Consider the following 72,089-nt stretch of genomic DNA (forward strand, 5'->3'; position numbering starts at 1 on the left):
TAAGGTCCGGCCTCTATAACTCATATACTTATACAGAGCATCCGGTTAGAGGTCCGGCCTCAGTTACTTGATACTTGTGATTGGTTACTTGAGTACTTTCGGTGAGCATCCGGTTCGAGGTCCGGCCTCCGTACTGTCAGATTCTACTAATTGGGGTTGAGGTTCTGGTTCGATGTTCTCCGCTTTTGGGTCCTCATATGCAGTTCTCTTTAGTTATAGTTATTTTGTGTACTCGTCGGTCTTATGGGGGTCCGTTTGAGTTTTAATTAAACTTGTGCACAAGTGTACCTTCTGGGTTTTTGGAGGTCCAGTTAGGTGTAGTTAGTTATAGATTACTTTAGTTAGTTCTTTCTACACTTGTGTGCATTCCATTGTTACTTAGATTTCCGTTCTTGACCTGTGTTTGTGTTATTCTTTCTTTTCATATTGACTTTACTTTACAAGTTCAGTCGGCCTATGATGCCTACTGGGTACCTATTGTTTTGGTACTCATGCTATGCTCTGCATCTATTTCGTGATGCAGGTCCGAGCACCAGTGGCCAGCGTTGATCCAGTTTGGAGTAGTTTGATCCGGAGACGGGGGTAAGCACACGGCGTTTTGTACTATTTCAGTCTCCATCTGTGTATATAGACTTGTCTTTTACCTTTTGAGACAGTCCAGTCTATGTGGTCCACTTTTGGGACTTGTACTCGTTTTGTTAGTACCTCTGTACTAATGACTTCTAGGTTCTGGGAGGGATCTTTATTTGTATATATGTTTTGGTTTGCTTCCGCCTGTTTATGTTGTTATCTTAAATTTTAACTACTCTTGTTTAGTTTCTGCCCTCAGACCCATTACTTGTTGTTCCGGGTTACGTACCTACTGGTGGATTATAGTAGGTGCCATCATGATTCGAGGAATCGGGTCGTGACAATGGACCATTTATGTTTGCAAAGTTTTTTGCTTAGGCCCAAAATGTGATGATCCTTGGAGCTTATATATTGGAAGAGTTGACTTTAGTCGACATTCAAAGAATTTGTTGTCGTATAATATTTCCGCCAGTTCCATTAACTCCAGAATGCCCATTTTGAATTAGTAGCATTGATTGGTGGGATCCCACGGTTTTCGGTGTGAGGTTGGACGGTTATGCGAGATGTTGGAAAGTTTAGCAAAGGGTTGACTTCGGTCAACATTCTTGGTAAATGGGCTTGGATGAGATTTTCGTCAGCTTTGTTAGCTCTAGAACATTGAGTTTGGTCTAGATGGACCTTTTGTTCGAATCTCAAGGTGATCAATACAATTTTGTGGTGTTTGGTGAAATGCTTATTTTGGTTATTTTTGTGTGAGTGTTGATCTTGGTCAACATTTCATTGAGATGACCTCTTTTTTGTTGTTTTGTCAATTTCATTGAGTTTGGAATGTCAATTTTGATGGGATAGCATAATTTATTTACGTGCACGGGTTCCAAGCCAATCCCGGACTTCCGTCAGGGAATTTTCTCAATTTCAAGTTGAGATGATGCAGCCTTTGCTGGTGCACCCAGCATTGCTCTTCGATTTCGCGCGCTTGGAGCCGCATTGCGAAGGCCAATGAAAATGGCCTTTGGGATTGCAAGCTTGGCACTGCGATTGCAAGGCCAACCTCCCTGGTCATCATGATTGTGAGCCATGACCATTATGATAGTGATGAAAGGTTTGTGGATCCAATCAAAGATTGACCATCACGACCGTGATCCTATGGGACCCACAATTGTGATGGGTAAGTGATTGATAGTTATATGTAGTTTCAACAATTTCAGCACTCATCTCTCACTTATTTCTCCAACTCTAGAAACCTTGTGAGCGCAAATTTAAGGGGAGGATGGGGATCAGTGGATATTGCTGAAAGTTGTTGGTATTGGATTTTTATTCTCGCATTTAACCGGTAAGTTTCCTTTTAATTTATTTTTTTCGATACTTTTTGGGTCTTATAGAGCTTATTTGGTGTGGGCAGTTTTGAGGCATCTTAGAGTTAGGATTGTGTCCATTTTTGGGGCACAAGTTCCTTGAGGTAGTTAGGATCCATTGACGGAGTCAATTTCGTAATTCCTTGCACAAGTTCCACGGTGCAATTTTGATCTGAGCTTGATTGATGTTGTAACAACCCAATATTTTCTAATCTAAGACCTGAACCATTCTTCATTTATGTATAAGATCGTACTACAAAAAAAACCCCCAAATTGCCAACAGATTTTACTAACAACTTAAGTTGGTTAGTATTCTACTAACAAATTACCAACATATTTCTAACTGAATTATATTTTAAAACTTAACAACAAAATTCTAACAAATTACCAACCAAAATCTTACCAACTAAGTATTTTAGTTGGTAAATACGATGGGAAAAAATGGCGCCAAATTTAGCAACATTCTATCAATGGATTACCAACTGAAATATTACTAACGCACACCTTTTGTTGGTAATATTACCAACGAAGTATATATCGGTTGGTAAATATGACAAAAAAATTGTTTATATAATTTATTGACATATTACCAATGAATTAATAACCAAACATTTACCAACGGCAATATTGTGTTGCTAAATTTACCAACTAAATATAAATGTGTTGGAAAATTAGTAACAAAATGTAATTTGTTGGTAATCTTGCCAACCAATATCCAATTAGTTGGAAATTTTGCCAACGAATAAAGATTGTAGTTAGTAAATTACTAACATCATTAAAATAGTTGGTAATATACCAATCAATCATTAATCCATTGGTAAAATTTACCAACATATTAATTATTAGTTGGTAATATTACATATGAATGCTTAGTTGAATAGTAACTATTACCAATTGTGATAAAATTTATTGGTGAATTATTAATTACTAACTTATATTTGAATAGTTGGTAAATTTACCAATTGAAGTTAATTTTTTTGGTAAATCAGCGTCTAGTGTTGAGGCTTTCATATTCAGTTTGTGTCGTTAGGCATTTTAACTTTTAAATTTTAGCCAAAACTTGACTTTGGTCAATATTTTTGGTAAACGTGCTCAAATTAGAACTCTGTCAGTGTCATTAGCTTCAAAAAGGTCGTTTTTTATCTAACAGTAAGGTTGGTTCAAGTTTTGAGGCTTCCATTTTTTGTTTGTGCCGTTAGGTGTTTTAAATCTTATGTTTTGGCCAAAATTTGACTTTGGTCAATATTTTTGTGAACATGCTCAGATCAGAATTTCGTCAGCGTAATTAACTCCAAAGGTCATTTGTTATCTAATAGGATGGTTGGTTCGGGTTTTAAGGCTTTCATTTTTAGTGTGTGCTGTTAGGTGTTTTAACTTATAAATTTTGGCCAAAATTTAACTTCGGTCAATATATTTGATAAACGTGCTCAGATGAGAATTCGTCAGTGCAGTTAGATGTGGAAGGTTATTTTTTATGTAATAAGATAGAGGGTTCGGGTTTTGAGGCTTCCGTTTTTAGTTTGTGTCGTTAGGCATTTTAACTTATAAGTTTTGGCCAACATTTCCCTTTAGTCAATATTTTTGGTAATAATGCTCGAATTGAAATTTTGTCTCCGCGGTTAGCCATATAAGTTTAGTTTTGGTCTCATAGGATGGTTGGTTCAGGTTTTGAGACTTTTATTTTCAGTTTGTATCGTTAAGTGTTTTAACTTTTAACTTTTGGCTAAAATTTGAGTTAGGTCAATTTTTTTGGGAAACATGCTCAAATTTGAATTTCGTCAGCGTGGTTAGCTCTGGAAGGTCATTTTTCGTCTTATAGGATAGTTGGTTTGGATTTTGAGGTTTTCATATTCAGTTTGTACCGTTAGGTGTTTTAAATTTTAACTTTTGGCCAAAATTTGGCTTTGCTTAACACTTTTTGTAAACCTGCTCTGATGAGAATTCTGTCAGCGCGATTAGATTCGGAAGGTCATTTTTTTATCTAATAGGATAGTTGGTTCAGGTTTTGAGGCTTCCATTTTCAGTTTGTGATGTTAGGCGTTTTAACTTTTAAGTTTTGGCCAAAATTTAGATTTGGTCAATATTTTTGGTAAACGTGCTTAAATTAAATTTTTTTGATATAATGATATGTGTCATATTGAGATTAATTTAACTTGTTATCATAGATTTTGCATTGTTTCACTCAAATATGATTTATAAAATTGATATTAATATTTTTGGATTTATATTCGTGCTCTTAGATTTTTAAATGCAATAAATTAATAAATATTTTACTATTGAATAATCATTTAGTTAATAATATTTTGAACATATTATCAATCAATTACTAACCTAACATTGAACTTGAATGATATAGTACCAACATACTAACAATCAATTAATAAATTTATTAGAAAAACAGATAATCATACTAACGCATTTAAAATTTATTACCAACAAGGGTTGTGGTGGAGTGGTAAGTACTCTTTCATCCTTAACCAAGAGGTCTCGGGTTCGATTCCCCATGGGCACGGAGTCGCCTTTTTAGGGAGTGCTTTACCTCCCAATGTGGGACTTCCTGGCGTGAATCCGGATTTACTCGGACTCCAATGTGGGTACCGGACACCGGATGGGAAACCAAAAAAATAAATAAATAAAAGTATTTAAAATTTATTGGTAAATTACCAACATAAATTTTCTGTTACTAAAATTGCCAATTGCCAACCAATTACCAATGTATCTGGAAAAGTTTACTATCAGACATTTGTTACTATAATTACCAACGGAATCGAATAATGAAGAAAAAAATTTACTAACTCCTTTTGAATTCGTTAGTAAAGGTACTAACAATATACTAACCAAAAATTAGTTGATAAATTTACCAACGGAAATTTCAGGGCCATGTTTCAAAATTTTGTAACAACATCTTTGGGTGTTTACCAACTAATTTTTGGTTTGTAAGTTTACCAACAAATTAAAATTGGTTGGTAATATTTACCGACGAGCCTTTTAGCAACGGATTAATATAAGTTGGCATTTGGTTCGTAACTCAATTTGTCAACCAATTTGATCAATTTACCAACGAATTTTTTTTTTGGTAATTGGGGTTCCTTTTGTAGCATATCAGGTGACTCTTAAATTGTGCTTAGGTGTTAAGGTCAATTATTTAATGTGAGAATAATTTTGGAGATGAATTAAGGTCACAAAAATCTCCTAGCACAAAGTTGAGTTGAAAGCTTCCTTATCGATTGAGTTTTGATATAAGATTCTACTTGAGTAAACTTCAAACAGCCATATCTCTTAGAATATTAGAGGTTACATGGCACATAAACTATCAAATTAAAGGTACTTGAGTCTTCTTTCCAACACCACCAAGTTTGCATCAATTGGAAATTAGAGTAAAAAGTTGTGCTCATTTTACTGGACACTATCTTGCCACGCAACGGTTGCGCGGCCGAGGCATTTTCCGCACGGGCTTGCGTCGGGGCACTAACTACTGCCTTCCTGCTCGCCTGAGGCGTTTTCAACGCGGGCGTTTTGGTAGTTTAAACCCCCTGCCCCCCAAGACGTAGTTTGCCTCCCTAGTTCATAAATTTACCATAGAAAGATAAGTTTTCAAGAAACTACCTTCCTCCAAGGTTCATCCATCGCTCAAGGTAAGATTTGACCATAAAATTTCATAATTTCTTCATCTAAACACCAATGAATATCTTTTACTCATGTAATCAATAGGTTTTCAAGAAATCCACCTCTAAGGTTCAAGAAACAAATTCTTGCCATATTTTCATCCAAAGATCTCACCTTTCTTAAGAATTTGGAGCGTATAAGGTATGTAAGGGCATTCATAGTGTTGAACTAGTTGTTTCTCACACCCTACATATTAATTCAGTCAGTAGCAAGTTGAATCTAGGGTTCTACCCTCAATATTATAAAATTCTTGATATAAATTATGTTCTTGTTCTGAATTTTTAATTCATATATTAAGAGATTGCAATATTATGTGCATTGATATCCTTGAGTTGTTGTTCGTGCTTATATTTCACATGAACCCTAATTGATGAGATTTTTATTGAAATCCTTTGTGCATTTATTTTCATATATTGATTTTGGAATTTTAAAGTGAGTTCAAGAGTATTTTTAAAGTATCTTTTGAGAAGAGTTTAAGGGAACACAAATGGTTCCAAAAGTACTATTTTCAACAATTTTCAAAAGTTTTTCAGCCAGAAAAAGAGAAGTTCAGTTACCCCTTAAAGAAGGTATTATTTTTCACATTGAAAAGAGAGTATTATTTTTCAGAAAAGTATAAAGTCCTTTCAGAAAGATTGAGTACAGTTCAGTTACCTCTTAAAAAGATCATTTTGTGTAATTATCTTAACCCAGTGAGTATTTTATATGAACATACAGATATATATTTTGTGAGTAGTATTTAGCACTGATATGGGGGAGAGTTGAGACAACTCATAGCCCCCATAAACTATGTAGCCATCATAGAAAGGATCATAGCGCAAGATGGGTGACTCTTCACCTGCCTCAAAAAGGCTTTTTAGTGGGTCCATCAGTTCAGTTGTGTTCTATACTCTGGCAAGGTATAGGTTGGCTCTGACAACGTGAGGAAGACGTTGTATCATCATGAGGCTTATAATGATGGTTGTCGATTAGGGAAACTTCAGTAATGTGTGTGTGTATATATAATATTTAATAAGTTGTTTTTAAATAATTCTTCAGTTTTGATGCTTGTGTATGCTTGAGTTAGTGTTTCGCTCGTATTCAGCTAGGATGATGGTTAACTTGGGCACTATCAATGGTTCTCAAGTGTTGGTAACGTCTAGGGGTGTAGGCTCGGGTCATGATAGTTGCAATCTAGGTGTCAAATTGATTGTATTGACATCAATATCACTCTTTTGATAGCGTGACAACAATTTGAGGCTCTTCAAAAAGGCAAAGCACTCGAGTAGAGGTTTGGGTGTGGTTTTGACTTTGAGGTATGTTACGGACTTCTCTTTTAGCTAGACTTAGCTTAGTTAGTTTCTATATAACATGAGTTGGATGATCGTTAAGAGGGTGTAGGGTGAGGATTTAAGCTTATATGATCCTTAGTTTCATTTTGGTCATTTTTGGGATATTAGTCTAGTATTTTAGCTGTAAAGCCTTAGATTAGGATTAGCCTTAGTCTTGGTTGACGAAATACAATCCTTGAATGTTTCTAGGGCTTTAAAATTAAGATTTATACGCATTGGTTATTTTAGTGTGGTTATGTACCTTTTTCAATTATTGTCAAGCTTTTAGGGGTGGTTGGAGTGATGGATAAGGGGAGTTAATCCCGCGATAAATTTTGAGTATACTTTTGTAATGACCCTCGGGGTCAATTTTGTGTTATTGCCTTCTTTTCATCATTTACAACACTTCTATAGTGACCCCAAGTCATTTATGACTTGATTGGACTAACAACTCAGTCACCTGGTCATTCATTTGGATTATGTGTAAGTTTCTGTGTTTTGGACCTTTCAAATCTTTAATGGTTGACTTCGGTCAAGAGTTCAGGATAATGACCTCAAAATGCAATTTTGACGGCTCTGTTAGCTATAGAATGTTGAGTTTGGTCTTGGAGGACCTTCAGAGAAGTTTCGACATCTCCAATGAGTTTGAAATACCAAATTTGGTGGGATAACATATCTATTTTGCGTGCACACAATTCTGAACAAATCTCAATCACTCTATCATGGATTTGAAAGTTGGGACAAACTAATTGATGTGCATCAACTTGTACAGCCTAAAATCCTTCTTCGTGTTTGTGGGCCCCTAACTGTATTTGCGGTTACCAAGGGTATTGGTTTTTGCATTCGCGAGGTCTAGGCGGCATTCGCGAAGACCTGGTTGATTGCGTTGCACGAATGCATGCATGATGTTGCATCCGCGAAGGCTGGTAGGCTGGCCTCCGCATTCGCAGATCTCTCTTCTGCCATCGCGGAGAGTAATTTTTTGTTCTTTTAATTAAAGACCAGACGTGAATACAGCTTAGTTACAACATTTCAAATTTGAATATCTTGAGTTCTAGGAATCCAAATTGTGTGATTTCAGTTGATAATTTTGGGGAAGTTTATGGCTACGTGTTGGAGTGTTCGGGAAAGTGTAGGGATGTCGGGTGGAGGTCATTTTTGTCCCAATGGGGCTGCCTAAGCTCTTTAATGGTGATTTGTATGTGATTTTGTTCCATGTTGTTGTTTGGGCCATTTCTGAAGTTGAATTGTGTCCTATATTAGGACACAAGTTTAGTAAGCTCAATCGGAGTACCTTATGACATATTACATTTTGAAATTTTCAGCACAGGTTCCACATTCTCATTTTTTACTCAATTTTGGATCTATCCAGTTGTAGTATGTTCGGTGTCTAAATATTCATATTGATTTTGTGGTTATTTTTTTATAGTGTGACAGTAATCGGAGGCCATTTAGAAGGGTAAAGCTCTAAAATTATGATTTTGGAGAGCGTGTGGTGTGTGTTGAGGTAGGCTATGGATTCACATTCTTTAGATTTTTCTTGAGAATATGAATTTATGTTGATTAGTTGGAATTCGGGTTAGGTTAGTAGTTTATTTATGTAAGTTTCTTAGAAACCATGTTCTTGGTTGTATTTAGTTTCCGAGAGTGTTAGCATGTTTGTTTCCCTTGTTTGTGATCATCCTTACCTTGTGGTCTTCATGTATATTTGTTTATGACTATTTGGAAATTTGTTATTGGCCTTAGCCTAGGCGTAGGCTAGTGTTTGCCTTAGACTTACACTTTGGAGCTGAAAGGCCTTAGAATTTTCTCTAACATTGTTTTGGATGACTTAGTTTCCTATAAACTGATATAACAGACTTGGGTCTGATAACATGGGTGTTATCTAGGCGGTAACTCAACTCCTATGACTTTTCATCCATAAGTCTATTTTTATTACGGCCCAAGTGATTCTCAGTTGTGTTTTCGGGCTCCACTCGACGATGTGAGGTTGATTTGGGTTGGGATTGGAGTGTTTTGTTGGCAACCTTGGGGTGGAAGTTGATCCACGAGGTCCTTATGATGATGACTATGGCGTGAGATGATTTTTGGGCAGTTCGTATCTTCGCAAAAGGTCTGATCATACCACTTTTATCGTCGTAGATTCAAGGTCTGGACAATTAATATTCATTCGCAGTCCGAGTTTGGTCAAATTATACTCTATTGAGTTGATACCTAACGGCATGTTTATACAGGGTTATTTGGGTTTCTTATATGTGGGTTGAGGTCCGAGTTATGCACTCTCCTGTTATGGATTCACTGGGTTCCATTCTTTTTGTTATAGTTTTTATGTATACCCATCAACTTATGGGGGTTAGTTCGGGTTATTTACTTAATCTTGCGCACGAGTGCGCCTTCTGGGCTTATGGGGGCCCATATAGGTTATAGTTAGTTAGTTTCTTTCTTCTCCGTTCTTTCCTAGACTCATGTGCATACTTGTTAGTTTTATATTCATTTGACCTCTGTAGTGTTACTTTCCCGCTTTTCATATTGTCTTGACTTTTCTAGCTTAGTCGGCCTTTGATGTGTATTTAGTACTTTTTTTTTGGTACACATACTATACTCTGCATCTATTTTCATGATGTAGATACGAACACCAGTTATCAGCGCTGAGATCGAACCAGTTAGAAGAGGACTCAAAGACGAAGGTGAGCACTTTGGCGTTCTAGATCATAATTGTCTCCTTTTGTATAATTTGAGTAGTCTTTTGCATTTTGAGACAATTCTATATATTTTGGATCCACTTTTACGACTTGTACTGTTTGGTAGCAGCTTTGTACATATGACCACAAGGTTTTAGTTTGAATCTTTCGTTATATATAATGCCTCCGCTCTTTTCAATCATTTTATTAGTTAAATTAGTTCTCTTATGCTTGTTGGTTATTATTTCTATCCTTACACCCATTACTAGTTGCTCTAGGTTGGCTTACCTAGTGATGGGTTATAGTAGGTGTCATCATGACTCTAGTTTTCAAGTCGTGACACTTTAATCCCTTATTTGGTTGCAGTGCCCGGAAAATCTTATCCCAAGATTAATAATTAGTCCTTGGATAAGTTATCCCTACCTTTGGGTGGCATAGTAATATCGGAATAACATATCTCGAGATAAAATGACAAGTGTCTCCCTTTAAACTCTTTTTCTACATCATTTTTCACATTCATGTAATCACATTATTTTAATACCATGTATAATAACATTTACAGCTTTCACTACTCTTTATTTCTATGATTATTCTACATATTTTTTCATTAAAATACACTATATAAGTATTTTTTTTTTCTATTTATGAATTTATTTGACTAATTCTTATGTTTATTTATATTTTAATTTTTCTACTACTGAATTACATATTTTTAATAATATATTCTTTTAGCCACTTGAAAGTTTGTATTTTAATATCAATTAAAATGAGAGAAAAATGAAATGATGCAGTATTGAATACAAGAAATAACTAATCGCATCATAACTTGTATTCAAACCAAATAACCCCTTAGTATAATATTATTGTGATTGTGGGCCTAAGGCCTTGAACTGGCTGGGGTTCCAAGTTAATACGGCTTCACTGTGAAGAGTTTTAACCATATTGTTTGTGAAATATGAAGTGTTGTGGCTTGTTTGACTATGATTTGTGTGCATCCATATGCATGACTGACTTCACGTATCAGGACACTACTTCGGTTCAAGTGCAACGATCGCATGTAATGATATAACTCAACCAAGGGTTGGGATCGTTCCCACAGGGAGTGGTTTCGAGAATTAATAGAAAAGTAAAATCAAGTTCTAATCAATCATAGCTGTAAATATTAACGAATAAAAACATACTAAATCTAAGGGGTGACACAAGCATCAATTATCAATGGGGGTTTGTATTAACAAATCAACAAAAACGATAAAAATATAAGGAAACGAGATAGGGAGACGGGATTCTTGGGATGTGATAGGAATATTGGATAAAAGACACTATCGGGTAAATTCTATTGACAATACATCGTTGAATATTTGTAACTAGGCTAGACTTTAGTGGGGGTAAATTCTCTCTCGAGCAACTTACCCTGAATCAACTCGATTTCTCTCGAACACAGAGTTGCCACTTTTAAGCACAGCCTCCGCCTTAGCCCATTCACTCTCTCGAGCTGAAAGTGTGGGAGAGGGCCTAGGATTCACTCTCTCGAGTTGAACCCACGACGACCCAATAACCACCGGCTATCGATTTAGTAGTCTTAGTTTTAAAACCTCTATCTCGAGCAAGCCAAAAATACTAAGATGAAATCGTATTTGCAACTACAATCTCATTAAGTTAAAACACAACTACTAAACGAAATCACATTTAAACAGCGAATACACCAACAATAAGCAACACCCAACAGTAAATTTAACCCATATTCACAAAATCACACCCCAAGAATTGGGGTTTTAGCTAGACATTGAAAAAAGGAAGAAAATGATACCAAATCGAAGTAACATCAACTAGGTATGATTTATTTTCACTTTAAACGAGTCTAGGATGAAGAATCTTCAACACTCACTTCCCATTTCTTAGAATTGGAAGTCTTCAAATCTTTAAAAGCTAAGAACAAGGTCTCTTTACTTGAAACTTAGAAAAATAAAATGTTGTATCTAAAATTGCATACTAAAATAAAAATTTAAACTAGTATTTATAGTTGTCTAAAAATGTGTTGTGAAGGATCATTCGACTTACAGCTATCTAAGACATTCAGGGGCTGTGCAACTGTTGTTAGAACGCGTCGTTACGGATGTCGAAAAGTGAAGATTGGTTCTGTGCGATTGCAATTCAAGAAGGGCATGAAGCTTTGGCTCAGTACAGTAGCATTTGACTTTGGGAAAGAGAATCGATCGCTTACCTTGTTTGGCATGCCAGAAGCATTTTTCCATCTAAACTCTGAACTTTCTAACATATTACCCCTTGACTAAGACTCTTTACTCCTTCGAATCACTGAACTCAACTAGACCGTTAAATAGAAGGTTAACAACCACCATCATAGGTTCCTACCTTCCCAGCTCTACCAGGAATGGTTTGTGCAGTTAGTCGGGATCGCCGACACACTCGGCGATCCGACCTTTGATCTGGTCATCGCCTTTCTGCTTTTGCCTTCAGCATTCTCGCGTTCTGAATCATTGAGCGATATAGTACTGCTTCGCGGAACTGTTCGGCAACAAGCCGACTGCTCCTTTTCATCGCCGACTTGATTTTTTCCTTCAGGGCTCAGCACACTGGAACTTTGGGTGAGGTTAAGGCCTCTCGGAGACTCGCTGAATGCATTAGGCGATCCTCAGACCTTCTTTTCTTCGTCTTTTCAGCCGTTTTGTTCCTTTTTTTCCAAATAGTGTCCATGCTTTGCCTCAAACTCCAAATACCTGAAACTTAAGGATTTTCATCAGTTATTGAGACAAAATATGCATTTGAGGACACTAATTCTATTAAAATAAAGCCCTAAATGAGTCCAAATTATGGACTCATCAATGACACTTGCATTTGAATGTGAGTAGAGATAGAGGTGAGGGAATGTGTAATGCCCCGCAACTTCTAAGCAAAGATTCGTTCAATCCTCCATATGTGTATAGGCCTTAACCTGATTATTTCTATGTTGTAAATATATTTTAATGTACTTTCCTAAGTGTAGTAAGTGTATACGACGTGTTTTAGGGTCGTAAGGTACCTCAAACACCAAGCTAAGTTCAAAGTATTCCTACCGGCAAGGTTTTCACATCAGTTCATATTAAGGTCAAATTAAAAAAACTATATCTCTTAGAATATAAAAAGTTAGGTGGCCTATAACCTACCAAATTAAATGTCTATGAGTCTTTTTTCCAACTCCACTAAGTTTGCATCAATCAGAGTTCGAAGTAAAAAGTTATGGTCGATTTTACTGAAACATGGGATACTTGTCCATTCGACGACTCGACGAATGGTAATTTGGTGAATCGCCAAATTACCTCGCCAAAATGTACCGAAAACCTTCAATTCCTGAATATTTTGGTGATCCACCGAATATTTTGGTGAGGGGACCTCCAAATTATCGATTTGACCGACGGAATTCATTAAAAGGTCATTTTATTTTATTTTTATGATCATCTAATGTTCCCAGAAGGGCATTCTTGAATTTTTATATTCAATTAACATCTCTAAGTCCATCTTATAATATAATAACATCATTATGTATAGTAACTCTCAAAATTTCTAATTTTATTTCTTTAAAAAAAAAAAAACAAGAACACCAAGAAAGGGATTTCTCCAATTTTGCAAGATCTAAAGGCTCTAAATTCAAGATTTTCTTCACGAATTCTAAGGTTTTCAATCCAACATTTATTTTCCACACTTCATCTCCTAGAAAACCATATATAAAAGGATTTCTCAAGTTCATGCTATAAGGTTCTAGGCACCAAAACGAGTTCTTCCTTCTAAGTCTCATTTTCTCAGGTATGTAAGGCTTCAATGAGAATATTCCTTTCTCTCTCATGCCTAAATTATTTTGATTCTTAAGAATTTCACAAGATTATTAGAAGTAAAGTTAGGGCTTTTATGAAATTATGATCTTTCTTCAATAAGCTATATTTTCATTATTTCACTTTGATTTTGAAACCTGATGGTACTGATTTTGCATGATTTTTATGGTTATTCAAAACCTTGTGGATTTTAAGCATGAAAACAAGAATTAAAACCTACATATATGTTATTTTAAGATATGAGTTTTGAGCATAGCCTCATTTATGATTCAAGATGATAAGGCATGCATACCTATGAGCATGATATGAATTACAACCTAAATACATGTTATTTTAAGATATGACTTTTCAGTTGAGCCTCATATATGACTCAAGATGATAAGTGGTTTCATACCTTTGAGAATTATATGAATTTATGTTGTTTTTGAAGTACAATATAGAACCTAGAGGTTGTAAATTAGAAAACTCAAGTCCCATTACTACGCGCCAATGTAGGATTGTGTTTCACCGCATTGTTGGTTGACATTTTCGCCTTGAGAGGCTCAGATTAGTAGATTTACATATATATAATATTGTTTTATTCTCTACCAAGGTATAGGGAAGCCCTCCCAGTTAGGTTAGCTGTTGGACATAATGAACTCACATGGTGTATGTCGGTTATAAGAAACTCCCCAATTGATGCATCTCTTACGATATTCCCTTAACTTCATTTGAGGTATATTGAGTATGCTATTTTACATTACGATTATGCAAGGCTATTGATTTAAACTCGGGTTTCTGTATTTGCTTTTAAAAAAAGGTCTTAAAACGGGTATTTATGTATGGGTTTCAATTGCTTCTCTTTAGTCCATTTATTATGATTATGACTCTACTTTTTAGAACCTTATTCCATTGTTCCTCCTTATGTTACTTTATATGAGTATGTTGATGCCCTTACATACTCAGTATATTCCACGTACTGACGCATACTTTTCTTTGCGTTGCATTCTTTTATGATGTAGACTTTTGGCTCGTACTCATACTCGTGGCTAGTAAGGTTACAACATTTCCAGTTAGCACTTGACGAGCCCTCCTCATTTGGGGACTCCACTAATTTAGGTTATTAGACTTTCCTTCATGTTGTATTTCATTTTGAGGTAGTTGGGGCCATGTCCCGCCAGACTTATACTTTCAATCGAACTAGTAGAGGCTTATTTCAGACAATAGAAATGTGGTTTCATGGATTTTTTAATTTCTGTTATTTAGTCATGCATTTTATCTTCTTCTTACTTCTTAGTTCTTTATTTTATGCTTTGATATGTATGTCAAGGGTTAGATTGGGGCCACTCGTGGTTCTAGGTATCGTGTCCTGGTTGGGCTATAGACTCATATCGTGACAAATTTCGGTCAAGTGTCCTAGAATACCCGAAAAGCAAGTAGAGTCCTTTTTATGGGTGTGAAGTGCACCAAACTTATAAGGGAAAGGCTACGTGATGTTGAGGAAATTTTTCCATTCTTTCATACTCTGGATCGTGCAATAGAGCTATCCCCTAAGAAACACATGCAAATTTATGTTTTGTTCTAAGGGGTGATATAAGTGGTAAAACTCAATTCCTACTGATAAGATATTCTCAAATAGAACTATCAACATTTCAAAGACCGTGCCAAAGGCTTGAGAGGAGTCCATTAATGTGATTTAGCCCTTCAATTTGAAATCTTATATCATTATTTATGTAAATCGTGTTGCTGAGCCAAAATATGATATACATTCAGATTCTTTTATAATTCTTCATTACATAGAGCATTCAAGAAATACAAAAGTATGTGTCCAGATGAATCTGATTGTTTTGGGTCTTTTATGAGTCAAGAAATTCGTTTAGGGTTTTCTTAAGGGTAAAACGACAAAACGATCCTTTTAGTATTTTTGAGTCAAGAAATTCGTTTAGGGTTTTCCCATCAGTTAAATCATACTACAATGTATCAGTTTAGTAAAATCATCATAACTCTCTACTTCGAACTCCGAATGACTCAAACTTAGTGGCGTTGAAAAGAAGACTCAAATGCCTTTAATTTGGTAGTTATGGGTCACCTAAATTTTCATATTCTAAAAGATATGGGTATTTGAACTTGACCCAAGTAGAATCTTATATCAAAACTTAATCGGTAAGGAAACTTTCAACTCAACTTGTGTTAGGGGATTCTTGTGACCTTAATTCATCTCCAAATTTATTCTCACACTAAAGAATTGATTTTAACACCTAAACACAATTTAAGAATTACCCGATATGACCTTATACGCAAATGAATAATGGTTCGGGCGGGCCTTATCTTAGAAATTTTGGGGTGTTACAAAAGAGTTACTGTTTTCCCTCTTTTGTACTGTCTATGTATTTGGTATTTTGATTAGATATAACTGTTGTATATAGTTTCTTTCTATACGTAGATGCTCTTATACCGGTGACACGAGGCCCGGGGTTGGTTCTTGTATATAGTTTTATCTTTCTTGGTCACTTTCCAGCCCTTTCTCTATATTTTGTTTCGTTATATGCCTATCTATGCTATGGACACCTCTTCTCTCTTATTATTGCTCTCGCATAGTTATATGTTTGTTTAATTTAGGGATAAGGCACAAGTACCCCCTAGACTATGACTGAAATCTCAGAGACACACCTTAACTAAACTAAGGTCCTACTATCCCCCGAACTTTTTTTTTTGTTAATTTTATACACCTTTTTGACTTACATGGCATCCAAATATCTTCCACACGCCTCAACTACGTGGAGTCAAGGAGTGTGTCATGTAAGCCAAAAGGTGTACAAAATTACAAACAAAAAAAATGAGTTTGGGGGGTAATAAGACCTTAGTTTAATTTAGATGTATCTCTGGAATTTCGGTCATAGTCTAGGGGAATAGTTGTACCTTATTCCTTTAATTTATCGTTTGTGATTGAAGTTTGACTTGCCTAGTAGGGGTTTATGGTAAGTGCTATTATAACCCAAATTTCGAATTGTGACACAAAAACAATACAAATAACTAATACAATATTTACTACATAATTTTTTGTGCGCGTGAGTGTTTGTGTGCGTGTGCGTGTGCGAGTGTGTGCGCGTGTGCGTGCAAATTAAAATCAAATCAAAATTTGTCCATTATTAATACTAAAAATCAAATCTAAGAAATATTTTTAAAAATCGATTTGGTTCGATTTTTTGTTTTGTCTTGAATACTCCTAGTTTTAAGGACCAAAACTACATACTTAAGTTAATTTAAAGTTAAATTTGCATATTTAAATAGTATAGGATCAAAATCATAATAACATCACAACTCATGGACCATTATTGCTAATTCCTCCTTTGCTAAGGCCACCTTGTGAACTAGTTCTCAACACATGGTCAAGCAAACAATTTCTTTTTGTCATATAAGTGCTAAATTTTGCTTGTCCCAACTTCAAACACTCTATTTTGTAATCATCTTGACAACTAATTAGGCTTGCTTGTACATAAGTACTTATGTAGCTACTCGACTTCTCCACCCCTTGTTTTCCTTTTAGAATTTTGTTTCCCTATTTGTCCTTTTTTTGGTCCTCCCTCGATAGTTATATCTAGTTCGACAAAATTTAAATTTACATTAAAAGGTTTCATGTTAAAGATAAAATGGTCTTAATAATTGTGATTTTATAACTGGAATTCAAATTTCAAACTTAAGATTTCTAATTAAAAATAAATATTTATTTTATCACTTTAGCACATTTTTTTATTAGTTTGTTTCCCTTTTTGTCACCATCCTTTTTCATAGTCTCAAATTGGTTCGTGTATTTACGTTTTTTCCTCTTTAACCTTCTCTTTTATTTTCTCTTCTTTGTTGTTGTAAACAATAAAAATAGGATGATAATTTCTTATATCGTATCTATCCCATAAACACATGAAAATTAAATTAGGCCCTTTAAATGGTAATCAATTAACACTAGCATTTAATTATTAATAGAAAAAAATTGAGTTACAAGAGTTTATTAATTGTTTTCATTAATAGATGTTTCTCCGTTATATGTGGAATTTTAATACCTTTTCACTAATTTTCCTTTTTTTCCCTTTCCTTTTAATTTTAGTTTTCCATTATATACCCCTCTCAAGTTCAATTTCATGGTCCATCTTGTTATTTTATTTATTTATTTATTTCTATTTAGCAATCCTATCTCTTTTTTCCTTTTTAAATCACTTTCAATGACTATTCTTTGCCATAATTCTTTCATGAATTTGATTTTGACTAACTCTAGAAATTTTGTAGTTAGAGTGTAAGCTAGTGAAGTATAGTGAGGAAAAAAAAGATTTTGAGTCTTTTTGTCAATTGTCAACTTTGATTATAAATTTATTCTTATCCAACTTTAATTAAATATAAATATCTAAGATTACATGGATCTTCAAACACTACTTAGAAGTATTTATAGCAAGATTTATTTATCATTTTTTTAATTTAGAGTTGAAAAAACAAAGAGAAAAGAAGCTTTTTTTTTCTTGTCCAAACAAAGATAGAAAAATGTCACCTTTTTCACTTGATTTCTTGTCAACAAAAAGATCAAATGTTCAGAGTTTTCTTCAATCAGTCACACCGGTTATCTCTTCAAAATCTCTACCAAAGGTGACTATCTTTTTTTATTATTATTATTATTTTAATTTTTTATTTATTTTTGTGTGAAAAATTATTTGTGCTTTAGTTTATGTAAGTCCATCATCCTCATTTTTTTAATTTTTGGGGATTTTGAAGCCATAGAGACATTTGATTTATCAAGAATTCACAATTCTGTTTGTTTTCTTGAAAAAGAGCGTGTGTATATATATATATATATATAAAAAGTTGTTATCAATTTTAGATTGAATCTAAACTTGTCGCAAGCGAATTCAGAAATGATGTCTTGAATTTTTTTATTAGTTTCTTCTTTTGTATCTGGTGAATTTTTCAATGATACAATCTCTGGTCAACTTCCTGGTACTTACCAAAGAACATCAACATTATTTATTTTCTAAATTTGTATAATGGTCTCAGATTTTTTTCTTTTATGGTCACAACCTCTTTAAGTTTAAAAAAATCCAAAAATGAGTCTTTGTTTATGTCATTTGTTGAGGAGAAGAATAAGTTGGGATGTGACAATTTGAACATGTGACATTTTTTATATAAAAAAATAAAGGCTTTTTAAAATTGTGTTTACATTCCTTTCAATTTGTTTATAATATAGTATTGTTATAAAGAATTTCTTCATTTTCTTGTACATCACTATTTTTTCAATTCCTTGTAGTTTCAATGGTTTTTTTTTTTGTCAATTTCTTGTTGTAACTCTTATTTCCTTTATTTTTGTTTGATTGTGTCAATTAATATTGTAGAGCAACATGGATGATCAAAATAGCATGTGGAATTCAAATGGTGATGAATACTTCACACTTAGAGATTTGTGGGATTGTTACGAAGAGTGGAGTGCATATGGTGTTGGTGCTCCCATTTATTTGAAAGATGATAATGAGAGTGTTATTCAATATTATGCTCCTTATTTATCAGCAATTCAAATTTACACCATCAAATCAGCTTCCTCACTAATAAGGTATGAATGAAGATACATTTTTTTTCTTTTCCAAAAATAATCAAAATCACACAATCAAATTACCTTTTTTACCAATAAGGTATAAATGGAAATATATTTACTTTTCCTTTCCTGTTTATATTCAAGTAATGCAAATACAAAGGCTTGTTTTCATAAAAAGTCTAAAACTAGCTTTGTGCTTAATATCATAAATTTCTTCCTTCACTATATCTTGAAATTATTTTTTTATTTTTAATCTTTAATTTTCTTATTTATTAGGCAGAATAGTTAGGGAGATCATTGTACTTATTTTAGTTTGTCAATTCTGTCTCTATGCTATATGGAGTTTCATCCAAACACTAGAACCTATTCAAAACTAAAAGTTAGGACATCTTTGACTATTGACTTGACTTATATAATGTTTATTTTACTAAGCAGAATAAAGTGTGTAATTACACACCCTTAAAAGTGAATAAATACAATAATTTACATTTTAAAAAACCATTAAAATCATAAGGAGAAAAATAACAATAAGAAAGGAAAAGGAATTTAAAAAAAAAATAGTCAACTTTCATATGTCCCCTCACCCCTCTTTCAATCTTCTTCTTTGTGTCCACTCACCAAAATATAGAAAACAGAAAAATGTAACTTTCTAATTGATTTTCCCTTTCTCCTCCCTTCATTTTCTATCTTTTATTTTTATATATTTTTCACTCCCCCCCCCCCCCCCCTTCCGCATATCTAGCTCATCCGACATGGAGGGCTAATATGTCTAAAAATCTTCCATTGTTGTATCGTTTACGGGAAGCTGTGAGTACCCTGTGTGGATTTGGGGGTTGCTTCTGCGCTGGCTTTGCTAGCTTGCATGATGGGTTGTAAGACGCTCAATCAATCGGGCTAACACCCCCTCTAGCGCCCTCACCTGATCCTGAGTCAGAGGCTAAAATGAATTCTTCATTAAATAATCACATCATAAGGAGATTAATAGGGAAGTACCCAAAGTTCTTTTATAACAAAATACTTTAAATTAAACAAACAAAAACATTTAATTTTTTTCTAAGGTGGAAGAACATATAAAAAGGAGTGGAAGTAGATTTATTTGGTAATTTGTGATGGGCCTTAGTGGGATTGTAGGTAAAAGGAAAAAAAGAAAGAAAAACAGAAAATAGAAAGAGTATCATTGTTCATAGTGAAAGTAGCCTTGAAAGAGGTTGAATTTTTTAAAAAGAAGGAGCAACCAAGGGAGCTTCTTTGTATCCTCTTTCACTTCACTTTTTATTTTCTCTTTAAGAAGATAAAATATATAGTAAGAACTTTTGATAGATAGAATATCATCTAGTGATGTTGCTTGAATATTCACTTTTTCATGGAGATATGTGATGATTTGGTTGTTGATACTACTAGCTTCACTCTTCAACAATGAATGTCATTTGTACACAATTTCTTAATCATGAAATCTTTAATATAGCTTCATAAGATGTTGAATGCAAATCTAGAGATCATGTGTTTTCATTTTTGATGATATCAAATTCAGAGCAACTTCATAAGTTTTCTTATGTACTCTTGTAGCATCTTCAATCTTCATAAGATCTTGATTCGCCTCTTCTCATTTGATGATAGCTTCTATGTTGACAATCTACTTTTTAAAAACAAAGTTCTTTGTTGTTTCAACACTTTTGGTTGGGAACAAGTTATCCCAGGATTAATTATCATTCGATTAGCTATCCTGAGATAACTTATCCCACCATGTATATGGGATAACTTATCCATCATGTATATGGGATAACTTATCCATCACTATGCTATAAATTGTGGGATAAGTTATCCCAAACATGGCAACCAAACAAGACACGAGAATTTTATCCCATGACTATTTTTTTATTCCAGGACTATTTATTCTTATATGTTACACTAAACGACCCCTTACTGTTTCATGTCGATACAATAAACTTACTTCACAAGATTTGTGAACTTATAGTAGTTCACCCTCGATATCAAAAAGGTTTATAAGATTCTTGAGTTTATAGACATTAACAACTTTAGCCTCTTTCAATTTGTACAAATAGCTAGGTTTACATAATAAACAAGAGTTGTGATCTTACTTAATCAGCTACATGACTAACCTTTCCTTCATTTGTAGTTTGTTAAATTGCTAAGTTTGAGAACCTATAATCAAAATCTTATATGTCTCTTCAAATATATATTCTCCCTTATGTTTCTTATCAAAAATATTCTTCAACTTCCACACAATAAACATGTTCTTAAAAACTTTATCCATTTGGGTTTATAAAAAATAGTAGTGCTACGTAAAGGTCTTTTGTGAGCATGTCAATGTACATTTTCTACTCAAGAATTCATCAAGCCTAAATAGAAGATGTTTAGACACGTCCTTTTAATTCATAAAGACCATATCAAGTAGAAAATCACATTTACTTGTACCCAGAGGCGGACCCACCCCTATAGATGAGGGTGCATGTGTCCCCGTTAACTTCGAAAAAAATCATGTGTATATATATATATATATCTTGAGAAACTAATAGAAATTAGGATATAATTAACCGTGCACACATAAGAAACATAAGAGTGTCGTCATTGTGCTATTGGTAAAAGTTTGAGGAACCACCCGCGAGACCTGGGTTCAAATTCAGCTTGAGTGCTATTTCACTAAGGTAATATTGGTGCATCCAAAGTTTTCAAATCTTTGGTTCGTCTCTAGTTGTACCACTTTATGGTCAAATTTAGTTCTCTTTATTAAGAAAGAAGAGTTTCTAAACTCTGTTCCCTTGTCTCTCTTCAAAGAAAATGTTGATATCTTTTTAATTCCCTCTTTCCTCCTTACTATGTTTCTTTTCTGCTTTATATTTTGTTGTGTTTAGTTCCTCTTGTATCACCATTTTATTCACATACAATTCTCTTTAATTTCTTTAGTAAGAGTGTACCGATTTAAACAGACTTTTGAAAAAATTGATGATGGTGTTATGTGTTGTGTATAGAAACTCATTTTCTGGAGATCATGATGTGGATTTCGAGATGGAATCTTGGAGCGATGCAAGTGAGAACAGCGAGAAGTTGTCGAGAACTATAAGTAACAACTCCATTTCTGCAGATTCATGTTTTGAGTTGGATGCTTCAAGAGATCGCCTTGGCTATCTCTATTTCCAGTATTCTGAGACATGCTCTCCTTTTTGGAGAATTCCATTTTCAGATAAGGTACACACATTACTCTTGAAATTTCACATTGATCTAATATACTCATTAATTGTAAAATTTTATTATTTTTGACGTTTCACAATTAATTGGTTAATAAGAATAACGTTATGGGCTACATTGCAAGTAACAGAATAGACTTTACTTGTATGCACAACACCAAAAGTTGAGACCAATGAACCCTGTTTTGTTTTCCCTTAGGTATTTGAACTGTTTCTAAGTCACTATGTTTATAAAGTAACTAATGTCACGGATTTAGAGTCTCACTAAAGCTCCGTGCGGCACATGACACTAAGGACTCATTGAATCCATAGAAAATCCTTCTTCATTGCTACATTCAACAGTTGCTTCAGTATAACAACTTTGTTAATAAGTAGAGATATTGATCACATCGAGTCTACTAACTATAATAGGTAGTATAACATGCAATAGTTCTATAATCTTTGACTTTAGTAGGAGAGGGGACTTGACTAAATCGGAGCCTCAATTTGAATAACCTCGGGAAAGGATTATGAGACATTCACTTCAATCGGAATTCTGGTATATGAGATCTTCTCAGAGATGATTGTAAAGCAATCTGTGTGTAAAGGTCTCCCTACTGCACTCGCCACTTTGATTCGAGCTTCAGTGGACCAATACCGCATAGGCAACCCAAGTAACTTCACCCATAGTGGGATTAGACAATGTCTTGATCAAAATCAAAATCAAGCTCCCATTGTTTGAGAATGATAGGCTTATTGTTATAGTAATATGGTCCATATTTAAGTACCTTTTCCTTAAGTATTCATGTTTGATTAGTCCTTTTCTTGTAGGAAAAGGTTTACAACTCTATACATAGAGACTCGTTCCTTCTAACTTAATCAACAGTCACAATATAGTCCTAGGGGCTTTGAGAGTTTTGTGTATGGGGAGAAACGGTGAGACACAAATGTTATGTTAACACTTGCGTGGACCTCTTTTTATTTCAAGTGGATTGTGTGAGGTTACTTTTTCGATATTTTGTACTCTCATATTTATATAGTGAATTGCTCATCTCCTCTTGTGGACATAAATCGCTTGACCAAACCATGTTAAATGTTTGTATCACTTTTGGTATATTTCTCGTTTCTCATTTCTCTTCTTACTCATAGACTTTTGAGGTTTGCTTGGTTAGCTTTCGCATGACACCGAATTATTTTGATCAATAGTATCATTTCACATATTTTATGAAGCTAATATATGTTTGTGCTACTATAGATCCTTGAATTTACTCAGCACTATCCTGGACTCGCGACGCTAAAGAGCACTGAATTGTCTGCTGCAAGTTGGATGGCTGTTGCTTGGTACATATATATATATTAATCTTCTTAGTCTTAATATGTTTTTCCTTTGATAACTCTAGTTAAAGATGATACTGAAAAGCTTTCTTCTCTCATGTTTAGTCAGTTTGTTTTACATATCTAAGTTATTTGCTTTACATCATATTATTAGGTATCCAATCTACCATGTTCCAATGAAAGGAATTACCAAAAATGTTTCTGCAAGTTTTCTTACCTACCATACATTGTCATCAACTTTCCAAGGTATGTATTTTAAACTCGCTATATTTGATTAAGTTATACACACTGACAATGTAGGAATTTTTCGGTATCACTCTACCCTACTTGACTGAGTGATGTGCCTTTTGTTTTCAGATGTTGTAGAAGAGAAACCCGATGGAGAAAGGAAGGGTGAAAGTGGAATTCGTCTTAGTCCATTCGGTTTAGCGGCATACAAGATGCAAAATGATGTATGGCTAAACACTCATACAGAAAAGGACTATGAAAAACTATGTGATCTTCAAAATGCTGCAGATTCATGGCTGAAGCAGCTTTCTTATAGTCACCATGACTTCAATTTCTTCACCGTGCATTCTAACATGGAGCATGGAGGTTACTCATTATGAACTCATTCACAGCCTCCGCCATCATTCTTGTTATGTTTCTTAGATGCTTTTCTCCAAGAAACTGAAACTGAAGCACCCTCTTTCAATTCATTTGATGGGAGGAAATCGTTAGATTGTCTAAGATATATTTTCCTTTGTGGTCTGGGAGGATTTCGGTTTTGTACCAAAACCGTTGTAGAGCTTTGTAAACATCTCATGCAGCTCTATATTTCAACAAGTACTAAAATTTTGGGCCTAGGTCTTGGGCATTTGCTTTTCTCAACAAGTTGTCACATGTTTCATCATGTTGACATTCAAACCACAACATATTAAGTCCAAGTTGTATAGATTTCAATCTTCTTCTTTTTTATAATCTAGAAATCTCAGAGTGTCAATGAAGCACAGGTTGGAAACTTGAATGAATGACCAGTCCATACTTCTATTATTCTCCTCTTTATCTCTAGTGTGGTATGATGACATGATATGTCTAAATAACATGGCACACGATGTTCTCTTATCACTCTATCATAGCCTTGTGGTTGTTTATAGTTCAATCTTATTTCTAAAGGAAAACTTGGAAGTATTAATTGCCAATAGTCTCCCTAGATACATATAATATCTCCACCCCTACCTAGGGTTGTTCATGATTATGGTTTAAAAAAACAAATTGAACCGCAATCCGAATCAAACCGATTAAAAAATTAATATTTGGTTTGGTTAGGTTTGGTTTAAAATTTTGAAAACTGATACTATTTGATTTGGTTTTGGTTCTACTAAAAATCAACCGCAAAAATAACCAAACCAAACTATTAAATTAGATATATAAATTTTATATTTATTCATATACTAGTAGAGACTGATTGAAATTTTGAAATGGACAAAATCAAACACAAATTGCTAGTAACCTAAATTCGAGATTTGCTTCAACATGGTACTAAATTTCAAACTTTGCCAGAAAAGGGAAGAAGAAAACAATTATGTGGTATCCAAATTCTGAATCTATGATTATTCAAGTCAATTTCATTCACACTTTTATCCCTAATTAGCTGAAATGGATAGCGAATGGGAGCACGAGTTTTCCGATAGAATGCTGAAAATTTTATATTAAATCATTTGTGTTACTAATCCGACTTGGAATCATTTTCTCTAGTGTGCAAACGATTTCTTGTTTTCACCAATTGTGCACGCCTTAGTTCATCTTTGATCAACTCCCCTATGCTCATCTAGAGTACCAAATCTAAACTCATTCACCGATATTTTATTATTAATTTCATTTGTCTTAGTAATTTCAGCAATGAGCTTGATTTGTTTTCTTGTTGATCTTGCAAAGTATGTTTCATATACATCCCATCTTGAACAACTTGATATTTTGAATCACAAAATATTATTTTTTAAGTGGTTGGAGTTGGGGCCGAAATTAAAGGGATTTAGATTTTGACCTATATGAATCTCACTCTTTTGCGTGACTCTAATTTTTATGTTATAACAAAGTTGTTTCGATTTTGGAAAGAGCTATGTATTAGCTATCCAAGTATCGATTATGATTTGGATTCTGTATATATTTCTTCAGAGGCTAGCAATTTGGTCGTGACTGATTATGGGGCCGAGGTTTTATCGGTGAATTTGAGTAGCTTGCGTATGATCAATGTTTTTGGGAATTATCTGCTTACTGATAGGAAGTCCTAAACCTCATTGCTCTTTAATATGTGAAGGAGGAGGAAGTAATTGAAGATCCTCTTAAGTATATATCTAGGCTTTCTTGTACAACTGCTTTATGATTTTTTTTTTGTTTTTGTTGAAATGTATGTTTTGCCATTGCTTTGAGTTGTCAATTTATTGTATGATTGGTGATTTTATGATCCTAACTTGAATTGGAAGCATTTAAGAGATTTCTTGGTGCTAATTCCTTTATATAAGAACTAGGTAAATTATATGTGCTTCGCACGAGACTTAACTCTTTTATTAAGCCCTTTATGATTATTCAGTAATATCTGTATTTTCGATACATACTCTACATTTTCAAAAACATTTTATCGTAAGGCAAAATATTCCCCCGAAATTTTAAAGTGCTATACTAATAACATAAGTGTAAACTAATGACGATAAAAAAATATACCAGGATCTGTAACAATAGAATGAAACAGAAAGGAAAAAATTGAGCTCACTGAATGCACAATGTCCACTTAAGGAAATTATTTCCCTCTAGTACCCAAGGTTTAAAGAATAGATCCTCTCAGGATAGAATGATTCTATTCACCAGTGTATTGATACAAATACAATGGTGTAGTAAGACACTCAACAGGAGCAAAGTACACGAATATTTATTTGTGCAGAAGAAGAAGTTCAGAATTTTCGTTGTTTTAAAATGAGAGGAAATCCCTCTATTTATAGACAACAAAGGGCAGTCCCAACAAATGTTTATTGTGCTTTATCGGAAAGGTCACAACTCTTTGGAAAAGTTACAACCCTTCGAAAAGGTCACTACCATAAAAGTCGCAACTTTTCATAAAAGTCACAACTCTTCATAAAAGTCACAACTTTTCATTAACGTCGCAACCCTTCATAAAAGTCACAACGTTTCATGAAAGGGGAATGCTAGTTTTGGAAATAAATAAATTTAAAAGAGAATCCTAATTTGTGGTGGCGCCACGTAAACAGGCCTAGGGTTCTCTTTTATATATATATATGATTATTCATAAATAAAATATAAATATTTTGTTAAATTTTAATTAACTAAGTCTTTAACTTTACCAAACACTTTAACCCAACTATAACAATCTGAAGTCCAAGTTCATCAAACTCCATTTTAGTCTTATTGAATCACTTTGTTCGTATAATGATAACTCCAGTATTATTTAATTACTTAATTGAACCGACGGTAGCTTTTCTGTGGATTGCTCATGTATTAGGTGTTTGTGTCTATCAAGACATGTAAGTCCTCAAAAAAATTATTACTTTTAAACTGAATAAACCAAAAAAACTGAACCAAACCTACAGTTATTTTTTTTGTATGATTTGGTCTGGTTTTAGAAATTTTAAAAAACCGTCTAGATTGATTTGATTTTGATTTTAATAAATAACCTATTCAAACCGAACCACGAATACCCCTACCACTACCACGTACCTGACCACGCTTTTCTCTATCCTAACCTCCTTCCGCGCTCTCAACTTTATTCACTTCAGCCAAACTACAAAATCTTTGGAAACTGGTGGCGACTAAAAGAAAAGATCTGGGGTGTGTTCTATATGGAGAACAATTTCTCATCTTCGATTGGTCAAAAGTTATAGAAAATATTTTTCTCTATGAAAACAAGTTAGAAAAAAAAATGATGTCTTTAGTAAAAATAGAAAAAACAAGTTTTACAAGTAGCATTCTACATTAACTGTGTCCACCTATTCCTCTAACACGCTTCATCTTCAATTCACCCAAATAGTCCCCATCCTCACCACCCCTATCCCTAACCCACCTCTCATAGTACTTATTTAGATTGCATACAAATGTTTTTAGGATAATATTTTTTTTGTTTACGTACCAAACACAGAAAAATAAGTAACAAATTATGTTATTCTCGTAAGAAACATTTCCTTTGTACAGAACACAACACTCCTAAAAGGCTTTAAGTTGTACAGATGTTTCAATCCTACAAAAAAATAATTCACATTTTAAAATTGAAACTTCAATGCCACAATCTGTTACTTTGAATATCAATAGTAACTAAAAACTCAGATATGTAGCTAACCAACTGGAAATTACAATTTCACTTCACCTTCCATCCCTCATCTACCTCATAGAGTTTGGAGATCAATTATTATTATCATCGATCAAAACTAAACAAAAGGATAGAGAAGTACCAACATTCCAATCCCAACAAAGAAATTAATCTAAACATTTAAGCCCCGACTCAAATTCAAAGAGAAAATTATAATTGAGAAGGTAGAAGTACCACATAAGCACGCTATTGTTGTTTATGAACATATTCAAAGAAGCAGAACTTTGTTGCTTCATCCAAAACAAAGGAATCCGAACTTGCTTTATGAGAAACCACTACTAATCAATTACCTTAAAACTCTATTCGTTTTTCTGTATTTCAAATTTCAATTAAGCTATGGTTCTTTCTTTTCCAGATTCTGTATGGAAAACTTAGCAATTTATAGAAAGAAAAGGCTTATCTATTACAGAAAAAATAAGAGGAAGCTAATGTATGTTATTATACAGATATGAAACTAGAGGTACAATGAGTTATCGTACTTTCAGGTTAACATGTTAATAAAGTTGGAAACTGTATTATACCTCCAACAAGAAAACATGTGGAAGAGAATTGATGGTATCTTTAACCACGTATCAACGATATATATTTTGACAAAAGCTGTTTGAGGTTTTGGTTCCTCTGTGATGATAACATAAACACGAATTTAGTAAAGACTCATTCTTGGGATACAGTTGCTGAAATGTCAAAAGGAGAGCAAAGGTTCACATTTTCCAACTAAGTGAAAATAATAAAGAAGCTAACAACCTTATCACCTAGTAGAAGTTGAGAAAATCATTCAATACCAACCTACCACAGAACCACAAACCATTGAAATGCAAGGAATGCGAAAGGACAAAAAGGAGGTAGATGATAGATAGTTGTCACTTACTAAAGTCGATGTCTTATTAAACTCAGTACCCATCATCTCCATGACTCCTCAAAGGCGCAAAGAAGTTCGGTAGACATAATCCAGCAACTTCTAACAGTCACACAGTACATTCTAAGAAAAAATCGCCTCCCCAGATTTCTTTTTCTTTTAGATAATGCAAAATTAAATACATTAACAAAGCGCCAAGAAGGTGCTGCAAAAATACATACAACAGAGTACAAAGATCAATTTATTTCTCAGCTGCCGAGAAACATTTCACTCTTAAAACAAGAATTAGACAACTATGCCGGCTTAAAGCTTAAAGTCATTCACCGTAAAACTTCACAGATGGAGACATTAAAACTATGCACAACTTTAAGATGTATAGTTTTAGGATAACCACAAAATTCTATAAGCTAAAATTTATGGCCTTTTCGGTCTTATCATCATACCCAAGAGTTGATTACCAATAATGCAACTAATGTTTGGCCAGTTTGGGATTAAAATGCCTCCTCCATCTCACTTCTTATATGCCAATACATATAGAAGATTTAAGAGGTTTACTCTTAAGACATTATAATTTCCAAAAAGTATCAATTGAATATGTTCATTTACTTGAAAGTAGTAATACATTGGTAAGCTTTTATATTATTTATTGTAGAGTCGCGCTAGAGAATTGAACAAATAGTCTCGCCTCAACATTGATTGTTTCATCATTTGGTATCTCATTCTATACAACAACAATATGGGGTTTGGGAGGGTAGAGCGTTAGCAAAGTTAACCTTAACTCAGAGTTATAGATGGTTTCCGATAAACCCTCAGCTCAAGGAAAAACAGTGCAAAGAATCCCAGAAAAAGACTTAACGGAAGTACAAGAAATACAAATCAACATTTAATTTCACTTTAATGAACACCATTAGAAGAAATATGTCATGAATGCAAATATGCAATGGCAATTATATATCCAAAATTCAAACACATAATTTACGAAAAATAATTATTATTATATCAAATAAATAGTTCGTAGGGGACGAACACTAGATGAAGAAGCTATACGACTTACCTGTTCACAGGCCTAGGTCCTTCCTAAATGTCACACTTTGCTTCTTTCAAACTAATTGAAATATCAGATGATAACAAAAATCGAAGATAGTAACAAAACAATACGATAACAAAGGATAGTCAGTGAAATCAAAGGACAAGAAACTAGGACTAGTAATATTTTGTGCAGAGAATATACAGTTGTTCTACATTGGGTAAAAAGGGGCTTCGCAGAACACTCAAATTACATAGAAACACAATTTCTGCCCAAATAAATTGAGTCATATCAGATACAAAATTAAAAAAAGATTCACTGGGTTTGAGATTTGGGTTTAGAAATAGGAAAAGGAGGCAAGCGCAAGAGAGCTTCCTCAGTCTCAATTGGGTCTGATCTGAGTATCTACAAACATAAATAAACAAAGCAAAGATGGTTAATTGAGAAGGAAGTTAACAGAGAATGAAATGGAGAAGTTAACGCTTACTGGGTCTTGAAGAAATGGCTTTGTGTCATCTTTTGCGGGTCTGAAAGCGGGTTTTGTCATCTTCTTCACTTCGTTTTTGCCATTACTGTTCATGCTTGATTCCTCGCTGCCCTTCATATCCTTTTTTACTCTTTTCTAAATTAAACAGAGAGCTTTGTTTTTAGCTTCTTTGAAACACCCACACTCAATTTATGATTTTGATTGACTTAATTTTCTAACATAATACTCCCTCGGTTCCTAATTACTTGTCTATTTTTGAATTCACACATATATTAAGAAAATAATTAATGATATAGTGAGTTTACCATTTTATTCCTATTAATTATGAAGTAGATGAAAAGTTCTACATTTTTCAAAATAATTAGTCATTTAATTGAGGATATAATAGGTAAAAAGAATTTGTCCTTTATTGATTTGTCAAAATGAACAAGTAATTAGGCACAACTATAAAAGAAAAAGTGAACAAATAATTAGGAACAAATGGAGTATTTTCTTACGGTCTCGACTTGGACTAATGAAAAATGCTCATTTTGATGACATAAAAGAATAATATATTTTTAGAAGACCTTTATATTAATATATAGTATCATTAATATTATAAAGGGAAAAGGCATAAATTCACTTTTGTACTTATCTCGAAAAGTCAGTTACACGCTTAAATTATCATAACGACCTATTACACACCTTAACTATTTAAAAATGAATTTATTTTACCCCTAAAACTGACATAAAAAAAATTAAAAAAAAACATGTTTGACAATAAATAAAGTAAAAAAATAAATTAAAATCTTCTTTTTACTATCACACTACCCCACCCAACGCCCCCTCTTCTTCTTCTTGGTAGGCAACCATCTTCTTCTTTTTTATTTGTTTTCATCATTTTTTCATACCCAATTTCCATCCACCCCACTATACCTTCACCAAAATCCCCCCCCCCCCCCCCATCATATCCTATTTTAATGCTTATTCAATTTTACCATTTTCATTATATTTGATTTTTCTCTTCGACTTTGTTGGTGGTTGATAAAATTGATGATCAAATTTAAAAAATAAAATACAATGATGGATTTGTTGGCATGGGGTGACAAAGAAACAAGAATTGGAGGTGGTGGAGAAGAAAAAATCGATATTGACAATGGTGGTAGTGATATTTGGTGGTGGGTTTGTACCTTTTGATGGTGATGATGTAATTTTGGTGATGAGTTTGTTTACGAGTGTCAAATTTTGTTGTGGATCTTTCTAATTTTTGTGGGGATGATGGTGATAGTATGATTTTGATGGTGGATTTGATCGTAGGTGGTGAAATTTATGGTGACTATTTTTTATTTTCATGGTGAAATATATAGATTTTGTAGTAATATGGAGGCAATGTTAGTGATTTCATGGTGGTGTTCATTGAACAAGAAACAATTGAATGATATGGAAAATTTTAGTCAAAATTTGACATGACATCTGATGTGGCAGTGACATGGCATTGATGTGGCTTAAGTGTGATACACCTCCCATTGTGAGAGTGGTGGTACACGTCTTAAGGGGTAAAAAATTCACTATTTAGTCGCAGAAGTGTGTAATAGGTCACTATATTAGTTTAAGCGTGTAACTGACTTTTCGAGATAAGTTTGGAGGTGAATTTATGTTTTTTCCCTATTATAAATTAATAATTCTTTAAAAGTATAAATATATCTAAGACAATTTAGTGAAAGATGATTATATTGTTTTTTTTGTTAAAATATAAATCTAGTTGAAATACATCTCTAACTTTTCTTATTGCATCAAAAAATTATAGTGTTGCCACTACTGCAAATGTTTTTTAGTGCATGAGGAATGATCTCTTTTGTACAAACATAATGATTTTGTGATACCTTTTAAATGAGAAGCTATTTTATGGATATGGTTTCAAGAAATTTCCTATGTTTCTCATATAGTTTATTCTCTCACTATCATATCTTGAATATTTTTAATAAAGATTCAATGAATAATATTTAATTATTAAGAAAAAAATAAACATTATATAATGAATTTATTTTTACAATGAATCATTGAATTCTTGAATTTATTTTACATTGAATCATTTAACAAAAAAAATATTATAACGAATCATACACATACATTGTACTTTAAGTGTAATGAAATTATTTTTTATATAAATTCAATATATGATACATAATTTAGTAAAATACCATGATTTTGAGTATTCATTGTACTTTATGTATAATAAATCTATTTTTCTATGTAAATTTAATAAACATGATACATTAATTGGTAAGATCCAATGATTTTTATGTAAGCAAAATTAAATTTCATTGAATCTCAAAATACTCTTTTAATTAATAAATATTAATTTATCGATTAAATAATACATAGAACATAATAATATTTCATGATCCCACCTATATTAATTTTGTGAGATTTTACTTTACTTATTACCGTCATTTATTTTTTATCCATTATTGACCATTTTTATAATAATCAATTAAATATTTTTAGTATTTTTTTTAAAATATGTAGCGAATATTTATTGGTTACATTTTAAATTACTCAAAATTAATGAGAAAATTATGCGACTAAGTAAATATATACTGGTTAATTATTAATATAGCTATAGTTTGAAAAAAAAAGTTTTCGCCACTAACCTATAACCATATTTATATGGGCCACGTCCAGAATTTCTATGATTCAGTTTATAATTGTATAAATTGAGAATTTGTATATGTTTGCCATATTTATATACGATTTGTTGATAGTTGATACATTTTATTTGTAAAAGTTATGAAAAATTCATCTATGTATAAATTTAGAATTTGTATATAATTATTCTGTTTGTACATGATTTGTTGATACATTTGATTTGTATAATTTTTGAAAATTTCCTAAATATATAAATACAAATTTTGTATATACTTACCATGTTTGTATATTTGGCATGCGAAATATACAAACGGAAATACTCGTAGCAAACAAAACTATAGCTATGAAGCGTAATTAGACAAACTATAGCTTATAAGAAGGCATATTAATTAATTTACTTATTTGTTATTTATGAAATTTCCTCAATACTACTTATATTTGATTCAATTTAACTTAACACAACCGATTAAAACAAATACACCCTTCATTTATAACATTTCACTTTATCTGCCCAAATAGGATTCATTCTTCAAATTAAGACCATTTGACCGATCTTATCCACCTAATAATTCAGGCAAAAACGACTAATTCAATTTTCTAATAGACTAGTTAATTCTGTAACTTATTCATAATTTATTAATAGTTAATAAATAGAAGTTAAAAAGGGAAATATCGCTTTAATAGTTTAGATTCCCAATATAAACCCCTTATGGTCGAATTTATCAATCGATTAACATTAGGCTAATCTTCTAATAAAAAACCAACCTTCTAGAATGAAAATATAGACCACTTTTCATTCACGTGCATTGTTTGGTTAAAGTCCATTGAGGACAACAAGAAGTAAGTAGAAAACATTTAGAGCCACTACTTTTTATAAGTTGTAATTCTAGAAAGTCAATCAACTACTAATAATCTCTTTAGGTTATGACTCCCACCCCACCCCACCCCACCCCACCCCATCACCCACCACAAAAAATAAAAAAATAATTTAAATACACAACATATTTACTATATTCTCTAAAAAAATTATTATTTAAAAAAGTTACAAAAATTCATATTCTTTTATATTCTCGGATACATAACTCTTACGTGACGTATCATGATAGGTGTGTCTTGTATCGGCAAAAGTAATGTACCGGGACGCGATGTATCGAGACGTTGAGCGTTGTATTGGAACAATGTCTTGTATCAATAAAGGTAATGTATCGGGATACAATGTATCAGACGTTGAGTGATGTATCCGAAATCGGAACACAATGTATCGAGATTTTGAGTATTGTATCCAAAATTCTTAAATTTTAAGGGATTTTTGTAATTTGAAAAAGAGTAGGAATAAAATGTAATTAGCTCTTCCCACTATGAGATTTGTGTAAAATATACAAATAAAATAAATAAAATTTACTTTATAAAAATGACAAAGATATTTATATTCGTTGTATTTCATTTTATGTCATGCAGCTTAATTATATATTGAAGGGAAAAAAAGAAAAATTTGTAAAACTCACGAGCTATCAAAAGATGTTATTACCGATATTATAAAATTTAAAGGAATATTTTATAAACGAATAAACAAAAATAAATAAAATAGCTTCACTGAAAGAATATATATAGCTTCCAAACACTGATACTAAACTTTATTTATAAACAAATTTTAATTTGCAAGAATTAAAACAGAACTTTCTTTTCATGAAGTCAAAAGATCAATAAACTAAACTTTATTTATCAATCTTGAATATTCTGGACACATTCTAGAATATTCATTCTTATTTCCTTTTATATTTAATTAATATTTTAATTGGATGGAACATTTTAATGCATTCTCTAATGAACATTGAATTGACTTAATGGAAGGAAGAAGATTCATAATGATATTTTTATCACCTTTTTTTATTTTATTAATAAAGGGTGATATATTATATACTATAAGTTTTACCTCTATTTTAGCCTTAAAATGTGAATATTGGAAAATATTCATAACTAATATGATACAAACTATTATTAGTATGATACATCAATAACATTTGATGACTTTAGAGAAGCCTTTCACAACACCAAAAGGTCTCCAAACACACATATATTCATCATAGAAACAAGGAGATATATGCACACCTGATTCTCATAGATTTTTCGACTATAAAAAAATAATATACCAAACCATAATAATATACTCATCTTAATCTTTATTCTTCTTCTTTTGAGATGACTTTGAGTGCCTTATTGTTGTCGTTGTTGATCCTTAGAAGATTTCTCGTAGATCACAATAATATGTACTTATCTCAAAATTACTATATGATCAAGATTTTCTTATTGAAATTAGAAGTTTTTGATTTTGATCGTAATCTTGATTTTCCTCGTGCTTTGTAATAGGAGCCAAGGCAAAAGAAGAATTCACTTTAAGGACGTTATTGTTGTTGTTGTTGTTGCTACTGATTGATTTATTAATTGATTTCGAATCATCTAAAATTTCATTATCGCTATTCTTTTTGGTTTTGATTAAAAGAGAGTTTTGTTGGGAAGAGTTGATGTTTGTTTGTTTTTTGGAGAGGATAAAGGAGATCCGTTGGGAAGAAATTGTATTGAAGGCCAGCCATGAAAAGTGTTTAAATCACTTAGTTTTGCTTGATATTTTTGTTTTGTTCTGTTTTGTTTTAAAGAATTGGATGGGTTGTGCACTTATTTATAGACACAAAAAAATAATTGGGATTTCGAAGAGTCAATGGCTAATTGGCTATTGGTTGGGGTGAACTGTGAAGAATCCAAATAATAAATAGAAAAGAGAAAAAAAAAAGAAAAAGAGAAGAGAAAATCAAACAAATTAATTTTAAGAACCATTAATTAAAAAAAAAAAAACTACAAATATTGCTTAAGCATGGTTCGCGTCAAAACTATATATACACAACTAACAACTTCATTATTTAAACATGTTTAGTATAAACATCCTATGCCAATAAACATGTTTTTAGTATAAATATAATAAGAGGAGGAGCCAAGATTTAATGTTTGTGGTTCTAAATTTTAAACCAGAACAATATATTAGTCTAATATAACAATCATTAAATTATAAACAAATATATATATAACCACAAACATATAAGCATATCATTACAATTGCACTCGACAAGTTGTTATGTTTTGAAAACAAAAATGATGCATCATTTGGTACACTTTCAAATACTTCATTTATTAATATGAAGATTTGAGTTATTTATTTTAAAGTTCTAAAATATTATTTGGTAAAAGGTAGATAAGTGTGATATTTTAGTATAAATTTTGCACATTTTTTTCTATGATCTCAATATTATTTTAAGTAAAATTAAAATTATTAAATTCACCATTAATATTTTTGGGAAAATGGAAGGTTTTATTTGCTTCACCCTTGAACCACTCTTGCCTTGAAAGTTGAAGTTCCCAGAAGCAAACAATAACTTAATTAATATAATCAGTTATTAATACGTGGAACAGTCCAAAAATCAAAGATTAAAAATAAGATCTTTGAATAAATTGTTATACAATGTAAAGACAAATAATTTTTTTTAAAAAAAAGAGAGAGAAAAGGGGGAGCCGAGGAGGAACTGAGAAGAGTAAATAGTACTTATCGGGGCTGAGGTCTGCACTTTGACAACAAGCAGTAGCAATAAAGTTGGTAGTAAAAATTAGAACTCTAACTTTTTAAAAATTAAATTTTGGGTTTAACGTTTTATTGAATGTTTTAAAAGAAATCAATAGTGAAATGTTGTTTTAGAGTATGACACTATATTTTTGTTACTTACAATTATCTATTTTGAAATTAATAGTCATATGTTGTTTTGGAGTATGACGCTACTTTTTTATTATTTTCAATTATCAATTTTCTGTTTTATTGTTTGAAAAGAATTTAGAAAATCTATATAGGAAAAATTGAATTAAAGGAGGATAAAAGATAGACACAAAACACATTTTTAATCCAAAATAAAAAAAAATTGGAAAAATTGAATAGTTGCCAGTGGGGCTCGAACCCCCATCCAAAAAAATCAGCGCTGCCCACGCGCTTACCACTGTGCCACCCACCTTAGTTTGATGTGGTTTGCACACAATATTTATATATATTCATACATAATTTTTTAGTACGTATATAGAATCCACGTAAAAATCAGTGGGTTCTCGTTCAAACCCCCATTTAACACTGTAGCTCTGTCCCTGAATATATATCACAGTCTTTGATTTGAAAATTAAGGTTAAAGTGATAATTTAACAAAACATACAATTGCTCGACTAAACCAATTGAACTATTTTATAATAGTTGGTAAGACGTAGAAATATTAAATGAACAGTTGGGCTGATATTGCCACTTCTAGTGAAAAAAAGTTAATAATAAATATAAAATACGAAAATTTTGGGGGTTAATTATATCCAATTATAAAATAATTCAAATTTTTCATTGCTCCCGGATACATTTCTTGGTTGTCCTATATATTACAAGTGATATATTACTTAATGAGAAGAATGTACTTGAGAGGAGATATGGATGTATCCGAGAGGAGAATTTTGTTAAATAATAAATTATTTTAAAAATTATGATATCTTAAATTGTAAATTTATGTAATTTTTCCTAAAAAGTATTTCATAAAATAGTCGAAGTGCATAACTAGATTATTCGAATAATTAGTCCACATACTAATTAATATTAGGGAATAACAAGTACTCCATAATTTTTAATTGGCTCTAGTTGTGACACTTGTCCAAGTGAAAAACCATTGCTTCTAGATAGTTGGCTAAAGGCAGGGAATTATTTTGACTAGTAACTATTTCTTTACCAAATTAAATTTGTCACCCAACATTTTTATTTAATTGTGTATACTGTATGATATTGTTGCATTTTGTAGTACATGTTGTACTTACTAAACTAAATTATTAAGTCACTAGAGGGATGTTAAACGCCTTTTATTCATGTCACAACTTATTTTAAGATATATAATAACAATAATTATTGAGAAATATGTTGAAAATATGACAAATGCAATCTTTCTTGCTATTACAAAATAACATGAATCAATTATGATATTTAGTTAATTTATCGCTAAATAATCCTTTGTAGCTAACATGATACTTGACTAGATACTAATATAACCACCATAACAAACCCGAATTGCTCATTACATTGATAAGAGAACTGAAACACAATTACAATTTTAGAATAGTAATTGCAATATCCAAACTATTGAATTACAATGGAAATAACAAGTAACTAATGATAGAAAAGCATGGGGATGAGAAGCTTAAATTCTAGAAGAAGAAGAAAAGACAACAATTTTTCTTCGATATGCATAAACCCTGAATCACAGATTCACATACAACTATCCTTTTTTGATGAAACCGTTTTCACACCCACTACTCAATACGGATTTCAAATTAACCCGACCCTATTGCTTGTTCTCGGTCCAATAACTCTTGTCAGCCTAACAACTATTTGTGTGACCTTGATATCCATATTGGGCTGGACTTGTTCATAACAACATCCGTTTCAAATCTTCAAAAAAATGCACAAGTTAAGGGCTCCTACAATTGAAGACAAACTAATATTTAAGAAATACCTACTTTGAAGAGAAAATTTTATAAAAGGTGTCAAGTAAGTCTTTTTTTTGTTTTTGGTGACATTGACTTAGTCAAAGAGGATTAAATGAAAAGTGGACTTGATTAGCCTAATTAAAAACTTTGGGGTATAGATTAATATTTCAAATATTTTGAAAAGTTTTTCCTCTTCTTTTTTTTTAAATTTAATTTCAAAATTTAAACCTTCCCCCTTCATTTTCTTTTCAATCTTTCTTTCCCTTTTCAAATATCTTTCTCACTCTTTTTTTTCCTTCTCTTTCAAGAAGCTCTGTTGTAACTATTGAGAGAAAAATTGAGAGAATCAATTTAAAACCAAACAAAACCCAACTAATATATAGGAAAAGTTACATTAAAACATCACTAAATTAATATAATATAGGTGAGATCATGAAATATTATTTTTTTGTAGATGTATTATTTAATTGATAAATTAATTTTTATTAATTTGAAGAATGCTTTGACACCATAAAATTCGTTCGGGAGTGAAATCTCGAAGAATTTTAATGAACCCACTTGTGAAAATGTCATTCATGAACTTGAGGTTATGATTAATAATTTCGATTATCGCAATAAAATGGACACTACTAACAGATGGGATGATACATGTTCAGAGGTCCAAAGCTTAGAAGAAATTGTGGATACCATTGGAAAAACAATGTTGATGATAGAGATGAAGATGATACAATATACCTTTGGGACCAGTTACGTGTAAGGAAGCACTTATCACATCTAAACTCTTCACAATTTTATGGATAAGTCACTATAACAAATATGATATATAGCTACGAAATTATTAGCTACGACATCAAATTAATCACTAATTGTTCGTTTTTAGTGACAAAATTTACTTTTCGTGCTTAAATATACGAGACACATACTTTTGGTGACGAAATATAAAAATCCGTAGCAAAATTTTATCCACTAAAGTTTCCCACCAAAAATTTAATTGGCGCCATTTGTTAAGTAGTGTTATTCACGAATTTAAAGTTATCATGATACATTATTTTGTCAATAATAATGTAACTGATTCATGTCAAATTATTTTGTCTTAAAATTTATTAATTTTTTGACACAAAAAAATTCATCAAAAAAATATATTGTTACAATATCGACAAATTAGAGTTCGTAGTTAAATATTATAAGTCTTAGCTATAAAAATTTAGATTTAATTATGACATTTATTTTCGTCAAAAATAATATAAAGAATTGGTGACAAAGATTTTATTGTCTCTAATCAATATGTGATTTAGTGACGAAAAAAATTTGTCACAAAATATGTAAGGTGTTAAATAGCGACGACTTAAAATTTGTAGTGAATAATTCAACTATTTGCTACGAAAAAAATCATAGCTAAATACATTTTTTTTTTGCTACAATTGTTTATAATTATAAGTGACAACTTACAAAAATAATAATACAAGTGCTTCATAAGAAATAGACAGAGTTCATTCGTTAATTGGCGAGGGAAAATATTAAAACCAACGAATTCGATCGATTTTGTAAAAATGAAAAAGTTCAATTCATCAATTTTCTTAAATTATGCAATTATAAAATGCATCATTTGAAAAATACAATCCAGATTCTAAGTATCGTGAGTGGTGTACGGTTCTACCACTATGTTGCTAATACTTGTTGGCTTAACAATTTTATTTTTTATTTGATACACTTTCATCGATAAAGACGATAGAAAAAATAATTTCTCAAGTCTTGGTGCTAATTTTGAGCGTGTCTATTGATTTGTTATTGGTAAACTGCATAGACTAAGTCGATCTATTTACTTCTGCCTAAAAATATTTACATATTTAATAGTAATTCCACATATGTACGTAGAGCAACTATACAAAGATAACATCGACTTAAAAATTTAGGCTTTGCAAAGATGAGAAATATATCATTAATTTCTATTAACTGTTTCCATCAGTGTGAAAATTGAAATAAACTAAAAAATGAAAGCAAAAATGAAAGAAATGAATCAACTAGGATTTCAAATATATTATGATGAAATATTATAGTTATGGGTATCGATGTTTTTTTTCAAAACAATTGATTTACTGATAAAGTTGAACCGATTATTTATTTTTTTAATAAAATCGAAAGTTTAATTTTATATAAATTTATAATTGTACTGAATAATTTATAAAAATAAATAAATAAAATGAAAGAATCGTACTAAATATATTTAAAGATATTTTAAAAAATATACAATTTAATTAATATATAATCTATATTTGAATGAATTGTGAGTGGTAAATTTCATGCATTTGTGTATTTATATAAATAATCATATAATATATTATTTCTATAGAAGTTAAATTTGAAAGAAGTGAATGAAGTTAAAAATAAAATAAAAATGAGAGACAAGAGAGAGTTGATCGGATGGTAAACACTCCTCACTTCTAACCTTAAGGTTGTGAGTTCGAGTCCCCAAGAAAGCATAATGTGGGAGCCCCTCTCGGGGAAGGGTTTAAAAAAATTGAGATGGGGGGAGATAATAGGAACATTAACCTTTTTTTCATAATAATAAATTTATCCCTAAATAATACATTTAAGAACAAAATAATTTTTTTATATAAAATATAGTCATTAGTGACGAAATTAGATTTTGTTCAACTACGAAATACATATAACTTTAGAGACAATTAATGTCGTCACTGATTAAAGTAAAATAATTAGGGACGATATAATTTTGTCGGTAGTAATAACCTTTTAGTAACAAAGCATACTATTAACTACAAAAAAAAATATACTTTTTACGACAAATAAATTTGTCACAAATGTTTAAGCATTTGGGGACGATTTTTCTTTTTGTAGTTAAATAATACTTTTAGCGATGAAGCACTAAATCGAATTTGTATACTTTTAGCGACACACATTTAGTGACGAATGATTGACAAATTATTTTTCGTCTCACAAGATTTTTAGTGACGAAATATGATTTATAAATGATGAAATTATTTGTCCCTGATAATCAAATTTGTTGTAGTGAATTCAAAAAGACAACACTGAAACTTTTGGATGCAATAAGAAAAGTTAGAGATGAGCTTTAACTAGATTTAAATTAGTATTAACAAAAAACAGAATACAATAGAATCATATTCACTAAATTGTCTTAGATATATTTGTACTTTTAGATAATTATTAATTTATAATATTAATGGGACCATATATTTATATAGGAGTCTTATGAAAATATATTATCTTACTGATATGGGTGATTTTTTCCATAGGCCCAAGTCAGGACCGGAAATAATATTATCTTAGAGAGATTATTAATTAATCGAGTATTAATTTAGTGAGGTTTTGCGGTATTTGTGCTAATGCCTTTTATAATAAATAATTATTGGTTTTAACATATTTTTTATTTATTACTCTCTTTGTCCCTATTTATGTGGCACTTTTCATTTTTCGAGAGTCAAACATTTTAACTTTGAATGGAAATTTGCGTATGAAACCTACAAATTTTTTGAAATGAAATTTATATATTTGTAAACTACGTAAAAAGTACTATACATCACAATAATTAATAATTCAAAATATTAAAAAGATCTATGAAAAACTTACGGTCAAAGATAGACTTGTATGAATCTCGAAATCCAAAAAGTGCCACATAAAATGGGACGGAGAAAGTACCATTTATAGCAATATATAAATATTTATATTTATTAAAAGTAAATTATGTATGCAATATAGATGTATTATGTGTTTTATAAATTGTAATCTATAATATATATTATAAGTGTTAAGTGAAAAAAATATTATTACTATAGATGATAAATATTTTCTTAATATATCTATATAAGTTGCAATAATACAAAATATATAATACAGGATATTGCGAGTTTTTCTTAAAGTAAATTATTGCTATGACTCAGTATGATTGATAATTAGAACTTAAAATATTTTTTTTCTTTTAAATATGTGTTGTCTTTGGGAGAAGGTAACCTTTTTTTTCTTTTAAAGTAGAATTGTCTGTAAATAAAACTACACATAATTATGTCTAGCACATTTTCGATCAGTTTATTAATCATTTTTTGATCCACAAAAAATATGAAAAGTTGAACTTTGACTCATTTTTCCTTGACTTCTGAATTATTCACACCCAAATTCAATCTAATTCATCTATTTATGATCATTAGTTGCAAATGCAAGCTAGAGTCAGAAATTGACAACTTTTTCTTGTTAAATTATTCGATATCTATAATGAGCATTACATAGTTGATTACTTGATTTTAAAATTTCTTTTAAATTGAAGCGTAATTGTTATTTAATAATATGGTATATGATTCTTAGTCAAAGGAGGAATATATTCTGTTGATAATTATGTTGGTGAACGATATAAAATGTTGGAAAAAATATTACAATATTGATATTGGATTGGAATTACAAAGTAGTAAATAGCTTATCACAAACACTGTGTCGTGGCAAGCCATTGCCTTGAAAGCGATTTCGGCCCGACTCCGGTGCAAATCGTAGTAGTCGGTCGCTCCCCAAGATTCCACAGTTACTCTCAAACACGTGCAATCGTGGCTGAAAGTTTGGACATTGCCCAAAACCAATGGCCCAAAAATATTCTAAGAATAAGCTTTAAGAAAAGAAAGGAGAAGAAAGTTTTTCTCTTCTTTTTTGGTTTATGTTCTATATCTCTTATACTCACAAAAGGTCATGCTTATATAGATATTTCAAGAGGAGGAGTTTCAAATAGAAGAGTTAATTTTTCATTTTGAGAAACGGATTGTCAAGGTTAATGGCATTAAAGGCCATTACATCACTTTTACATAAACCCCTTGTTTGTCTTTAATTTGGAATGTTTATGTTTTCTTTTTCGAAACGTATTGCTGTTATATCTTTGCATTAGACTTAATTAACACAGTTAGAATTAACTCAACTATAGTATTAACTCAACAATCCCCCACCAATGCAAAGATAAAGAGTAAGAACTGACTTTTGGGCAAAAGGAAGGAACATGTACTTAAGTATCAATATCTTTCGATTTGAATTGACACGTAGTGATATGAGGCAACAACTTAATATCCACAAAGTGGAGTATTCTTGAACTGGATGGATATAAATTGAGACCCCATAACACATATCATATCCTTATATTTAAGCAACCTCCGTGATACAAAGTGCTTTTATGGTCATGCACACACACCTTGGGTCTTATGAGTGCTTTAGAAAGATGACCCAAGTCTTTCATAAAAGGCGACCACACCTTTACACTCACGTAGGTGATTCTATCAAGTCTATCTCAAATAGACCACCTTAAGGCTATAGAATCATTAAGAGCAAAATAAGCTCAACCTTATAAAACACTGCCTCACGCCATAGGGATAGAAAATGTGGTGTATATTGAGGCCTAACAGGACCACTACATTACCTCAATCAATGGGCTTTAGCCCTATCCCCCTCGACGTTTCAAGGATTATTTTCCTTGTCAAGTCCTTGGTCATAGGATCCGCCAAATTTCTTTCGGACCTTACATATTCCAAGGAAATAACACCCAGTTTCAACAAATGTTTAACCGCACCATGTCTAATGCGAATATGTCTTATTTTTTCCATTGTACACACTATTTTTGGCAGTTTCAATTGCTGCTTGTGAGTCACAATGAAGAGAGACTGATGAAGCTTTTCTTTCCCACAATGACATATCCGCCAAAAGATTTCTCAGTCACTCAGATTCTTGCCCTGCCAACTCGAGAGCAATAAATTTAGATTCCATGGTAGAACGTGTTATACAATTCTGTTTGGAAGACTTCCACGAAATAGCACCTGCACCCAAAGTAAACACATAGCCACTGGTAGATCTAACTTCATCATTGTCAGTTACCCAGTTTGCATCACAAAACCCTTCTAAAACAACATAAAATTTATTAAAGTGCAAACACCAATTCATAGTACCTCTCAAATACCTTAGCAAGCGATGAAGAGCATTCCAGTGCTCACTGCTAGGATTATGAGTATATCTACTCAATCTACTGACAACATAAGCTATATCAGGCCGAGTATAGTTCATTAGAAACATTACACGCCCAATTATTTTAGCATATTCAGTTTGAGAAACACTAGATTCTTTATTCTTCCTCAAGTATATGCTAAGATCATAAGGAGTTCTCGCTGGAACTACATCAAAACAATCAAACTTTTTCAACATATTTTCAATGTAATGAAACTGACACAAAGAGAACCCATTAGCAATTCTTTTGATTTTAACTCCCAAAATCACATCTGCTTCATCAAGGTCTTTCATTTCAAATTTAGAAGACAAAAAGTTCTTGGTCTCATTAATAACATTCACATTAGGACCAAAGATTAACATGTCATCTACATATAAGCATATAATTACACAATCTAAACCTATTATCTTAGAATAATCACAGGTATCAGATGAATTTACAACAAAGTTATTATCCACTAATGTGCTATTAAATTTTTCATACCATTGCTTAGGTGCTTGTTTTACTCCATACAAGGACTTTCTCAATTTTCATACTTTATCCTCTTGTCCGGGAATGACAAACCCTTCAGGTTGAGTCATATAGATCTCTTCCTCTAAATCACCATTTAGAAATGTTGTTTTGATATCCATTTGATGTACCACTAAATCATGAATAGCGGCTAAAGCAATAAGAGTTCTAATGGTCGCTATTTTAGTCACAGGAGAATAAATATCAAAGTAATCAACACCTTTCTTTTGATTAAAACCCCTAATCACAAGTCTAGCCTTATATTTTTCAATTGTACCATCATGTCTCAATTTCTTCTTAAATATCCACTTGCTACTTATGGACTTACAACCTTTAGGTAAATCATACAAGTCCCAAGTGTGTTAGAAACTATAGAGTCTAATTCACTTTTAATAGCCTCTTTTCAAAATATAACATCTATTAATCTCATTGCTTCATCATAAGTCGTAGGGTCTTCTTCGATTAAATAGATAGACACTAATTCATCATTTAAAATATTAATATCAAAATTTTCAGTTAAGAAAGTAGTGATAAAATCAGGACCAAAACTTGTCTCAGTTCTACATCTTTTACTCCTTCTGATTTCATTTTCATGCTCGTTAGAAATAACATTAGAAGAAGGCACACTATGAGAATTGTTTGACATATATGCAGAAGCATTATTTTGCACATCACTCGACATATTTTTTAAAAGGAAAAATATGCTCAAAAAATTCTGCATCTCTAGATCACAAATAGAGTGATCACTTAAAGACATAAATCTATATGCAACACTATTTTTAGCATAACCAATAAAGGCAGTATGAGAAGTCTTAGAACCAACATTTACGCGTTTAAAATCAGGTAGACCAACCTTAGCCAAACACCCTCACAATTTTAGAAATTTCAAGTTAGGAGCAAACCCTTTCCACAACTCATATGAGGTCTGGTCTAACTTCTTATGAGGGACTCTATTAAGAATATAACATGCAGACAAAACTGCTTCTCCCCACATATTTTCAGATAGACCAGAGCTTAAAAGCATAGAATTCATCATTTCCTTAAGGGTTCTATTTTTCCGTTCGACTACACCATTTTGTTGGGGAGTATAGGGAGCACTAACCTCATGTATAATACCAATTTTCTCACAAAAATCTTCTAGAGTTTTAGTATTATATTCACCGCCCCTATCAGATCTAAATCTCTTGATTTTCCTATCTAATTGATTTTCCACTTTTGCTTTGAATTTCAAAAACATGCTTTCAGCCTCATCTTTAGACTTAAGAAGATATACCTTAGTGTATCTAGAAAAGTCATCAACAAAAGTAATGTAATACTTTTTTCCACCTTTACTAACAGTGTTCTTGAAATTTGCTAAATCTGAATATATTAGTTCAAGTAATTTGGTCTTTCTACTAATAACAGATTTGAAAGGTTTCTTGGCATGCTTTACTTCTACACACACTAGGAAAACTCATCAGTTTTTATCATAGGAATTAATAACATTTTTCTAAGTATTTTAATAGAAGCAATATTAACATGACCTAGTCTACCATGCCACAAGTTAATAGACTCAACAATATAAGCAGAATTTGAAATACTTGCATTATTGACTATCTCTTGAACAATGTCCAATACAAATAATCCTCCACTAAGATATTCCTTTCCAACAAAGTCTCCTCCACGAGAAATAATTATTTTATCAGCTTCAAAAATAAGTTTAAGGCCTACTTTGTTGAGAAGTGCTCCAGAAACTAAGTTTCTACGGAGAGAGGAAACATACAAAACATTGTTCAAGGATAAGTTTTTCCAGAAGTTAATTTAAGTAACACTTTTCCTTTACCCATGACTCCAGTAGTAGTGGAGTTACCTATGTAATCATCAGTGGACTCCTCAAAGTCATGGAATAAATTTTTATTGGCACAGAAATGCCTTGAAGCGCCTGTGTCTAGCACCCAGTCAGTTTTGTTAGCCACTAGATTTGCCTCAATGACTACAACAACAATCACTTCATTACCCTCAGCAAGATGAACTTGGACATCACTTTGTCCTTCCTGCTTTGAGTCCTGCCCTTTTCTTTGATAGCACTTGGCATCCCTGTGACCAACTTTTCCACAAACAAAACAAGGACCCTTAAATTTTTGAATTTGACTCTCCGGCTTGTTGAATTGATTTTTCTTCTTCATATGTTCCTTTTTCGAGACTTTCTTCTGTTTGCCTGTGAACCTGTCTTTCACAACGGTACCAGAAGATTCAACAAGATTAGCTTTAGAAGAGTTAAGAGAAAGTTCTTCCATCTTATCTTTGAGACGGTCCGCCTCTTCAGTCCTCATATGACTAATAAGTTCTTGGAGAGTTAAATTCTTTTTCTTATGTTTTAATTGATTTCTATAATCACTCCAAGATGGTGGGAATTTTTTAAGCAGAACATTAGCCTGAAATATCTCACACATCTTCATGTCCTTGTTGAGAACATCTACAGTCAAGTTCTCATATTCGTGAACTTGTTCCATTATTGTCTTATTATCAACTATTTGGAATTTAACTGACCGACAACATATTTTTTTCTATCCTGCATCATCATCACCATATTTCTTTTCCAAATTCCCATATTTCTTTAGTAGATTTATAGGTTAAAAATAAATCAAATAAAGGATTAGTCATATGATTTAGCAAATGTCCTCTCACAATTTTGTTATTCTTTTCAAACTTCTTTTTAGCAACATCATCAACAGTCATAACATTGTTAGAATCAGTATTAGTGTTAGAACCATTCATAGAAGGTTCTTTAAATAAAATATAATCAACTTCTAATTTTTCAAAGAAAATTAAAAGTTTTTGTGACCATCGTTTAAAATTATTTCCTCCAAAGGCTCAAGTTTTGACAAATCAGAAAAAGTTTTGTTCAAAGAAATAGCCATTTATCAAAATTATATGTTAGTAAAATCGCTTTCAAATTGTTGAAAAAAATACTACAATATTGATATCGGATTGGAATTACAAAGTAGAAAATAGCTTATCACAAACATTGTGTCGTGGCAAGCCACTGCCTTGAAAGCGATTTCGGCTTGACTCCGGTGCAAATCATAGTAGCCGGTCGCTCTCCAAGGTTCCACAGTTACTCTCAAACACGTGCACTCGTGACTGAAAGTTTGGAGATTTCCATAAACCAATGGCCCAAAAATATTCTAAGAATTAGCTTAAGAAGAGAAAGGAGAAAAAAGTTTTTGTCTTCTTTTTTGGTTTATGTTCTATATCTCTTATGCTCACAAAAGGTCATGCTTATATAGATATTTCAAGAGGAGGAGTTTCAAATAGAAGAGTTAATTTTTCATTTTGAGAAACGGATTGTCAAGGTTAATGGCATTAAAGGCCATTACATCACTTTTACAGAAATCCCTTGTTTGTCTTTAATTTGGAACGTTTATGTTTTCTCTTTTGAAATGTATTGCTGTTATATCTTTGCATTAGACTTAATTAACATAATTAGAATTAACTCAACATAAAATGCTCCATAAAATAATCAATATGGACGTGAACTGACCCTAACATTACCATTTGATATACTTCAGTTCTTTGATGCAAGTATCAAAAACTATTTTTTGTTTAAAATAAAAGTTAACAAAAGGTGATTTGTTTTCTAAGCTAATGGTGATGATGCTTATTCAGGAGTCTATTAAGTTGTCAATATTGGCCATATTAAGGTGCTACAACATTTTTTTCCATGAGGTTATTATTAAACTCTACTTTCTTTTCTTTATTATAATAGTGTGTGCTATTAATTGATTTTGATAGTAATATTTGGGAATGTTAGGTTCTCTATATAGAGAAATTAAATATACCCTATGTATTTAATCTTTTACGAAAATGGTAGTAATAATACTTCCAAAAACCTATTTTGCATGTTCTCTTTCACATTTACATGCCATTATTGATCTTTGAGAAGTTAAAATATATATATATATATATATATATATATATATACTCTCCCTTAGTTTTAATTTATTTATTTAAATTTGACTTAATAACGTTGATTGTAAATTAAAGATAAGTAAAATTTATTAAATTATCTTTAATTTATGATCTTAAATATGTCATGCGGGGAGTGGAAATTAAGAAGTTGCCTTTTAAAACTATTTTTACATAAAACGAAATACACAAAATATTTATATTTGGATGAAAAAGGTAATATTAATTACTTTAAAATTAATTAAATGTATCTCAAATATTCAGAACAACAATAGGTCATTTTACACCGGGGTATGAAACCATATAAAATATAGGGAAAATTACATGACTCAACTAATGTATACTTCTTAATTATTTATCATAGCTATAGTTATAAATAAAATATCACTCGCCACTAACGTTTCATCCCATTTACTAGGAACCACTTCCGAATTTGTATATCCAACATATATTACCATATTTACCATTTTCCCCAATTATAGAAATAGTCTTTCACTCTCATCCTATTTTTTTTTACCCATTTTTTTTCTTAATTCACTCAAGCACAATTAGATTTCATATTTCAAAAAATTTGTGTCCTCCTCTCAAATTGTGCTCCCACAATTTCAGGTAACTTTTTGCGGTTTCATTTTTTTATTTCTCTTCGGCGGTTTCAATTTTTTATTTTTGATTTGTATTTGTATATCCCTCCAAAGTGTTTATATATTTATTTTTCTAGAAAATGCTTATTTTTTTAAAAAAGTGAGGTGGTCAACTAAGCTTTTGACATAATATAAGTATTTTCATGAAGTAGAACAAGCTAAGAAAATAGTTTTTCTCTAAATACACTTTTCAGAAAAAGTCACTAACCGTATCAAGAGTGTGCTTAATTGGTTGACTTATATATTTTTTTCAAATCAACTAATTTTTCTCATATTTAAGGAAACTGACTTACTTCCAAAAGTTATGGAAAAAAATTTTGAACTCTTTTTCAACCTCACACCTCAACTATCCACCCTAACTCAAGTCTCGGGTACCAATTTCGATACTAATATAAGATTTGACTCTTAAATTTTTATTTGATACCTGACTCTTGACCTTGATTCTTGATCATTTTCAGATTAGGTTGGGGTTGAATCCCGATTCAAGTATTGAGTCCAAGTCAAGATTTGAGGTCATATCTTGGATCGGGTGTCAAGGTTGAGTTTCGAGCCAGGTGTCAACCTGGGGTTTTGATTCATGTATCCAAGTTAGGTTTGGATAAAAAATGAGGTTGGATTCCAGGTCAAGTGTTGAATTTAGAATCAAAACCAATTGTCAAGATATATCTTATTCCAAATCAAATGTTGAGTCCCAAATTGGGTGTTATGATTGACTCCCAAGTCAAATGTCATATTTGAATCCTAGTTCAAAAGTTGTGTGTTCAAGTCGCAAATTGGAAACGAGTCTCGATTTAAAAGTCGGGTCTTGGATTAGAAGTTGAGATCCATTGTTGGGGACAGATCGCAATTCAAAAGTTTAGTCCTTGGTCATGAGTCAGGGTCAAGTCTGAGTTTGAAAGTTAAGTCATAAGTTAGGAGTTACGGTCAGAAGACTGATGTAGGAAATAATATAACATGCAATAGGTTGCAATCTTCTGTCTCTTTTGTCTTCATCTTTTTGAGGTCTAACGTGTCAAATAAATTTATAGAAATAGTTTTCTGCATTAAAAATTATTTGCTCGGGATAAAATTTTCAACCAATAAATTAATTTAAAAAAATTGAACACAAAGTGAAAATGTAAAGAATTACAATACTAAACAATTTACCGCATCAGATGGTGCAATCACTTATGTGCATTTTGTGGTGACATTTTGATTCTTCAACTATCAAATATATTTTATTTTTAGGTATTGTGACCGTGTGTTGAAACTTGAGCGGATTAATTACGTGATCTTCTTCTCATCATGACTACAAAAAACATAAAAAAGTATTAGGAAAAAATAAAAAAATTAGTTACGATGAAGTATTGTATTTTTATTAAAGAGATTAGATAATGTGAATATAAATTTGAATTGTCAATTAGTGTGACTTATATTGTGTTTTTGAATATATTAATTTTATTTTCGAGAAATTTGAAAATTTCATACTCACATTTACAGTTAAATTAAAATTGTTCAACTCTCAAAATTCAAACAATACCATATAAATTGGAACGGATTAGTAATCACATAGAATATCTTATTAATATTTAGATCTTATAAGTTTTTGGAAAGTCAAAATTGATTTTTTTCCCTTTCAAAAAGTGCTTATTTTTAGAAAAGCATGGTGTTTGACATAGAAAAAAAAAGGATTCCTAGTAAATAATATTAAATTGTTTTTCGGAAGCTAAAAAGCAAGTAATTCCCCCTCTCCCCTCCCGCAAAAAGCACTTTTTGAAAAGCGATACTTAGAAATTGTTTAGTGTGAGATATAAGGTATAATAGTTTTGGATTAAAAAAAAGTTTTAGAATAAGATACTGAATTATTTTATCTCCATTATTTATACCAAAGTAATTGGATAAGTTATTCCATATACGAGATATAATTAGAATAATATCAAGGGATCTTCAATACATGAATAATAGTGATTAGTAAAAGGCATATTTACCACAACTCCTTAATTATCCTATTTATAAAGTAATAAAATAATTACCCGATTATATTTGGGTAGTCATCCAATTCACCCTAAAAGTCATATTTTTTTGTTTTCTTTTAGTATTCTTGAAATTAAGATAAGTATAATAATAAAAAATTAGATAGAAAATAAAATTTTACATTAAATATCAAATTTAATATATTAAACGTGATATTTTTTTTAATATTTTAAATAGTTATTTGTGATAAAGTCCGATTTCATCCCATTCGAGCTGCAAAAGAAATGTTGATAAAATAATCAAATTTAAATTTTGATATCTCTAATTAAATATAAGAAACAACTTAATTCTTGGGATGCATAATTAGTATTTGACAGAAAAATTCAAGTTTGCTCACTCAAATAAATATATGAATAAAATTCAATATGAGAATATGATAAATTATAGGCAAATCTATGTTTGATTTTGGCAAATACTTTTTATTCCTACTCATTTTCCCAACTATTTATTACGAGATAATATTTTTGCAAATCCAAAGTTCTTACATTCATCATTTTATCTCATGAACTAACACTAAAAACAACACTCAGACGTAAAAGAAAGATCATAAAGATGATTTTTTTTGAAGATTAAACAATTACACATACGACATATTTTCATTTACTTCTTTGCATGATGTAGTGGTATTCTTCTACTTCAACTAAGGCATGTTACTCTAAAAATTTGAAAGTCATTTTATGGGATAATTCGAAACACTTGTTTTTCTCTAACTTGAACTCCACATTTAGATCTGTCAAAATGGGCTGGCCCAACTGAACTCAACCCAACACTAACGGGCTAGAGAGTTAAATGAATTAGGATGGGATGACCCTTTTAATTAAATGGCCTATAAAATAGCAGCCCAACCCATCCCTAAGTGGGCCACGAGTTGAGATGGGTCGGCCCTTCACCCAAAAAATGAACAATATTGCTTTCTTAGAAAATGTATTTAAGAGTATCAAACTTTGATGTCTGATGAACACGACATCAATACATACACAAATTCATGTATGAATTACATATTGTAGTGAATACTTACAAAAATACATAGTAGCCAAGATACAACATCGTAAGATTCATCCGAGCAAAAAATATTACATGATCAATATTTTCATAAACAAGACAACAAAGGGGAAATGAAAAGTTAGGCATAAAAATAAAAGTAGGCTTGATTTTAGTGGTATGATGGTCCTAAAATGTAAAAGATCTACAAAGGAGTTAGACATTATTTTATATTTTAAAAATATTTATTGAAAAAATCTTTAAAGATAAAACACTACTAAAATATTTATAATAAATATTTTTATTATAGCCCATGAGCTGGCCTCTAAGCCTCGCGGGTTGGGCCTACGAGGCTAGCGGGCCAAATGAGGCTGGGCCAAAAAGTCTCATTCCTAAATGGGCCAAAAAAATTAGGCACAACCCTACTTAATTCAAGGATTGGTTTGGGCCGACTTAACGGGTCAAGCCCATTTTGACAGCTCTATCCACATTAGATATTCGATGCATAGTGAGTATCTGATAGAATAATTCTTGGGATGCATAGTGAGTATCTGACAAAATAAATCATGTTTCCTCATTTAAATAAATATATGAATAAAATTCAATACGAGAATATGATAGATTATAGGAATTCCTATGTTTGATTTTCGCAAATCCTTTGTATTCCCACTTATTTTCCCAACTATTCTGTACGAAATAAAAATTTTGTAAATCCAAAGTTCTTAAATTCATAATTTTTGTTTCAAGACTAACACTAAAAAAGCAATAAGACGTAAAAGAAAGACCATAAAGATGATTTGTTTTGGAGATTAAACAATTACACGTACCACATATTTGTATTTACTTCTTGATGTAGTGATATTTTGCTGCTTCAACTAAGCCATATTACTCACTAAATTTGAAAGTCATTCAATGGGATAATCCAAACACTTGTTCTTCTCTAACTTGAACTTCACATTAAATATTTGATAATTGTAACGACCCGGCAGTACCCCCTAGAAGTTACACGGCATACTCGACCCCAAAGGGGTCTAGTACAAGCCCTTAGCATACATCATTGCATACGTCATAGAATAAAAGCGGAAAATTTGAAACTTTTTCTTCAACAATCAATGTCACTTTTATAAAATAGAAAGGAGTCTAGACATTGTCTCATTGGCCATCTAATACAATTGAATACTTAGACATATAGGGATAAAACCCTTACATAGTTCTACAATGAAACTAATAAAAGAAACTACTAAGATATCTACTAGGTAAGATGTTTGTCCCCGAACTTGAGGACTCATCAACTAGCTTGGAGGATCACCTATTCCAAGCTTGAACCATTAGATCTCATCTCCATGAACCAACCCCCTACATTGTAGAAAACATAGAAATATGGGTTAGCACAAAGATGTACTATGTATGGTAGCCATGCATACAACATTTAAAACATGCATAAAGGGGACATTTTAGTTGAAGCCATGCTATGCACTTTTGAACACCATTCTTGAAATAATTGGAGAACATAAGTCATAAACAACTCACACATAGTTCATCAAGCACAAGGATAACAACATCACCATAGCCATAGTCTCCAATCATAGTCATAATGCAAATATCATCTATTATAAAACATAGTGCTCATGCATAGTCAAATATCAAGATCATAACATCATAAGTAACCCTAAGCTCTACTTGTGCAATGCATAGATAGGGTCCATAGTCCTACCTACACTAAGTATCACTTCTAGGCCACCATGATCATACTTGGAATACATTAGTCTCATGCATAGCTAATACACATAATCAAGAGACATTCATAATCACTTAACTCATGTCAAGGAAATGTAGATCATATCATATACCCACATGGGACATGTAACAACCCATAAATCATCATCATGAAATGGAACCATACCATGACTACTCTTGAAGACTACTCATCATGTATGAGTGCCATCCCATATCCCATACTACCCCTCACTCAAAGTAGACCCTCTTAAGAAGTCATTAGTGATAGTTCATGCATCATATTCATAGTTCATACATCGTAGTCATAATTCATGTGCTTCATATCATAAGTAAACCACCCCCATAACCCCTTTACAAGTTCACTTGTGCAATGTACATATGAAGTCCCAACCCTCACATATACTAAGAAAACCCATCAAGAAGTCATAAGTGTAGTCACATACATATTCATAATTAATGGTTCATGTTCATAGTCTTGTTCTTGTCATGCCTTAGAGCTTGTCATATCTTTATACTTGTACTTGTCATGTAGGGGAATAGGACCCTAACCAACATAGACCATGTGAGATACATGGAATCCAGTGTCATTAACCCACACCGAAAAGAGGTGTTTCACTTGCCTAAGGTGAAACGAGCATGTTTAGCTTATAGGTGGATCCACTAGCTAAGAACCTATGTGGGCAAATAGTTAAGGGATATGGAGATTGCTTCTAGAAGAACCCGTACTCTGACGCCAACGGGTTTCCATCTCATGAGATAACTGTGTTGGGAAGCCGTACTAACTGACGTATTGGCTTCCCTCTCATTTTCATATCCTCTCGGTGCTAAGCCTAATTCCCTTTAAAAAGTCTTATTAAGCCTTTACTTTATATTCATGTTCATGGAAGGGTGACTTAACACACAATCCAATACACTATCATGGTAGCTCATGGATTCATTAGGTGAGAATGTCCTTTCAACCTTAGAATCATTGACATGTCAGTAAACCTTTCACATCATGTTCATGGTACTAATGAGATTAACCTTTCATTTAGTACAACAATACTATCCTAGTATTTCCATATCATGCATATTCATAAATATGTCATTCATAGTCATAATATCATGGTCATGTATATTTCATGCATAATAGAATATAAAGGTGCATATGAGAATTAGCCTTTTAATTGACACCATAGATACATCGTATTCATGTTTATGCATAGAGTGTGTGTGCGCGCATAATTGTCCTCGCAATGGCACAACAACAACAACATTATCATCATAGACACCTCTCTTTTCGGGGGGGGAGGGAGGGGGTCACAACATGTACATAATATCCCAACTCATGCACAATTCACATATATTGCACTTAAGGATCTTAGACCATGTAAATCAACATATCTAATATTCATTACCATAGACATGGATACATTCATCATAACAACATCATCATGATCATAACATAACATTCTTATTCATATCGTATCATACTTAGTCATATCTAGGGTTGTAGGGAAGAGGGACCTTATCTCAACACCACAAACACATTGACAAGTAAGCACCTCCACCATAAGTGGATCAATCCATTCATACAAGGAGTACATGATAAGTAAACACCTCCACCATAAGTGGATCAACAATTCATATAATATAACTTCATCATATCATACCTTCATAGATTGCCCTTCAAAGCCAAGAGTCAAGATCAAGTATATCATCTTAGATTTGGCACTTTAGATAGAAAAACATCATAAAACCAACAACATAACCAATATGATCATAATCAAGTTAGTTTAGGCCTACAAGATTCATCACGATAATTCATGTCTAGGTGATCTAATCTAAGGCAATTTACCAAGAAGTTCATCAATCCTAGAATATCACATCTAACCCTCAATCTGCCTCTTTCATGATATAACCCTAGATCATGTCAATTTCATCTTAGATTCCTAGGTTAATCAAGAATACATCATGTAATTACATCATAAACAACTCTAATTCAATCAATTGAATCAACTTCTAACAACATTCTTTGTGTAGAGAAATGCCATAGCTAGGGTTGGGGAAAACTCATGGGTTCTTTGGAATTCAAGTTAAAATCATCTTAAATCAGTTATATAATCCATAACAAACGTAAATCAACCTTTAGAACAAATTTGAAAGGAAATCCATGGGGTTGAGTTGAAACCCTAGCTTTTGAAGATTTCTAGAATTGAATTGAAAGCTTTTGAGAAGGATCCATGGGTGATAGCTACCCATGGATGAAAACCACCATACCTTAGCTGTAGAAACCCACAAAAATCCTAAGATAAATCCTCCATCTTCAAGCCCCTAGGTTGGTTTCTTCATTGGTCTTCAATGGTGTTCTTGGAGAGAAAACTTTGGGAGGGAAAGGGAATTGGGTTTTGATTTGGGGGTCTTTTGTTGTAGTGAATTAATGAATTAGTTTAGGGTCCTATAAGTTTATATAAGTCATTAATTAACCACCTAACCGACCTCCCTTAACCCCCACTTAATTAACTAATTAAAACACTAAACCTCAACTTAACTGAAAAGCTGTCAAAACGGTCCAACCTACACCTAGCCTTCCACGAACCGTGGATCAATCCACTGGCCGTGGTTGGCTTCCGTGGTTTGGGACTGTGGCTCTAAATGTTGCAGGCTTCAAGAAAAACTAAGTATGGACCTACGCCCTTCATCAACGGACTGTGGTCTGGTCTACGGGGAGTGGAAAGCATCCGTAGGTCACCACTTAGGTGATCAAACCTTGCTGCCTAGGCAGCTTTGGGGGACTGTTTTGGGGTCCTCCTCAAGGACCCCTCGAGTGGTATTTGGGGAGTCGTAACCAGACGTTTAACCCCTAAACATGATGTTCTAAGTATGGGAGTCACTTCTACAAGTTTTCACCCTCACACAACACTCCAAACTTCAACGACAAGGCGCTTAGAACTCACTAATTCAAATTACTAGTTTCCGGACGTTATAGTCGTTTCTTGACGTTTGACCTCAAATCTCCTCAACTAAACATGAAAATCCATATTACATTATTTAATCAAGTTTACAACTTCAACTCACATGTGAGGCTCTAGTTTCACTTACTAGATTACGTCAATCTTCCGATAGGTCTTACTAGTTTCTACGGGGTGTTACAATAATGCTCAAACATGCAATCAATTAGCTGATGTTTTGACATTAGAATAACTTTTCCTCCTCTTTTAATTGCATAAACTACCGTTATTGCTTCGATTGAAGCGAATGTCCAACTACAACCTTTGGTTAAGTAAACCAATATAAGATTAAGAATACTATTAATAGTAATAATAAAAATAATACAATAATAGTGATTAATAAAATTGTGAATTATAATTTTTTTTTTGATTTTTAGTGTGAAGGAGGACTTTTCTTCAACCCCAATAATAACAATACATGAATAATAGTATCAATAAAATACAGAGTTGCTACCGTCTCTTTAATTATCCTATTTATAAAATGATAAAATCATTACTCTATAATATAGTGTAGTATCCAATTCACCTAAGTCGTATTTTTTTGTTTTGTTTTAGTATTCTTGAAATTAAGATAAATATAATAAAAAAATTAGATAGAAAATAAATTTTACATTAAATATCAATTTTAATATAGTAAAAGTGATATTTTCATCTTTACTTAATATTTTAAATAGTTGTTTGTGATAAAGCCCGATTCGATTCCATTTAAGTTGCCGAAGAAGTGCTGATGAAATAATCAAATTCAAATTTTAATATCTTGAATTAAATGCAGGAAACAACTTAATTCTTGGGATGCATAATTAGTATCTGCCAGGATAATTCATGTTTCCTCACTCAAATAAACAAATAAATAAAATTCAATACGACAATATGATAAATTATAGTCATGGCAATGTTTGATTTTCGCAAATCCTTTGTATTCCCATTCATTTTCCAACTATTTTGTTCGAGATAAAATTTTCGCAAATTCAAAGTTCTTACATTCATTCTTTTTATCTCAAGAACTAACACTTAAAACAACAATTAGACGTAAAAGAAAAACCATAAAGGTGATTTATTTTGGAGATTAAACAACTACACATTCCACATATTTGCATTTACTTCTTTGTATAATATAGTGATATTCTCCTCCTTCAACTAAGTCATGATACTTAGCAAATTTGATAGTCATTCTATGGGATAATCCGAATCATTCATTGTTTTCTAGCTTGGACTCCACATAAAACAACCGATAATGCTCAAACATGTGATCAATTAGCAGTTGTTTTGACATTGGAATAACTTTTCCTACTCTTCGAATCGCATTGACTATCGTGATTACTTCGATTGAAACGAATGTCCAACTACAACCTTTAATTAAGTAATTCAATATAAGATTAAAAATACAATTAGTAGTAATAATAATAAAAAATAATATAATAATAGTGGTTAATAAAATTGTTACTTACAATAGTTTACCTGATCTTGAGTGTGAAAGATGACGTTTCTTCCCACTCAAATAATGATAAGCACATTGTTTAACTCGGATGGATAAAAGATAAACAAAAGAATTCTACATCTACCAAACAACAATGAGAGACTTGAGTCAACAAAGAAAATGAATACTTCCTAACATACTCAACAATTAACCTTTCGACAACTAAGCTCTGAGAAAGGGGCAGCAAAGAAATACATATTGAGACGCAAATTATAATAGCTAGAACACATTAACACGTAAAACATATGAAGACTAACTTGAACAAATATCTCCACAAGGTTAAATCATGACAAGGTTCAAAATACACCACCTATATGGACTTACAGACAAGAAATGAAGGATAAATTAGCTAGCAGAAATTCACTGAAAAGAGATAACAAACAGATGTATACCTAAAATATAAGAATGAACCCACTTATAATAACATATTCACGGTAGATTCAAGGTCCAACATCATTCAGAGACCCACGGAAATCACCTATAACGGATAGGAAATACCACATATTATCGTATTCCGGCTGTATTAAGGCATAACACTCTTTTTCTTATAGTAACAAAGCAGCACATACGCGGTCTGAAAAGAGAGAATGAGAGGAAAGTTTAATATTACAGAGGGTAGAGGTTAACTCTTTTTGAGCAGCTAACTAGAAAATAAAATTTTATATTGAATATCAATTTTAATATATTAGAAGTGATATTTTCATCTTTATTTAATAGTTTAAATAGTTGTTTGTGATAATGCCCGATCCGATCCCATTTGAGCTGCATAATTTTTTTTTATGAAATAATCAAATTTAAATTTTAATATCTTGAATTAAATGCAGGAAACAACTTCTTTCTTGGGATGGATAGCTAGTATCTGACTGGAAAATTCAAGTTTACTCTCTCAAATATATATAAGAATAAAATTCAATACAAATATATGCTAAATTATTGGCAAGAAAATGTTTGATATTCTCAAATCATTTATATTTCCACTCAATTTCCCAACTATTTTGTATGAGATAATTTTTTTTGCACATTCAAAGTTCTAACATTCATAATTTTTATCTCAAGAACTAACACTAAAATGCAACAATCAGACGTAAAATAAAAATCATAAAGATGATTTATTTTAGAGATTAAATTATCACACGTACCACATGTCACGACCCGAGTCTACACCCTAGATGTGACCGACACTCGAAGACCATTGCTGGTCCCCAAGCGAACCCTCATCCTGGTAGACTACAAGCGGAAGACTAATTCAAGCATGCAAAAGCTTAAAAATTGAATAAAATTCATGAAACTTAAATAGAAAGCTTTAACTCAAAAGAAAACTCTGAATAAAATAAATTATTCAACTCACCATAAAATAGGCAACTTAAGTATTAAAACATTTAATAAAATAAATAATACATACTTCTCAACTATACTAACTATCTATGAAGCCTCTAGCTGATAAAGATGGAAATCGGGACAAGACCCACGACATCCTGATTAAACTGAAAAGTAAATGAAATACTCCGAAAACAAGGAGGCACACCATAACTAACTCAAACTCCCGGATGTATTAACGAAGCTCCTGTTGATGATCCAGATTACTTGTGTCTGCATCATGAAAAGATATAGGGCAAATGGCTCAGTACGTGGAATGTACGAGCATGTAAGAGGAATTCTAAAGCATAAACATAAGCTTGAAACTTGATAAAAAGGAAACATACTTACCTCTTCTCAACTCACTCAACTCAACTCAACTCAACTCAGGAATAAGATACTCCACTCAAAGATAAAATATTCAACTCAATAATAAGACACTCGACTCTTGGTACTCAAACTCTGGATACTCAACTCAATATAAAGCAACAATAAGAGATGTAATATATGGAAAGCTTTTAAAACAATAGAAAGCAACTCAATGTATTTAAAAATACATTATACTTAGTTTGTATGCAAGGATACAATATAAACTCTGTTTGTATATGAAAATACAAGTAAACTGTGTATGTAAAAATACAAATATCTATGTGGGAGTTTCTCTAATCGACAACCATCACTTGAGAGCTATTGTGATGATACATCGTTTTGCCTCACGCTGCCAGGGCCGTCCTATACCTTGCCAAGGGTATAAAACCTGACTACTAAGTGGATCCACTAGTCTATGCTAAAAAGCATTGAAGGAATCATCTAAAAAGTATGACCCTTTTCTACCCATTATGGCTACATGGTTTATGGGGGCTGTGAGTTGTCTGAACTCTCCCCCATATCGGTGCTCAATACTACTCCCAAAATATAATACTAGCTGTTATGTTTAAAAACATACTTCTTTTTGTGATTTGAGATAATTGCTCAAAAACTTAGCTCAAAGGCTATCTTGAAAATCAAAGTTCCCTTTCTTGCTTAATTGTGAAAGCGTTCACTCTTTTCTGAAAGCTAGCTCAAAGGCTCTTTAGAAATCAAGGTTTCCTTTTCTTGTTTAAATGTGAAAACATTTTCTCTTTGGGAAAACTTAGTTCCCATATAATCCTTTGAAGAAATCGAACTTCACTTTTACTCTTACTCAACTCAATGCTCAAGTCTTAAAACAAAGTCAAAACATTTGTAAAAGACTTCTTAAAATATGGTTCATGCCGAATTATGGACGTGAACGACTCAATGCAAGGTTTTCAATAACCATAGATAGAACTCAATACTTGGAACTCAAGAACTTCAATGATACTACTCATTTCAAGAATGCTCAACTCAGAGGGTTCATGCGGGATTATGAGCATGAACTACTTAACTCAAGGACTCAAAGATACTTCTCATCTCAAGACTATTCGACTTATAGGGTTCATGCAGAATTATGGGCATGAACAATTCAACTCAAGGACTTTATGGGTAACATGTAATAGTCCCATGATTAGAAATACAATCTCAAAGGGGATTAGGAACTCAATACTCAAGACTTAGAACCTGAAGATAATACTCCTCTCAATGATACTCAATTTATGGAGTTCATGCGGAATTTATGTGCATGAACGACTCGACTCGAGGGTCTAAATAACATTATGGAGCTCATGTATACGACTCTTCTCATTCTCATACTTACTTACTCAAAACTTAACTCAAATCGATGATGGATCTCAAAGAATTCACAATTGAACTCAAAGGCTTCCTTGAACTCTACTCTTAACTCTCTCTTGAGTGTAATTTATGAATTCAAGAGTTATGGTTCATGTTATGAAGGATCTCATGATGAAAAAGTAGACTCGTGAATACATTCTCATCATTCTCATACTCACTTACTCGAGTCTTGAAGCAAGTTACTAGAAGTTGTAGAAGACTCCACAAAAGGACTTAAGGGTCTTTCTTAGAATGTTCGAAAGAATTCTCAAAAATTAACTCTTAACTCTATCTTGAATTTGAATTAGGAATTCAAGTTTATTATTCATGTTATGAATGATTTCTAGGTGTTTAGAAGTAGCTTAGAGTGTTTAGAATCAAAGGGGAGTAAAGGTACCCTTTGAAAGAACTCAAACAGACGAAATGATGAAGAACGGGTGGGGGCAGGCGACCCTGGCACTCTGAGTGGCGCGGGGCGCCAGCCTCCAAACTTCAGAGAAGTGGTTGGGGCGTTCTGGATGGCGTGGGGCGCCAGGCCCCAACCCAGAAAACTTCGACGACTTTCTTTGCTCGTTTTCTCAGCCTAACTAGCCTAGAATCAAACGGTTTCTTCCCCAATCACTTGGATTCAATTACTTAACACAATTACACTCTAATCTACTCAAATCACTAAATTTCATCTGAAGAAATCATCAAAACCCCAACACAACAAGATTTAGAATGAACTTCAAGAACACCTTTCAAGAACTCATCAAGAACTCTAATCTTTCAACTTTAAGAACGAAATTGCGCTGAAAATAACATGATTGGTGTGTGGGTGAACAAACCCAACACTATGGAAGCTTATACCTCTTAGGTATTAAACACATGGCAAAAATCCGCAACAACACGCAAGAATCTCGACGAACGCTTGATCCTCTCCTCTTTTCTCCTCTTTTCTCCTCTTTTCTCTTCTTTTCTCTTATTGAACCCTCAACTAAAATCCTAGGTATATATTAGGATTATAAAACTAAACCAAATAGGATTAGACCCCTAAAACATTACTAAAAATGAATTAAATCTGATTGGGTAAGGAAAAGACCAAAATACCCCTTACTATTTTGGGGTAACTTTCCTTAATTGGACAACCCGACTTCAAAAGGGCATATCTCACTCATCCAAACTTGAAACATAGCAAACTCCGCTGCTTTGGAAAGATAATTCAATGATCTTTCCTACGGTATCTAGTAGCACACCTAGATCATCCTGAGATCGGAGTTATAGTCGTTTGAGTCGACCCAAAACTCATACTTAGCTTAACTTGCAAAATTTCAGATTTTGCTACTTCCAATTTAGTTCTTTTTGGAACTCAAGGTGCTACATCTAGTGACCTTAACACTTAATAAATTTTTAATTCCTTGGTAAGATCTCACTCACTATGAAGAACGGTTCGAGTCTTAGTTCGAATTTTTTTTCTGGGGTGTTACACCACATATTTACATTTATTTCTTTGCATGATGTATTGATATTCTGCTCATTCAACTAAGACATGTTACACAACAAATTTGAAAGTCATTCTATGGGATAATATGAAGAACTTATTCTTATCTAACTTGGACTCCATATTAGATATTCGGTAATGCTCAAACATGCAATCAATCAGTTGTTGTATTGACATTGTAATAACTTTTCCTCTTATTTTTAATTGCATAAACTGTCGGTATTGCTCCGGTTGAAGCGAATTTCCAACTACTCCCTTTAGTTAAGTAATCCAATATAAGACTAATAATACTATAAATCGTAATAATAAAAAAATGATACTACAATAGTGTTTAATAAAATTGTGACTTACAATAGTTTTCCTGATCTTGAGTTTGAAGGAGGACTTTTCTTCCCACCCAAATAATAACGATACATGAATAATAGTATCAATGGATAAAAGACAGACTTGCTACCATCTCTTTAATTATCCTATTTATAAAATGATAAAATAATTACCCTATTATATTGGAGTAGTTATCCGATTCGCTCGAGAAGTCGTATTTTTTGTTTTCTTTTAGTATTCTTGAAATTAAGGTAAATATAATAAAAAAAATTAGATACCCAATCCGATGCTATTTGAGATGCAGAAGTGTTGATGAAATAATCAAATTTTAATAACTTGAATTAAATGCAGGAAATAAGTTATAGAAAATCCAATGGGAAAAAATTGGGTCGGAAAACTTTTTCGTAGTAACTTGAAATTTCTCAACCTAGTCCAGATTTGGACGAAATCAGAGTCATTAAAATCTAGAGAAATCTGATAGCAATTGGGTGATCTAATTATGATTTCGATTACATGGGTAGATAGATAAGTTGTTAAGGAATTTGTACGACTTTAGGGAATTGAATTTGGGCGAGTAGAACTCTCGAAATTGATCTTAGTGTAAACTGGTAGTTTCTGAGTGTCGTTGGTTGAAGGCGTGTTGTGAAATGGGGCTATTGAAATTATTAAAGTAGCTGACTGTTTTGTGCAAGCCACTTTGGCGGTGGTTTTTGTCGCCAGGGCGGGGTCGCTGTAGCAGGGTGAGGACCTTTGTGGCGGGCCCGAAGTGACTTAAAGTCGTAAATAAACCCCAAATATTTTTTATTTTGCAATTTTCGAATTTGAGAGCTAAGGAACGAACCCAGGACTTTTTTTGACAGTTTTCCACCATTCTTGAGGCTAAAGGTAAGATTTTAACTCCCCGAATCCATTTTTCGATACGTAGAACGTAATCGAATGGGTAATTATCGATGGGGGAGGGTTTTGATCTAGAAACTATAGTGGAAAAAGCCCTTAAATGTATACTTGGGATTATAGGTATGATCTAGGGTTGTTAGAATTGTTAGTAATCCAGGTAATTAGTGATTGTTTATTGATTCCCATATTATATTGATTGTTTGTAGACCAAGAACAAGTGAAACGAATCCAAAAAGGGAAGGATCAAGTTTCTGAGGGTTTCAAGCTTGTTTCGAGGTAGGTGATAGTTGTGATTCTATGATTGTGTGATGTATGTTTGTTCTTGAATCATTATGATACATATATGTATGCGAATGTTGCATTATTGATCACATTAACTGTAAATGAGGATATATGAATGATGAATGCCATGAATCATGACTTAATTGTATGATTATGAGAATGTACTTTGTGATTGTGATTGTGGTTTGTTGAATAGATCGGGTGTTGCATTCCGACACACTAACTTAGATCAGTTTCCATATTCCAGCATAATCATTTGATTGCGTACCACGTTCCGGCATAATCATTGGATCGGGTACCACGTTTCTGTATGCTAACAGTTTGAGTTTGGGTTCTATGAGAGCACTAATGATTTGATATAATTGTGTATCTTGAGAAATGTGAAACTGTACCTTGTTCGTAAATGTTGATAATATTGTATATGTTTGTGTTGCACCCCGTTTTTCTCAAAACGGGTTTTGGTGCACGACCTAACAACTTTTTTGGGCTTTGGAGGATGAAGAGTCGCCACCTAACGAATTAAGGTGCGTTAGGGCACCTATCTAACCTAACTAAGTCTAGCTAAGGTCAACGAACCAGAGATTGGGGTAAGGGTTCAAATTACCTCGAGGGGAAGGTGTTAGGCATCCTTCGAGGTCCAAAAATGTGGGTCCCGGCCGTGTCTCATGCAATTTATGTGGGGGTTACAAGTAGCAATTAAGGTCTTTTCATTATTATTTATTATTTTAATTAGCATGGTTACTAAGTAATAAATAATATTAAACAATTAAGGTCATTTCGATTATTTATTTAATAAGTTAAGCATGCGAAAACTAGGTGACAACAATATTAAGCAATTAAGGGCACTTTAGTTATTTTTATTTGATTAATTAAACATGAAAAAAAAAAAAACTAGGTGATAACATAATATTAAACAATTAAGGAAACTTTAGTTATTTTAATTAATTAGTTGAGCATGCAAGACTAAGTGATAAATCTACAAATAAAAATTAATCAATAAGGAGATAAGCGAGGAGATAGAAATTGCACAATCAAATAGAATAATTAATTTGTATTTTTTATTAAACTACCCCAAATAAATATAATTATTATAAACAAATAAAGGGACAAAGGAAAGGGAGACTCTGAAGGACTTTAGGATCAGCACTCGACTTTTCTTATTTCGGTCGATTTCTCGTAGGGACAGACAAAACCGAGGTTTGTCATTTAGACCGAGTCGATGTCATCATATCCATAGGGCCTAAACTACCCCTACCCCACCACCGCATACTTTTCGTCTCTAAAAGGTCCTAGCGTCCCCGCTTAAGGTCCAAGAGGCATTGGACTACTAATAAGGTGGTTTTAGACAAAATAAAACTCTTAATAAGCCCACCTAGACACCAAGTCAAACAAGTTGGACGATCATTTAGCACGTAAAGTCTCAAGTTAGCCTCTAGATTTTATTAGACATGCTAGCAAACACACATAATTGTGAAAAGGTTTCATGCTAAGTGTGAACATACAAAACAGATATTAAAACAATACTGTTAATATTAGAGAGGCAGCTAGATACGACAAGTTGCGTTATTTATTTAATTATTAGCACAGATTGGTCAATAACAAGGGCAGAGATATTTAAACAGGGATAGATTTAAATGGTAATTACTCAACTGGACAGATTAGAGTATGCAAAAGACTATTATTATTTAAAAGTGGCAGGACAGTGGTCAAGTACATAAAAAATAATTATAGAACAATAGCACATGGCATTATTATCAGTGCAGAAATCACTTTAAGTGGCAGTGCAGATGCAGAAAAATAATTAATTTCGAGCGTGATTTAGGTCAGCAAATTTAAAATAGCAGATTTTAAACATACGCAGAACATAATTATTAGTTAATTTTAGGTGATTAGCAGATAGATCACAAAATACAAGAAGTATATATATTTATTTATTTTTTACAAAGCGTGTATCGAATTAGAATGAATATTAACATATTTTCAGTAGCAGAAATTAATTAGTTTGAGCCAGATTCAATTCAGGAAGCAGAATTTAATTTTATTTAAAAAAAAAGAAAGAAATTCACTCGTTTTATTTATTAACATGATGATTGACATCTCAACTTATTAATTAAGTCTTATATGCATGATTTCTAAGTGTAAATATGCTGAAAATATTATCAAAACTATAGGCAGGACATCTATTTCAATTAAACAAATTATTAAATCCTATAGGCATGGTATTTTTGTAACGGAGTTCACGCCTTTATGCAAACATACTACACTTTAAAATTATTTAGATCCTATAAGCATGCTTTCTACCTTTATTTTATTATGCTTATGTTTTATGTATATAATGGAGCAAATGTCAATTAGTGGGCAGAACATATTCAAACAGATTCACTTCAATTATTTAATATGCTGGAAGACTGATTAACAATTCTATTAATTGAATCCTGTAGTCATGCTTTCTAGATGAAATAAAGCCCACTATACAACCTATAGGCATTCTTCTACACCCACATGATATATTTAAGAAAGTTTAAAACACTATAGGCATATTCTAGGTATACTATTAATAAATTTCTACATATCAACGATATTAACATGTGACTTAAGGCTTCGAGGGTTCTAAAAAAAAATCACAACACACATTGGTGATTAAGTTGATTAAAGCCATAAAGTTAAAAACGACAAAAGTTGATTTTAAATCATTATTCAAAAGAAATGTTCTGACATGCTTCATTGATTGTCACTTTCAGTAGTAGGTTGATTATCTAAAACAAATCACACACGTGGCAAAGTAAAGCTGAAAAATAAAACAATTAGCACGTATTTCCCCCTCCCCTTAGACGATCCCCAAGTTATATTTTATATATATAGTTTAGAGAGTTATACAAAATATTACAAACTGAACAAAAACAAATAGTGACGACAAAATATAATCCAAAATAAACTATTAAACAGAAATAAGTTCTATCCGGTATCCCGCCTTAAGCGACCTTTTCATTCTTGAACTTGAGTTCAAAAACCTGTTAAACAGAATAATACCAAAACACAAGATCATAGCATAATAGTAGCTATATAGAAACGTAATAAATATTAACAACAAATACACGAGTTTCAAACGAATCATAGCATACATAAGAACACACATTAACAAGGAAGGAATAAGGAGATTAACCCGGGTGCTTCCTTTTATTTATTTTCGAACACACAACAATATTCACAATTAATAATGCAGTACGAAATTTAAACTAATGAAGAAGAACTAACCTAGTATGCAGAAAATTATTATCAGCAATGAAGTCAACCTAATTCGATACTCGACCCGAACACAGCAAAACCGAATAGAGAGGCACTTCTTAGAATGTTCACCGGATTTTTATTTTTTAGAGCAGAGAGTATTATTATTGTTATTTTTTGCTATCCTTCAGATGGGTAAGCATGAGTGTTTTTTTTTATAAGAATGAGGGCATCTCTTTTTATAGTGGAGGAGAGGGCACGAAATAGGACAAGAATAATTTTAGGACCAATTAAAATTACTTTTCCTTATTTCAAAGGAGAGCCAAATCAAAATTATTTTAAAATTATTTTTTACCAAATATAAACAAGTAACAAATCTGTCAAATTTTAACTAACTAAGGTAAAAGGAATCAATCACAAATTTTATCAAGTTCGAATTTATGGCAGTCACGATTTCGCAGGAAAACAAAAGAATAATTGATAACATATAAAATCAGCAAATATTTATCAAGATTTAATTTAAATAAATATGGAACCAATCCCCATATTAATCAAGCTGACAATATCATCACAACAGAATTCAATCACCTCACGAAACTATTTATTAAAATTACGAGAACCTAAGTCACGGCTCAATTAGCCCTAAAAAAAATGCACAAATTGATGAAGGGAAGATAAGCATTCTTTCAATACTAATGAAGGGGAAATCAATTAGAGTTTGAGGAAATTCATATCAAAACCTGCCAATCCTAATAATATCAAAAATAACGGGCGTAAATAACACAACAATATAGTGACATTCCAAGTCAGATAAATGATATTTTGACAATGCATAGAATCATGAAATCAGAAAATCACAAAGCAAACGTGATTAAGATCAGAAAAAAAATAGTAGTTCATTCATAGGTCCTATTAATTTTCATATAAAATAAGCATAGAAAATACTACATAGCAATCAAAAGCAGATCGAGAGCCAACAATTAAGACCGTTAGGAGATGAATAATTAACTGGAGAAGAGCAAACCTGGACGGATCTGTACAGATCCGTCTTTAACAAACACCAAGCTCGACTTCCAGACCACAACTGACCGGAGCAGCTGGTTGTTCTCCTCGCTGAAGCTGCCGCCGGTTCTCGTGGTTGCTGCTGTTGTTGCCGGCTGGAACTGCTGGTCGTCGGAGCTGCTGTTTGTTGTCCGAAGTCGCTGCTGAACGGAGCAGCTGTTGCTGCTGCCATGGAGCTCGCCAGCCGGAGCATGGAGGAAACAAGGAGGGAGAAAGGGGGAAGAAGAGAGCAGCGCCGGTGACTGCTTCCCTTGCTGGTGCTGCTGCCTCGCTGCCTCATTGTTGCTGCTTTATTGAGGCTGCTCGTCGCCTTGCCAGAGAAGAAGAAGAAGAGGAAGGGAAGAGGAGAGGGATGAGAGAAACGATGACGACCAGCAGCTGTTGGCTTCGCCGGCGATGGCGATTCTCGCCGGAAGACGAAGAGGATAAAAGGGGAAGGGGAGGAGAAGAGGCAGTGGATCTGATGAGGGAGGAGGAAGAATGGGAAAAATGTTAGGGTTTGGATCTTTAGATTAAAATAGGAAAGAGTTATAGGAATCGATCTCGTCCGTTGATTTAATAAGAGATGAAGGGCTAGGATTCGATCTAGGATTAAGGACGGTTAAGATTAAAAGCTGAAATGTTAAAATCATATTGAATTGAATTTGAAATGGCTAAAATTGAAACGAAATGGTGGCTATGATTGAAATGAGAATTTGAATTAGAGTGGCTAGAATTGAAATAAAATTGGATAGTTTAGGCTATAAATTAAATGATTTAAGGGAAACTTAAGGAGATGCCATTCAATTAATAAAATACTACATATATTATAATATTTCCATATATATTATACACATCTAATTTTCTTAAAACATTTAGATAGGTAATTATCCCGAGTTGAACTATCGATAAATGTAATAATAAAATAATTTAAACAATAAATTTTTATAAATCAAGCTTACTAAAATATAATTTTTAGACAAAATCGACTAAAATCTTAAACTCGAAATGTATTTTAAAATATGTATTTAATCGAATAGCATTTCCAAAAAGGGTTAAAGGTCGGTCAAAATTGGGTGTCAACAGTTCGATATATGCATGTGATTATATTGTTGTATTGACTTATATATGTTACACTTAGGGGGATAGCCACGTGATCCTACCAGTACACTATGGTTGTGTACTGATACTGCACTTGCTCTTTCTTTGTTGAGTACATGGCATCTTCAGGCGGCTATTGACAAACCTTGCTTAGAATATTAACAATCGTCGTTCGAATTTAAGCGTGAGCCAATTCTTTTGGGCTGCTATGAATTCTCCTTTCTTCTATGTCCACATTCCAGACTTAGACTTTCTAGCTAGTTGTTAGTACATTAGTTTGGGGTTGTAACCCTTCTGGTTTAGACTTGTGGTTTAGAACCCACTATGGGCACTATGAATTTCTGGTTATGTCTTTTGGTTTGACTAATGTGCCTGTAACTTTCATTAGTTTAATGAATGAGGTATTTAAACCATTTCTTGATTAATTTGTTATAGTCTTTATTGATGACATTTTGGTCTATTCGAAAAGTGAGAAAGAGCATGCCGACCATCTACGTATCGTTCGGAAAACAAATGTTGTATGCTAAATTTTCTAAGCGTGAATTTTGGTTGACTTCTGTTGCATTTTTGGGGCATGTAGTTTCAAAGGAAGGGGTAATGGTAGATCCCTAAAAGATTGAAGTGGTTAAGAATTGGGTTCGGCCTAGCTCTGTGACGGATGTTAGGAGTTTTGTGGGCCTCGTTAGCTATTATCGTCGATTTGTGAAGAACTTTGCTTCTATTGCCACTCACTTGAAAAATTTGACCAAAAAGGAGATACCATTTGAATGGACTGAAAAATGGAAGGAGAGCTTCCAAAGGCTAAAGACTCTTTTGACCACCACACCCATCCTAACATTACCGGTTGAAGGTAATGATTTTATTGTTTATTGTGATGCTTCACATTCTGGCTTGGGTGCTGTGTTGATGCAGGATAATAATGTTAGAGCTTATGCTTCGTGTCAATTGAAGGTACATGAAAGAAATTATTTAACACATGATTTAGAGTTGGCAGCGGTAGTGTTTGCTCTTAAGATCTTGCGGCATTACCTCTATGGTGTTAAGTGTGAGGTGTTTACTGATTATCGTAGTTTGCAACATGTGTTTACTCAAAAGGATCTGAATTTGAGATAAATAAGGTAGATAGAGTTACTCAAGGATTAGGATGTGACCATTCAATACCATCCGGGCAAAGCTAATGTGGTGGCAGACGCTTTGAGTCGAAAAGCTGTGAGTATAGGTAGTTTAGCTTGCCTGAGTGTATCCAAGCGACCCTTAGATAAGGAAATCCGGACCTTCTAAATTCATGCAGTTAGGCATCTCTGAAAGAGGTGGGGTGTTAGCTAGCATTGAAGTGATGGCCACATTCATTGAGGAGATCAAGGCAAAACAATTTGAGGATGAAAATTTGAATGAACTTAAGAAGAAGACTGTGATTCGTAAAACACAAGAGACCACTCTTGATGCGGAAGGTGTGCTCACTTTTAAGGGAAAAATTTGTGTTCCTAGAGTAGTTGACTTGATTTAGAAATTGTTGGCATAATCTCATGGTTCACGATATTCTATTCATCCAGGTGTGACAAAGATGTACCGAGATTTGAAGCGAATTTATTGGTGGTTGGGCATGAAGAAGGATATAACGGAGTTTATGGCTAAGTGTCGGAATTGTCAACAAGTGAAGTATGAACACCAAAGGTCTGCAGGTTTGCTTCAAAGAATGACAATTCCGGAATGGAAGTGGGAGAGGATAGCCATGGATTTTGTGGTTGGTCTTCCCAAGACATTAGGGAAGTTTGATTCTATTTGGGTAGTGGATGATGATAGATTGACTAAGTCAGGCCATTTTATTCCGATAAGAATAGATTATAATGCTAAACAATTAGCTAAGGTGTGTAGGTGAAAGAGATAGTGAGGTTGCATGGGGTGCCCTTCTCTATCATCTTAGACCGTGGTACTGATATACCGTGAGTTTACGATATTTTTAATACATTTCACTTGAGAGTTG

The 72,089-nt window shown here is 32.5% G+C and overlaps 1 protein-coding gene across 1 annotated transcript; it reads left to right on the forward strand.

Moving 5' to 3' along the window:
• The first annotated feature begins 17,915 nt into the window (after positions 1–17,915).
• Positions 17,916–24,082, forward strand: LOC125835347 (uncharacterized). The gene is made up of 6 exons (XM_049514469.1): positions 17,916–18,017; positions 18,758–18,972; positions 21,945–22,161; positions 23,395–23,480; positions 23,629–23,720; positions 23,832–24,082. The coding sequence occupies exons 1-6, from the start codon at positions 17,916–17,918 to the stop codon at positions 24,080–24,082; spliced, it is 963 nt and encodes a 320-aa protein (XP_049370426.1).
• The last annotated feature ends 48,007 nt before the right edge of the window (positions 24,083–72,089 follow it).

This window comes from Solanum verrucosum, unplaced genomic scaffold, assembly GCF_900185275.1.
Source record: "Solanum verrucosum unplaced genomic scaffold, falcon-dt-bn FXZP01001278.1, whole genome shotgun sequence".
Classification (NCBI taxonomy): domain Eukaryota; kingdom Viridiplantae; phylum Streptophyta; class Magnoliopsida; order Solanales; family Solanaceae; genus Solanum; species Solanum verrucosum.

Bases quoted from the DNA above. Each gene is read 5' to 3' on its own strand.
- LOC125835347 (XM_049514469.1), top strand. From the start codon at position 17,916: ATGTCACCTTTTTCACTTGATTTCTTGTCAACAAAAAGATCAAATGTT. The intron at 18,018-18,757 runs GTGACTATCTTT...TTAATATTGTAG, and splicing joins CTTCAAAATCTCTACCAAAG to AGCAACATGGATGATCAAAA. The intron at 23,481-23,628 runs GTACATATATAT...TCATATTATTAG, and splicing joins AGTTGGATGGCTGTTGCTTG to GTATCCAATCTACCATGTTC.